The sequence below is a fragment of the Eumetopias jubatus genome, unplaced genomic scaffold (genome assembly GCF_037043125.1).
Source record: "Eumetopias jubatus isolate StellerSeaLion01/CBP00866 unplaced genomic scaffold, mEumJub1_p1.0 scaffold_9, whole genome shotgun sequence".
Lineage (NCBI taxonomy): Eukaryota > Metazoa > Chordata > Mammalia > Carnivora > Otariidae > Eumetopias > Eumetopias jubatus.
In genome coordinates, this window is record NW_028274815.1 from 62,470,829 (window position 1) to 62,542,917 (window position 72,089).

Below are 72,089 nucleotides of genomic sequence, written 5' to 3' on the forward strand. Positions count from 1 at the left end.
TTAAACTTCTATGTTTGCGGTCAGTTGTTATGCAGCACCGTGGAAGGGACACAGCTATGACGTGCTGGAGTAACGACTAACCTCCTCTGTACCTCAGCCGTCAACAGGACACAGTTACCCCTTTCTCCAGCTCTGTGGCTCATGTGAATGTCTGGGGCTGGGCTGGGATATGCCCCCCAGAATTTTTCAGAAATACAGCACGAACTGCACCTCAGAGAACATACAATCCCTCAGATGCTCAGGGATGAGGCACCCGAAGTGTCACACACCAGCTCTTATGAGCCTCAGCCCAGAGTAGAACCTGCAGCCCAGGGACCGGAACTAGTCACATGGCACACCTTGTTGCAAGGTAGCAAGTCAATGTGAAGGAGCAGCTCGAATATTTGGTTTGCCTTCTCCCTTTGCCATAGGAAACTGATGAGATTCTTACTTTGACCTTCTGAGAAATGTATTATCAATCCCTTTGAAGAGACGGACTCACTGCAGCTCAGAGAGGACATGCAAGTTGGTCAGTGTCACACAGGTGACAGAGTCTGGGTATGAGCTCAGTTCTGTGTCATTGTGAAGCACGTGTTCTTCTTGCTATCACATGCTGCCTCTTCCCCAGCATGAAGGGTCTTCTAGAGACCATGAAAGAGGCTCTGTCTGGAGAAGAAAATACGCAACCGAGAGCCAGAAATGGAAGGTTATCATTAAACTTGGATCTTTGACTCACCTGAACAAAGCACATAGCATCTCAGTCTTCCCACCTAGATCATGAGACAGAACCCATATTTCATCAAATCTAAGGGGCCGTGGTTACAAAATTTGCCATTATTTTATATGCCACTAAGAAAAAAAATTGTTAACCAATTAAACTGTGACATAGCAGTTATTATAAGGCACAATAGTGAGAGAGTGTGCATCTCAGAATTGCTGAATTCTATCCCCTCCTTACTTGAAAGTTCTGTAGGTAAAAAAAAAAAAAAACATACTAGAGTGTTATCATTACAATTTCATCTTAGGGCTCTGTGATTAATAGGCCTGGACTGTGATCAATAATTTTTTTTTTTTTTTTTTTAGAGAGAGAGAGAGTATGCGTAGGGGGGGAGGGACAGAGGGAGAGGCAGATAGAGAATCTCAAGCAGACTCCCTGCTGAGCGTGGAACCCAATGTAGGGCTCAGTCTCACAACCTTGAGATCATGACCTGAACTGAAATCAAGAGTCAGATGCCTAACTGACTGAGCCACCAAGATGCCTTTGAACTGTGATGAATAAAGAAAAGAATTCATTTGATAAACCTTAGTTCCTCTCAGTAACTCATGTAAGACTTGTACCCCTACCTACTTCTGAAGGGATTTGGGGGCAATTAATAACATAAGGCGATATTAGACATTTAAGGTAGTAACAGGAACTTATATTTTAACTATATTGCAAATACTATTCTAAGTGGACTAAGTATTGTAACAAAACCCCTATGAGTTAGATACTCATATCTCATTATAAATATGAAAAAAAATGATGTACAGAGAGATCAAGCAAAGACACAAATCCAGAAAAAGGCAAAGTGAGGATTCAAACCCAAAGATCTGATTTTAGAACCCAAAGTTCTAACCCAGTGCCACAATCTACAGGCCAAGCTTCTCTCTACAGCTTCTATCCAAATCTTCCATTCACAAGGAATTTCTCTCTACCTTATTCCTGCCTTCAAATCCACACTTATTTTCAAGGCATAATTTATACTTCTCTTTCTTTCACAACCTCTGCTATTCGCAAGTGGGAGTGAGCTTTATTTTGTCCAAACCCCTGCAAAAGATAGTACTGCAATCAGTATGTAGACAGTATTTTGTATTGCACAGTGTCAATATTCAATAAGCATTTGGGGTCAGTGAAAAACACCCTCCCCCTAGAAATCCACATCCTGTTCCCTGGATCCTGCTAGTTATCTTATATATCAAAAAAATGGGTTTTAGCAGAGATGACTAAGTTAATGGTCTTAATGAGATGGGGAAAGTACCCTGGATTATCTAGGTGGACGCTGAAAGCAATCTCAGGTATGCTTGTAAGAGGGATGCAAGGGAGATCACACACACACACACACAAACGCGCGTGCACACACACACAAACACGCGCACACACACAAACGCACGCACACACGCACACACACAAACGCGCGCACGCACGCACACACACACACACACACACATGTACACACAGAAGAGGAGAAGGCGATGTGACCATGGAGGTAGAAAGTAGAGAGAGGCAGCCACAAGCCAAGGAAGGCTGGTAATCACAGGAAGCAGGAACAGACTTATCCCAAGAGCCTCCACAGGCAGCAGAACCCTGCTGCCATCTTGAGTTAGACCCAGTAATCTAGACTTTGGACTTCTGGTCTCCAGAACTATGAGAGAATAGATTTATGTTGCTTTAAACCACACAGGTTTTTGTGTGAATTTGTTATAGCAGCCACAGAAACTAACACGGAAGTATTCAGTGCAAGTCAATAGTTCTAAAATAGTTTATGCAAATGAATTAAATAAGTTTTCACTTTTAAACTGGCTCTTTGTGCATAGCATTCTCAATATTGAAACTGCATTATAAAGGTGTAACTCTCTATTATGCATTTGGGCTAATTACAGCAAAAAGTTGTGATTTAATCATAGGGCATTATTAAAGGAAAAAAAATCTCTGAGTGTACGTAACGTCAATTCAACTTTCTGCTTGCAGTTAAAGGAATATGATGCGATGGGGTATGTTGATGTCTGTGACTAAAAGTAGAAGTTTACCACAATAAAAATGTCATCTTTCATTTTACCATTTCCAATAAATGGGTACATGAGCTTGCTTGGAGGTTAAGTGATATTTCATTTCTCACCCAAGACATTTCCATTGTTTATTTCCTCTGATAGAAATGTCAAATGAACAATTTTAGAAACATGAAAGGTATCCACTCAAATGCATTCCATGAAAAGGGCTAGCACTTTCATAGAAAGGATGGTGCTCTTTACTCTCAAGTACTCAGATTTACTACTGAGGACTTCTCCTACTATTTCTTAAATCCTTCATAACTGAAATATCTTCAACTATTTTTTAAATTAAATGCAAGATCTTTATAACTTAGAAAAAGGAGAAAGTCGTTTCAGGAGACTTTGATCAATACAAAATTAATATTGCAGGTACAATGAAACTCTGGACTGGGTTCATAATAAAAAAAACTTCAATACACCCTGTTAGTGCTGCCAAAATAAGCAGGAAGTTACTTTTCATTTGAACAGTCAGATTTTTCTTCTGTCTGCAAACAGAGCAAAATTCAGGACATTTCACTACTGGAGAATCTCTAATGAGTGGGTAGTAAAATACCCACCTTTCTGACTGCCACTGGATATCAAAAAATTACTCACTTCTGACTCAGTAATTACCCACCAAAAATTTAGATCAAGTGGTCGTCACATCACCCAAATTAGTACCTGACAAGGAATGCTTCTGGCAAGGTTGGCAGCTGAGAAACAGGAAGTGAGTCGCAAAACATTATTAAAACTTGAAAATAACAGCCTTAAAGGTGTGTGATCTACCATTCAAATACTCAAAAATTACTACCGAGAGGAACATCACGCCTGGGCAGAAGGGATGCTCAGGGAGCTGGTGGAAAGGAAGCAAGGGAAATGTCACTCCATCCTCGCTCACCCGACGCGCCGCAGCTGGTTCCCTGCTGGGCCATCGCTGTTCCCACCACTATCTTTTCAAACGTGACAAAGTCTTGTAACAGCAGTATTTGGAAGGAGGTAGAAGTTCCAGATGTTTGCTTACACTTGACTCCCGGGGCAACAACTGTGCTCTGAAAAACTCTTGCCCATGGTTGACTTCCTAAGCCGGACACAGTCCAGGGTTCGGACTCCTTCATCGCCGGACGCTGAAGGCCGGAGGCTCACCTGAGAATCTGGCCGGGTACCTCGTGGGACTCAAGTTTTCACATTTGAGGAAACTTGGCGCGGGTCAAAGACCTCAGCTTGTCTTTATCTTCCTGCTGAGTGTCACCTGGAAGTGGATGCTGATCTCTCGGGAGAATTGAGTGGTTTCTTGATATTTTGACTTTAAATTAGTCTAATTAGGTTACCAAAATTCAATTTGTCTGCTGGAACATTATTTTTGGTAGGATCATTGCAGTATTCACTCACCATTCAATCCATATTCCTACAATTCAACTTGAGCATGACAAATATAGTCTTTGAAGGTATGGTGACTTCTGAGTTATATTGCCATTTATTACTATTTTTTTGATCTGTATATTGGGTGTGTGATAAAAAAAAAACACTAATAATACTATTCACTGGGACTGCTTTTGTCATTCAGAAAACTTCAGTCAAAAGGTCTTTTGTTGGGGGTGGGAGGAAGAAAAGCAAGCATTGGACCAGAACAAAAGTCCCCAAACAATGGCCCATGGGCTAAATCCAGCCTGGCCCGTTTGCTTACATATTATCTGTAGCTGTTTTCCTTGCTACAGTGCCTGCAACAGAGACCAGAAAACAGTAAAAGACTTACTACCTTGCTCTTTACAGACCAAAAACCAAAAATTGCCAACTGGATAAATTGCACTAGAGAATGGCATGGATGTTATGTGGATTAAAGTCTTTACCACGGGAACGTTCTCTGGTTTCTCTATCATTATTTGAGACTCTCTTGACGGTCCTCCGCACCTTCTGTGATCAGGTCCCCCATCCCGTTACCCTCCCACTTACTGCCCAGTCCCATCCGGGACCGCGTTCCCCAAACCCACGGTACTCATCCCCACTTGCCTATCGTTGTTAGGCATCAGGGACACTAAGTCCATTAAGATCAGGTTCCTGCCCAGAAAGCACTTGCTGTCTAGCAGGAGCTCATTAACTAGAAAGCACAGCGCCTGCAACAGAAGAGGTGTCACGTACACGTGCACCTTATAGGTAGTTGAAATCAATGGAGCCAATTTAAAATACATGGAAGAGAATGGTTGCTCCCATCCTGGCATCATCTCCAGATCAGCCTGAAAGGTCTCCTTTGTTTGTACTACAAACTTACAGAAGAAACTCCCTGATAAATCCTCGAAAAGTTTACTTAACAGCATTTTCTAAGTTCAAGTCACCCAGGGTCACTAATCTACACTAATGGAAACATTTTACTAAATCTGTCTATATAGGTCTTGAAAAATGTTCTATCTTTCTTTGAGAGAGAGAGAGAGAGAGAGAGATACAGGCCTGATGTTTTGAACATGAAGGACTGCTTTGTTTGGGCTATGGATAATGATTTGTGCCATGTCATAGATTCCATTATGATATGTCCTGGTATAGTAATATTACTGGAGCTGCATTTTTCTCCTGAGGTGATACTTGGAGGTCCACTTATGAAATTGTGTTTAAATGAAGACTAATTAATTGTAAAAGGACCTCTTGGCAAAGATTGCTCAAATTAAATAATAATTACCAAATATCCTCTTCACGTTGTGCTATGTAGACTCAGCCCTTAAGTTCCACCAAGCTCTTCACAAGTCAATCCTGCCCGGTAATTACTCAATAATCTCTTCCTTCAATGCTATAAACTCCTCAGTTTTTTTCACAGCTTCTAGAAAGGAAGGAAGGAAGGAAGGAAGGAACGGAGGGAGGGAGGGAGAAAGGAAGGGAGGAAAACAAGGAAAAGAAAGAATTTCACCTCTGATTCCCGCTAAGACGGGTATCACTTAAGGGCTGAAGGCATTTTTATTTCAACAACTCATCTGAAGTACTCCAACACTAACTGGGTGAAGAAAATCATTGGTGTTGCTTTCAGGTATCCAACAGATGTTGTCATGTAGCTTTGGTTTCAGACTGGAATCCCAGACCTTTCTGGCATGGAGATCTGAATACTCCTACCCACTGTGACAATTACGGAGTGTTAAAAAATAAGTGTGTCCGTTAAGCACTCAGTAGAAAGGAGGAGTGGTGGCTTAGTGTAAAAATGTACATGTTATTTTGGATCTGTTCTAGAAGCAAAGTACTTTTTAGTACACATGCTGCCGAAGCGAACACGCAAAGTACTTTTTATTGGGACGAGTGTCATAATCATTCCTCAAGTCTTACCACATCTAACTGGTCCTGGGTGCAAAGTAGTTTGCTTGCCTTTATGGCAAATTTGCATAGTGTCTGTCTCACTTGTGTTTAAGGGTGAGGAGCATATACAACTTGGGGAGTTACAGCAAGATGATTTCCTATACTCTTAGGAAAAAATGGAACCAACTCTAAGAATTCATTGCAATATACTTGGAGCTCAAAAAAAAGTTTGTGAGCAAAGGAGAAGTGAGGTGGGGGGGTGTCAGCCACACTCCGGTGCCATGGACTGAATTGTCCCTCCAAAATGTATATGCTGAAGCTCCAACCCCTCATATGATAGTATTTGGAGATGGAACCTTTGGGAAAGAAATAGATTTAAATGAGATCATGAGGGTAGGGTTTTATAAGGGGAGACACCGGAAAGCTAGCTCTCTCTCTCTCTCCCTCTGCCATGTGAGGTCACAGCAAGAAGGTGATGGCGACCATGCCAGCAGCCCGATCTCACACTTCCGGGCTCCAGAAGGGTGAGAAATACATTTCTGTTGTTCAAGCCACCCAGTCTATGGTACTTTGCTGTGGCAGCTCGAGCTAAGACACCTCGTATCCAGAAGAGTCTCATATTTTGTAGTAAAGGATGCATCTGAAGGAACGATGTTGAGTCTGATGCCTTGATTAATACATAAACAGACTCTGAGTGGCTCTTCTACTTATCGCCAAGATACAATCTGGCACAACAGTTTTGTTTGACAGACAGCATTGGCCCATGCTTGTCAAGTAGCCAACGTGAAATAACATTATTACTGTATAATGCCGAGGTAGGCTGCATAATACTTCCGTGGCATGACACACACAATGAAGAGATTTCCGAGTTCTCACCTGCTTGCGTAATTAGCATCACATGTTTGGAAAATTGAGGTCCCGCGATCCCTGTTCTCACCAAATTTCCTTCCTTGCAGGGTGCTGCCACATTATGTGTGTTCACTTTCGAGAATGATCAGAGCGATGCCTCCATCTCCAAAGGCTCTCTGTGTCCCTGCGGTCCCCACACACGGCATCCAAAGCCCCCACTTCATCTGGTGGCCTTGCCCCAAATAAAATAACCAGGGCCAGCTTGAGGAATGAGAGGAGAGAACAAGAGGCCGTGGCCTAAAAGCCCTGGCTTGGAGTGTGGTTTATCGCTCTCCTGCTGGTTTGAAAGGGTTCTGTAGCCATAGGCTATCTCCAGATAGAAAGATGGTTCAGTGACATCCCTTTGGTAAATAAGTAGCTATCCCTCCTCCCTCTAAACGTCACACTGAAGTAGGCTGTGTTTTCTGATTAATTCAGTTTGAATACCGCTGACTGTCACGGTAGTCATATGTCACTGGTGGCAGCTCAGAGAGCCTAACCTTCTCTAACATCAGTGCACACAATTCATTTTAAAATGTGGTCTAATAGTTACCGAATACCTGCAAGGTAAAGGGAAGATGGGAGGCATTTTCCCTCAAAATAGCCTGCAACCAAATTTATGAAAGCAAACTCTGAAGGCACCGCAGTGTTCTTTGCAATGCAAAGGCTGCAAGTCACTTGGAAGTTTCCCCGAAGGACTGTCTTCATCCTTCACCAGAGCCTGACCGAGCCCGTGGTACTCAGACATGGGAGGAGATACGGCACCTCTTTAATTTTCTTGGGTGTATAATCAGGGAGGGACAAAAGACCACGGTGCTTGTCCTCCCGTGGTCTGAGAGCATCACCCTAGGGGTTCACGTCGAGCAGCAGAGGTAGGCAAGCCCTGTGCCCAACGACGCACCTCGTGTTTGCAGCTCTGGAGGGAGAATGGTGTTCTGGAGACCCTGGGCTTTGGCGTCAGAACTCGGTTCAGATTGTCACTCTTGCTGTTTGTTCATCAGCTTCCTAGCGGAAGGTGAGCTACTAGACGTTCCCGGCCCTCAGTTCCGCAGTCACAAAATGGCAAGAGGAGCACCTCATTAAGTTGCCACGGCGAGAAAATGAAACCCGGAATGGGAACATCGAGCCCTGGTGCCTTGTTCTTTGAACGCGCGTTAGAAAATACTACTGCTAAAATATGTGTAGAGCTTTTATGCATGGCCATGTGCAAAAGTGACAAGGCTTTGACCTAATCTTGCCCCAGGCTTTGGCCTCTGCCTCCAACAATAAATATACGCTCCCCTGTTTACAACTCCATAAAGAGGGACATGTATTTCTCTTAACAATGCATGATCTGAGCTGTCTCCATGATCAATTACTTTATATCATTTTCAAATTGCCACATGTTTACATCTTTCCAAATAGCTGTCTCCTGAACCAAAAGGGCCTGCCTGACTATGGCATGGTCAGAAGGGTTCCCTTCAACTTATCACATCTAGAAATGCCACAGACAGAAATGCTTCTGGGCTATTTGCTAAGAAAACTAGCATAAGCTGCTTATCAGAAAATATTACATTTTCCCTGAAAGGTGAGCTGCGTTGTCAGTTGCTTGGGCTGTGTGAAATTCCTTTTTTTGTCATGATAGGTCACTGCACAGAAGCTAACCAAAGACTGCCATCTCCCTGGTGGAGGCCAAGGCCCTGGGCGAAATCCTGCAAAGCTAGCTTTTGTTTTCAGGACAAGTATGCGATGGTTGGAATCCAAGCCCTATATAAATCTAAGTGGTATTAGTGTTGTTCTAATTGTGCAATTTTTAAAGACATATCAATCAACTCACTTTATGGGTCCAGACCCTATACAAAGTTTGGTGTTCTCTAGTTCCTTATGCTGGCAGAGTAACTTGGCAGAAAGTACTTTATTCTCTTTTCTAAACACCTCAGCTTTAGGTTCAAGATCCAAAATTTCGGTACCCGAAAGAGGAACCGCAAGGTGCCAAAATCTTGAGTTTCGGTTCCCGTTTTGTTTGTTACTGGCGGCATTGGGCCGGTCTTCCCAAATCTCTGCCACTCGGTTTCTACATCTGTAAAATGTCAACGAAAGTACCATTTCTCTCTTGGAGTAATTATGGGGCTCGTGGGAAAACACTGAAGTAAAAATTCTTGCTCACTGCACAGGCCAGGACGAATGTAAGCACGGAAATGACTATGATTACAGTCGAATGTGTTATCAGATCGCACACAATCCCAGCGAGAGGCTAATCACGGGCATTTTCAGAGCTTGGTTTTATGCTCGGTGTGTGGGGCCCGGCCAATCAGGTGCTGGTTTAATGCGGGGTCGATAACGACCTAGGAGGATTGGATTCTGCCTGGTTTATGGTCCGGACTATACAAATTTGCATTTTGACCAGAGACCTGTAAGAATTTACTGTGCTTCATGGGGTTTTACAATTGAGTCTATTATGTATCATAATATTAATAATAACAATAATAATAATAATTGAACAGTCACAGAGGGTAAATGGCTTTCTCTAAGACATAATGGCTAGTAAAGATCAAGACTTAACTTACACCCAACTCTGTCTGAGTCCAAACAGCATAACCCAGAGGCATGTGGCTTCATAGACGCTGTACCCAATGAGTCTTCTGAGAAAGGCGGTGACCAAAAGTCATGTTACTTAAGCTCTTTCCTTTAATTCCCAAGAGCAAATAGAAATGGTTTACATGTGATTCCTGTAGATGTAAAGACAGAGCACCCAGTCACAAATTTGGAGCAGAAGTATGAAAAAAAAAATAGAGGAATGTTTTAGTTTGAATTTACCTCCCTTGCATTTAGAAGATTCAAATTCTCTCTCTCCTTTTCCTCCCTCCCCTCCTCCCTGTTTCTCACTCTCTCTCTCCTACTTCCTATGTCTCCTTCTACCCTTTTTTTTTTCTCTCTCCCTCTCCTAGGGAAAACATTGGCCCAGGAATAAGAACACGAGATTTCTAGGCATCAGAACCATATTTGAACAAAAGCTCTACTACCTCCTAGTTGTGAGCTTAGGTACTGACTGAACTGCTCAGACCTCCACGGCCTCGCATCTAAGATAAAGCTACACTCCTTCCCTCTATGTAAGGCCATGGGTGAGCCATGGAAAACAGCATAAACAAGGACCCTAACAGGATGCTCTCCATTAAGGAAGAGAAATTCCTCCTCAAACCTATACATAGTATCTGAACAACTGGTCCGGGAAGAGCACATTCAGATCACTCAGATTTTATCACTTTCTAAATATAAAGATTCCTATCACATTGATGTATTTGCACTGAATTGAGTGACTATTTTCACATCATGCAGAGGGAGACCGTGTTTTTCTGGATCGTGTGTCATTTGGCTACCAGCTCACGGATGCACCTTGCATGGCCTCTACCATTCTTTTCCATAGTTGGCCAGTGGTCGGCCTCAAGGACTCTCACACGTGCTCGGTGACCAGTATTTTCCAGCCTCGTCCCTTCTCCAGCTCCCCCTCTCCCTGGTCATTCCGAAACCTGCTTTGCAGCCAGCCCAAGTGCCAAAATCCCGAAGAGGAGTCTGGGAGGGTTCTGGGAATGGGTTTGGCTTGCTTTACTTTGCAGTTACTGGTTTTAGGCATTATTAGCTTCTAACCTCATGTTCTTTTCTGAGCTTGTCACACATTGCCTCTAATTACCAGCCTCAGTGTCCAGTATGAGGCAGGAGTTAAAGCAAACAGTGCCGAAAACCACTACTATCTGAAGCCCAAAGTAGCCCCCACGTGAGGGACAGGAAACAGGCCCCGAGTCCCCCGGCATCCCTCCCATGGACATTCCCTGAATTCCTTCCAACTTCCTTTCCTTAAATGTGGAGATGATTTTCTGACGATGCAAAAATCACACGCCACGTGCCTTAGAAAGCATACCCGTGACACCCAGGTTATTTCTGTTCTGAAAAGGATTGCACCAAAACTATGTTGAGTGCATGGGAAAGCAAAGTGATGGAAGAACTTACTAGAACCTTTTATTTATTGGGGAAAATTGTAGCTGAATCACTTAACCCACTGGGGAGAAGCACGGTAAAGAAAGAATTGTTTTTCTGACAATTACCCGTGGCTCCAGTAATCAGAAGGCCGAGCTAGAACCCTCGGAGCTGTGCTGCTTTGGGTTCGCTCTGAATAAATACATATAACCTAAGACACTTCGATCTTACATATTCCAACATTGTCTGCCTCCTGGATTTGCTATTATTCTTATTATTCCAAAGCGTACCCATGTTTCTGTTTCAAGCAATGGTAATCATACACATTTTTGAATTGAAGGAAGGCTCTATAATCTAGTGTATCTTTTTGTGGTGCATTCATCTGTAAATGTACTTTAAAAACTGCAAAGCACTATACAACAAAAGGTATTTACTGCGTGTGCTAGGTGTATTTTTTATTTTTTATTTTTATGCGTAACCACGATAATAATAAAAGGATTCCTGACTTGGTTGCAAGCTAGCCATACTATTTCACCAAACTCACCCCTCCGCCAGCTTCTCTGCTTCCCTGTGAATTTGCAGACCGGGCCTGGTGAACCCTTTCCAATCTGACAAACGTCACAACCCACCCACCCGAGTTACCATATGCGGCTCCAGCTAGGAGTATCACCACACAATCATACATTTTTACAATGGGTCTATAAAACAACCATTATAATAAATGTCTGCTTAATTAATACATTAGGACATAAAGCAATTTATTATGCTCTTATTTGCTATCATTCTCCCCGCTCAAATTTAATAATGCAAAAAGGTTTCTCAGATGCCAACCCCTGGAAATAATAAAAATACATTCATCATGGATGTTGAATGCAGACACGCCTAGCACCACTGCTGGCAAAGAGGACGCGGTCAGATGTGGAGAGAGAAGTCGGGGCTGCGTGCACAAGCCAGGCTGGCGGGGAGCGAGCCTCCACGATGGAGGAAGGCGCCTGGTGCAATGCTGGGCATGGCAGCAAGGAAGGTGCCCGGAAGAACTAGTGCAACAAAAAGGGGAGGGAGAAAGGGAGCAGGGGTGAAAAGCTTTCAAGTCAGTTAAATTCATGAGGGCTATGGAGGCTCAAATTGAAATTATCTCACTCTGTGCTGATAAATAAAGGAGCTCTGGTACCTAAATCATGACACTAACTATACGTTTCGATTTTTTTAAGTAGTGATTAGGTGGATACTCTGGGGAACCTACCAGCCTTCACAGAGATAACAGACTCAACTTAATATCAACTTAAAAAGAGACTTGAATTCTAACCAATCTCATGTAATGAATTGAAATTCTATAGCTTTCAGAGGGGGGGAAAGATAAAAAAGCGGCACGGCTCCATCCTCTAACTTGCTGTCAGGAAATATAATTTGTGCTCTCGGTGATTCACCTAGCTCATATGCAGCATGCAAATTTATTTCCCTAATAATCAGACCTGGAGATTGCCCAAGAGGATTAATAGCATCATTCCTTATGACCGCCAGGATATTATGCACCTCTGACATGGAAAAATTGTGTTAGTTCTACAGAGAAAACGCAAGGATATTTGTCCTGCTAGACAATATAATAGGCTGGTGCATCATCAGATTACAATGTCATTTCAAAAACCTTGAATACAAATAATGGACAGTGGGGGAAATGTTGGAACAACCTCCCTTAATTCAGTAGCCTTGAATTCACATGTATTTTTGTGTGTGCTAGGTGGTGTATGCATATTTCTTTTATTAGAGCTTTCCAACATTGCATGCGAAAAGGCAGGGGTATTATATATTCCATGAGATCTCGTCATTGTTTCTTGGAAAACGGATGAAAAAGATGTGAGAAAAGGGTGCTTTTGATGGTTTGGGTTTATTTTTAACCTACCCATACACAGCCAAAGATACAGCGTTCAGGAGCAGAACTTTCATTGGTATCCACTGATTATCTGGAGTTTACATGTGGGGTGTGCTCCTTGGTATGTACACAAATACAGGCATCTAAGAATTTAGTTTCCTCTCCTGTCTTTATTCAAACACGAAGTCATCAGTATCTTCAATCGCTTAATATTTGATAACCAAGGTAAAATGATACATTTCCAAATCGTTGTTTGGGACTATATTTTATTTTATTTCTTTATCTTTTGCAGTGAATCGGTCAGAAATTTTCCAGAACAGTAATGTCTCCAGCTGTACTTTAGACCAAAGAACGCTGCCTTGAGACAAGACCAAATTTCATTATTATGCGCATGGGAGCAATAAGATTAGCTCCTACTGCTGCCCCTAAGGTGGAGCAGCAGGATGAACCAATGAGATGATGCTAATGTGCATGTTAATAGTATTCTGCTAGAAGAAGTTGGGATAATTAAACATGTACCGTCTCTTTAAGACAGAGCCACACACATTTTCTTCGGATGGGTGTTTTCAAGAATTCCAATTTCAGGTCATAGCCATTTCTGAGATTGCTTAAGAAAGAGATGGGAATAACTTATCTTATTCATGTATTCAAGGAACCTTATAAAATGTGCAAAACATAACAGTTTTAAGGGGCAAAACATGCATCTTATCTTGACAGAGCTGCTTTATTATGTGTACTGTTGTATACTGACCTAATATATGGAGCATTTTTAGCTAATATACCTTGCAGGAAACCAGCCTTTAATGTGATGGATTTTATGGTATCTCATTAGGGTGTGTTTATATAACCTGATACTAAACACGTTTTCAGATTCATGTTCCTTATTAAAATTGTGAGCCACATTGATTTTTAGTTGGAACAGCAACAGAGTCATTTTTACTATTAAGAAGGGTAGCTCTGAACTTATTCCCAGAGCACAACTGTTTTCTGTACAAACTTGGGGACTTCCCCTTTCACAGCTTCAATTAGCATGGTCTTCATGGGATGGCCCACTGGCCTCTGATTGCTTAGAAGCCTCTGTTATGTTATTATCCATCATGCAGAATTGTTAATGTCATAGGAAGTTTTTCTTTCATTCCCCGCCCCCCCACCCCCAGAAGGTAAAAAAATAAGTCTGTTAATCCTCCTCTTGTTTTGTCATCAGTATCTTTGACTTTATGAATTAGCCCCAAATAATACTGATAGATTGACCCTGAAGAGATACATATCTTCACATCTGAGCTGTGGGGTTTTCAGAACTGACACTACCAGTCACTCAGTGTCTGTGCATAAGTGGCAAATTAAAAAAAAAAGGGGGGGAATCCCTTAACATTTAAAGTTGTGCTAAACGAAATAATGACTTTCACATGGTGAAGTCTCGTTTTTGTAAACTGATCCTGTGGGGTAACTCAGAAAGTCAGCCGTAAATAGTGTCCCAGGGTATTCCAGCGGAGGTGGGGGGAAATAATGACCTGGAGGTACTGTAAATAGTTTAAATTATTGGAAGGTCTTTCTAAGAAATGTAATGTGAGAAGGGAGAGAAATGCTTTTTCTCTATTGTGAGGCGAGTACCCTTTGGAGGTGATCCAAATTCACAATGCAAATATTTAGAGAAAAGGACTATCTTTTGAGAAAAGCAAAAACTTTTCTTACTTGTTTCGGCGAAGCTAATTAACACAATCCAACCAGGATGGAAAAAAGAACATCCAGACAGAAGCACGCCCTGTTTATTTCACTTTTGCATTTCAAACTAAAGTCACAAGACTTTAACAGGGGCAGGGAAGGGTGGGGAGGGGGGGGACTAGATTTTTAACAGTGACATAAAAACCTATGGAATGAATACCGTTACCCCTGATAGATTGAAAATTGTTAATCATGTGACTGTACTTTAACCATATTTATAACTTTAATTATAATCCTGGAATTGTAGTTCACAAACCTCAAGCAATCGCTCTCTCTATTTGGCCTAAGAAATTTTAAGTCAGAAATTGTTCTCAGAAAAGAAGACAGTTTCCCTTTATTTTGCCCCTGGCATGCTATTCATTATTAAACATTAACGTTGTGTCAATTACTTTCGTATTTGATTATTATCCCCGTTATTGCACCAGCTAATCAAGTCTTCTTTAAAGACGTGTCTGGCAGTGACTGCAAACCAACATACAGGAGAGAACTGTTTGTGTTTTCTGTCTCCTCGTTAGCCATAGCAATTGGTTATTTTAATTCACTCCACCACCCTACTACCCATCACCATCATCCCCAAATAAGGTAACAGGATGACTTACCCATTTATTTTAATCAATGTGAGATTGAACTTTCAAAGAGTTACTCTTTCGCTACATACAAGAACCAGGTTCCCAGACTTGTTTTAAGTGAGGATGAACCGAGCTATCCTGAGAACAACTCTGTTGTTAGTATTAACAGCTTCACAGTTATTCGGCTTGAGGTGTAATTATTTTACCATTATTACATGCAAAGCTTTTAACAAAACAGTCGTTCCCTCCATTTAAGCAGAGAGTTTTATAATTTATTACATCTCTTTGGTCATCAACACAGTATACAAACAGTTGGCCACCGGTGACCAATTACATTAAGGTTAAGCAACATAACTTTAAATTAGAAATAAGCTAATGTATCTTCATCAAGGGCCTGCTGTGTTTTCACTGCTGTTTATGAGATGATACTAAATGTGGATATAGAGCACGCTCACTGGGACCAATTCCTTTCGGCCTGAAAATGGGTAAGTCTCGAGTGTACCCGGGTCCAGAGCTAATTAATGGGATAACATCTGCTTTAAGCATTCAGCTGGAGTAATTTCTATCAACTTCCCAGCGAAGGTGCCAGGGAAACTGTCAGAGAACTAAGTATCTATCATGAGCCATATTAATCTGTGACAGGACTGCAAAAGGCACATTTCGGTCTTGGTTTTCTATTTATTTGGGATGTTGCTATTATCAGCACAGGGTTCCCTCCCACTCTCCCTCTCTTTGGTGTGTGAATAATTGTGGGGGTCTCTGCGCAAATAACCTATTATATACACTCAGGCCAGGGAGCAGGTCCTGTTTTCAAAAATTCAGTGGCAGGGAGATAAAAGACAAGAATAAAACAGCCACGTTCCTCCGGAAACAATCAGTTTTAGCCACAAAGACATTTATGTTGTTTTATCATATTACTTAAAAACGCAGCAGGATTTGCGAAAGAGAAATACCAGTACTGTAAAACAAGGTTCAGAAGGGATAAGCCCACTTATTTCATGTTATTTCATGTTATCAGCTCTTGCACAACACGATTCCAGCTTCGGTAGCAACTAAATAAAGGCACCTGTTCTGTGCGGTCATTTACATAAATCCAACCCGAATGGAGGGGGAAAAAAAAATAGTCATTCTCTGCCACCACCCTGTCTGGTACGTGACGTGTGCAGAGGCAGCAACAGCAGCGGTCCCCTCAGCAGAAGCCTCCCACCCAGCTAAACCTTTATTCTGCACCAATCCTATAGTCTGTACTTATTTTTTGTCCGTGTCTTTGTCTGGCAGCAGAGCCAGAGAAAAGAGTTCGTTTTGATGAAGAGTTCGGGAGGACGGGGTTCCGCGTGTCTGCGCTTTTGGAGTAAGTCCTGTACACTGCCCAGGCAGTCACACGAGCAAGCACCGCTGAGCTTTACGATCCCGGCGGTCAACAGAGAAAGAGGGGGGAGAATATACATTGTTTTTAGCGGCTGAGCTGAATTATGCTGATGTCACTTTTTAATAATCATGGACCCAATAACTGGCATACATAAAATATGATCCTGAGGAAGAAATTACAATAATGACCATTCACCTTTACTGAAAGCTGATGGGTCAGAGGCCAAATGTCAGCTCACACTGAGTATGGGGGAATTCATGGTCTCAAATCCCACAGCCTCCTAAAAAGGGGGCTGCTCAGGGTTATTTATGGAAATGAAACTGAGAGGAGAATCAAGATATTTTTTAAAAGAACCTTAACACTTATACCATAGAGGGGGGAAAAAAAGACACCATTTTTCTTTAGATATTTAATAATCCTACGAAATTTTTAATATTGCTTACTCGAAAGTGTGGTTGTCCCCAATTCACATATTTATGCGATAATCTTGTAATAAGCTAATAAGTTGTACTGGTTAATTGCCAAGCTATTTTGCATACAGTTAAGTTGTGCATATAAAAATATGCATGATGAAACATGTAGTATTTTATCACCCAAAGCAACTAACATGCTCATACCTAATGCATGCACACACACTGTAACCCAGGACAAATTGCTCGTGTTAGTTACTACCACAGGCTGGCAGGCCAGAAAATACATTTGGTGCCTAATATGCATAAGCACAGAAATATGGTCAGGCTCATTACTGTAATAAAGCTGTGATTTGCCAGCAGGATCAGTAGAAACACACTTGCAACAGTCTGTCCCTTCCACTGGTTCATGTGCCATAAAGCAATAAGGTTGTAACAAGGGTGAATCCTCAATTCAGTTGGGCTACCTTGTCTGGGTTATTTGAACCCTTATTTGCCTTAAGGGGCCCATTTGCTTGTCCTAATGTGTACACAGTGATAATGTAGCCATTTACGCAATAAGGAAGGTCTGCAAAACAGTAGTCTGCTCTGCAATAATGTGGAGTAGCGAAGAGTGTGGGGGACTGGCAATGCTGGTCCAATTACATCAGTCCGTGGAGGCGTCTTCAAATCAGAGAGGTGGCTTTCGAATGTGCTTCAGAGCAAGTGGAGTGCCGGACAAGAGAAAAGCCAGGTAGATTTCTTTTTAGTGCTCCAGTAAAATTAGAGCCAGGTTGATGAAAGAAAATGCCCTGGGTCCCCCGCTTGAAGTTTCCATATTAAACAAAAGACTCTTGAAAAATTATAGTATTTACGTTGAGTAGAATTTATATTACTTCCATGAAGATGGAAGTTTCCTAGTAGGAAAGAAGGCACTACAGGGTCATTTCCCACGGGGAGGGAAGGGACATTCAGGAATGAGTGCAAAGGACAGTCTGAGCGCAAAGATGAAGGTAAGGTGGTCCCCAGTGACCTCAAGCATTGTGGAGCCCTTTCTTTGTTGTCCCAGTCATCGATCAGATGGGCTTGGGAAGGACATTCTTTGATGGTAGAGAGCTAGAAAATAGAAATGCAAGTTCTGGGTCCACGGGCAAAAATGCTGAAGATCATATGGTACGTATTTTACTTTTACTTTCTTCCTTTTTGATTTTTCTAGCTTTACATGAAAACTAGCTTTGCATCCGTACCCATGTAAACAGGGTGAAAAGCTGGGGGTGGAGTATGAGGAAAAAAATAACAAAATTGAAGTATCTAGAAAGCACAAGTCTTTCCCAAGATTTGGAAGAGAACCTATTCATCAACTAGAAAAAAAATAATCCAGAAACTTGCACATTCTACTTCCAGCAGTGTTTACCATACTTTTCTAGGATAAATATCAAGAGCGCCAAAGCAGCATCGTTGCTCTGGGCAACCTCAATGAACTGCTCTTGGGACACCTGTGCTGAGGAAGATTCTGAAGTCACAGGAGGTCTCAACACGCACAAAGAAGGGAATGGCGGTGTGTATTCCAGCTCTCTCAACCCTCAGGTGCCAATGACCGGCTTCAGATGTCATTCACTAAGCACTGCCATCCTCTCTGGTCTGAGTGACCCCTCCACATTCCTCATTCTTCAAGATGCAACCTCACAGAACACATCCTGGCTTGCTAAGAACTTTGGGTCAGACTATATAAAGAATGATTGTACATATTCACGTTAGATATCAGGTTTATGTTCTATGTTATTAAATATGACTCAGTTTTTAGCCACACACCTTCACACGGAAAATAGAATGTGTAAAAATAAGTTGAGGTTTATGTTGATTCTTTCTGGGAAATGGACATGCCTGGTGTAAGTGAAACGGACGTCCCCATGGCTAAAGGGGGGCACATCCAGGTTGGCCTAATGGAAAAATGGAGAAGACAGCTCTGGGTAGTGTAGCTTTGCTGGAATTCAGAACATTCACATCCTGCTGCTGCTATCGCCCACTGGGTCTCCCAGGCCAGCAGAACTGCTACTATGAGTTGATACCTCATCTCCAGGATGCCCCAAATTGAAGGCAAACACACTACTAGGCAGGGGTCACACACAAAATCAATAACCCTATTTCCTATTATCCAACCAGTTAATAACTTCCAAAGAGAGGGTAGGAGTTAAGGGAACTGCAGGATCTTCTCTGTTACTTATTTTATTTTTATTTATTTATTTATTTATTTATTTATTTATTTTAAATGAGGTGTGCTTTTTTTTAAAAGATTTTATTTATTTATTTATTTGAGAGAGCGAGAATGAGAGAGAGAGAGAGAGCACATGAGGGGGGGGAGGGCCAGAGGGAGAAGCAGACTCCCCGCTGAGCAGGGAGCCCGATGCGGGACTCGATCCCGGGACTCGATCCAGGGAGTCCAGGATCATGACCTGAGCCGAAGGCAGTCGTTTCACCAACTGAGCCACCCAGGCGCCCTCTGTTACTTATTTTAAAAAGATGTGACGTAGACTGAGTAGGAACATTAGCCGCAAAGAGCTGTGCTGGAAAAGGCCTCTGTGGACAGAGCTGACTGTGAAGGCTCTGGGTTCCTGAGAAGAGAGGATGGCAAATCAAATCCACGAACAGTTTTTACCTACCTCCTAGATGCTCTGAGGTCCATTGCACAACACACAGGCATGGCATGAACAGACGGTCGAGGGTCACAGATAAAATGGCTTAGTAGGAGAGATCTCACGGTGCTTTGGGAGACCACTTATCTTTGTTTTTACTTATTTTCATGATTTTTTTTAAAAACTGAGATTTTGTTTACTCTGTAGCAGAAGATAGAGAACTACAGCTAGCATTTCCCCATTTATATAGCTTGGGAGCTTTGTCACATTTCTGAGAACCACATGGGCACTTTCAATACCACATTTCACCTGTGAAATCACCCCCCCCCCCCCCGTGCTCTGCTTACCGGCATAGTGTCTGCTTTTGAAGTGCTTCTGGTTTCAAGGGAGAAGACAGATGAGCCAAGTGGCTAGAATACCTCCCCATACCGCATGTCACAAACACCCCAGGGAGAACAGCAAACAGACGGCACACCGTTGCCACGTGCATCATCATCGGCCTGGACCCCAAATGGGAGAGACACAGTCCACCTCAGCCACGGGCGATCAGGGATAGGCCTAGCGTATGTTTCCTGAAGTTGCTCCGGGCTGGTCCTGAGCTTCCCTTCAGAGTGGAGACTGTATCTCATCCTGGGAAGAAAGTCTCCTTCAGTGGGAACACAGACATCAGTCTGGACCATCATATGTGGCCACTTTGATCACTGGGGCAATCTTTTCCAGACTGGCCCTTTAAAACTTGAGGTTCCTGAGGGGGGCGGATCCTGGTGCAGGGAAACAAAAACAGCTATTGATGTTTAGTTTCAAGGCATTTCTGTACTTTGGCTTTTCTTGTCTTCCTTTCTCCCCATGTTCCCTTTTCCTCCGACGCCCGCTCACAGCCTCCCTAAGGTCTCCCTGGATTTGATCTACTGACCTGGGTGCTGAGGCTGGATTTGAAATCTTCTGAAGGGTCCTTAACATGCCAGAGTTAACAGGCCTGCCTGGGCCAGCTGCTGTCTCTGAGCTGCCACAAACTCCAAGGATTGTTTGGCAATAAAAATCAGCTATAAAAGTGTGAAAAATACCAGAGACCTAAATGCGAGAGGGAGGCAAGGGGGGGAGACATGGCTCTTACACCCTTTTAGTGGACATCTGATTTATTTTTTAAGTGGAAAAGCCACTTTTATAGCTACTGTAGTTCAATTATCTCTAATTTTACACATTTTATGCAAATTCTTCCATCTTAATTGCAAATGAGAAGGAAACTTATTTTTTAAAGCAGAAAAACAAGGTATAGTTTTGTATTTCCTTTTCAATTTTTAATTCCTATTCGTGGTTCAGCACCATTAAACTTTTAAAACTCTTTTTACACAGTTGTTTAAAATTATACGTAATTTAAAGCACACTCGCATGTTCACAAACACCCATAGCCTTAAACAAGTAGTTAATTTTATTCCCAGACCTCACTCTCCCTCTCCTGGAAGATACTTTGATGTTCTCCTACTTGTAGTTTCAAAAGACTGCAAAAGGATATATTTAAAAGGTTTCACAAAGAAATTTAGTATCTTATAAAGCAAGCACATTGGAACACATTCTAAGCGTTAGGAAACCTGCATGCAGGTTTTTTGCCGAGTTGCCCAGATTTCTAACCAGCAGTGCGCTGGTTGATATTTGACAGCCATCTCTCTTGGGAGGTAACTAACCACTCTCTCTGATTCCTGGTGGTCGACAATTTCCATGGTGTAAACACTGCTGTCGTGGCCAATATCAGGCTGCTGCCGTGACATCACTGAACCTGGTGGCGGGAAGAGACGGTCTCCTTTGGCCCCTGTGAGGCCGAGGCACCTGGAGCACACCACTGCCTCCAGCACCTCCCACTTGCCTGGGGGTTTTTCAACTGGCTTTGCTCAGACTTGGCACCTCTAGAGACAAAAAGCCAATAAGAAACAAGGTTTCCACATTGGAGAGGTGTTTCAAAGATGTTACAGACTGACGGGGAAACAGCATAATGCTTACCAACCTAGAGTCAGGAGTTTCCCTCAAGAATCTGGCAATGAGCAGCCACCTAACCTGTGCCAAATCTTTGCCCTGGAGTCTGTCTCCTCATGTCTACAATGAGAATGAAGTTTGCTCTGCTGTGGGCTTATCTTCTAATGGCAAAAGAGCTAATCGTTGTAGAATCACTTGGTAAACTGAAAGGGATATGCAAATAAAGACTAAATATCGTCAGGGTACATTTAACAATGAGACACCAACAGTGTCTCAAGGCCACCATGGGAAACACAGAGACATACATGACAGAGTGCACAGAATTACTCTTCGATAGATTGTGATTTAGGGTTTTCATGACAAAATTGCCTCCCAGTCCTTTGTGGGAAATTTAAGTATTTTTCTGAGCCCTGAATCTGGAGAAAAATCAGTCAAGGCATCAGGAAAAGAGAAAAAAAGTACTATGACTCTCAGAGAGGATTAAAGCTTAATTTTGATCTGAGCTGGCCTTCTCCATTGGGAAGGACAAAGTGAGCGCTGAGAAGGCTAGGGCTGACAGTCCCTGGCAGGAATGAGGGGCGCCCACCCAAGGCTTCAGAGATGGTGGTGGCGCTCAGGGGCCCGCATGGCCTCCTCCCCTCACTACACACAGTATTACACTGGAACCTTCCTCTGGTGCCCACACAGATAAGTGGTGGCCAAGACCTTTCCAGGCCAGGTCCTCTCTTCCTTACCAATCCTATTTGATTCCAGCATATCGAGCAGAGGGGACACAATCATTTGCCTCCAACAAAAATCCAGGCTCCCCTGAAACCAGAAGCACTGGAGAAGAGACAGGAAGGTGGCGTGCGTCTCATTAGGCGCTCTGCCTGGCAATAATCAGGCTCGCTTGGCTAACGGCGGGCTCACGGCAGCTGGGCGCACACTTATTTCCGTGAAGGCAAACGAGGAGCACACATGAGTCCCCGACTTTTACCTCTTCTCTTTTCTCTGTTCCCTTTGTGACTTCATGCTGGTTTGCAATTTGTGTTTCCACCACTGTAGTTAATTCTAAGACACAGTCGATCAACTCATAGTCTTCTTAGTAATGGAAGTGCCTCTAAATAAAATTGCGTGAAGCTCCACACTTCAATGGAGAGGATCCCTACCAGCCCTTCCGTCTTATACTTAGCTGGCTACCCTTCGCTGAAGTTACATTGATAGCATAATTAATGAAATAAGCTTTTCTTCTGACTTGCCTAACTAGCTATGCCAGGTGACTTGGAAATTCTCTCTTTCTTAGGCAGCACTGCTACCTGGATGGGCTGAGACCTTCCCACATCACCTTGAGCAGCCAAAATAGTCCACCTTGAGCACGTGACTGAGACCTGACAGGCTGAAAAATACACAGGCCTCATAATGCATGTCAACAATTTTACTATCTGGTACAAATGGAAACTTGCTGAATTTATTCCCTAAAATGCTTTTTATGCTTTTCTTGGTTCTGGCTTAGTGGTAATGTATTTAAATGTCTGGGAGAAATATTCAAAAGAATGAAACACATAACTTCAGTTGAGATGCCTACATTTCAAACCAAATACTGGCAGATCAGTGAGTATCTAGGTTAATACCATCCTTATTTGATTAGGATAATTCACAGAGACACTGGCTCATCCTGCCTTTTAACCAATCAATATTTTTAGGGTTATGGTTTTCAGAAGGCAGGTGATAATTTTGGAGATAGCATCTCAAGGTGTTGCTGACATTGAGATGCATATTTAATATGTTCTTGGAGTGACAGAACACAGCAATGTTGGAATCTCCCCCTGCCCCAGAAATACACACCCACCCACAGTGCCACTAACCTTTAAATATTTGAAGTTCTAAAATAGATTTAGCAAAGGGGCTCTTATGAACATCAATGAAAATTTGGAAATTTAAGGGGTGGGCAGTGCCTACCTTTCCCGCAGATGTGCTTGCTGTCTTTTCAGTGTCCCGGAATCCCCGAGAAGGAGAAAGAAGAAGCAGGTCTCCACACAAAGACCAACAGTGGGGATGGGAAGGAGGGGTGGTGAGGACGGCTGTAGCTGTGGGCTGGGACTTCACCTAAATTAGCACATGTCGCCTACACGAGTAGGGGATTACATGAGAACAGGGTTAGGTAGGGGAAAACTAAGGGCAAAAAAAAAAAAAAAAGAGAGAGAGAGAGAGAGACTTGGATTTTTTTTTAGAATGTCATTAAAAAATATCTATTTTAATTTCATGTGACTAAAATTATCTGCTTGCTTTGTATTAATCTTGCCTTGACTGAAATTAGTTGTCAGACCTCTGTTTATAGCCTAATTACCTTTTCCCTGAAAAAAAGGAGGTAAAAGAAATAACAATAAATTTGTAATGCAAAAGCTACAAGTTTGTAGTATTAGTACAGATTAGGGATGGTTCCAGGAACAGGGTTTGAAAATAATTTAAAGGAATCTGGAGGAGGCTGGTATTTCTCAGAAGACTATTTTGCCCTTACTCTCCTCATTGTTTAGTGCCACAGTTATGACTCGTGGCCACAAACACTTGAGAGTGAGTCGTGCCCGGGGGTGGCTAATTTAGTGCCATCTATTTTATTTGGCTCTTACCAAGCCAGCTAGATCCTCGAGTGTTCACACTCAAGATTGTGGTTGGCAAAATTTCCTGTCAAGGGCCAAACTGCAAATATTTTAGTCTTTATGGGCCATCTAGTCTCTATCCCAACTACTCAGCACTGCTGTTGTAGTGTGGAAACAGCCACCGACAATATGCAAACAAATGTGTGTGACTGTTTTCCAATAAAATTTTATTTACAAAAAGAGGCAGTGGGCCAGATTTGGCTCACTGGCCGTCATTTGCCAAGCCCTGCTCTGGACAATTCAACCAATGGAACACGAGGAGAAGCTAATGTACACACAGCATGGCAGAGAACTAGTGTTCAACAAATATATTTTAAACAAACGTGAGTATCAATGCAACAAACAAAAATGTACTCAATAGCAGAAATGCAGGATTACCTCCAAGTCAGAATTCATGGGTTCAAAAAAAATCACTGCTTCAGTAACTTCTTGTAATTAATGAAAATCAGTAGCAGATGAATATGATGGCAACACAGAGAAAAGATAACCAAGAGCTCCCTGTTTACCGAAGCCTAGTGAGAGGCAAACTATGTCCGATTAGCCATAGACAGCACCACCACATTACCATGCCACGTCTGGCTGAAGTTTACAACATGCCCCTCCACCACTGAAATTGGCTAAGTCAGGGTGATGTGAAATGTATTTTTTAAAAATATGCATCAAAATGAGCAGCATTTAAAAAGTTATCTCCCTCGAAAGGGCGAGCTTCAGCTGTCCCATAAATAAGCACCAGATTTGGGAAGAAAAGTTATGGGTCTCCATTTTGTCCTGCTTCTCACCTTGTGGCCGGTTTCCTCATCTGTATTATGAGGACTGGACCAGATGATCAGTGGTTCTCAAACTCTGACTCTAAGCCCCTATGATGCCAATGCTACTTCAACTATTTGCTTTTTAGGTAGAGGATCCCTAACTTATCCTATTATGCTTTTTCCCTAAGGGTGATATGTTGAACTGGCTTTTTCTCCTCCACTAAGCAAGTTTCCATTCCCCCCCAAACCCTCCCCAAACCCCTTGAGCGGAGAGTCTCATCTGAAATGTGAAGACAGCCCATCTCCCCACAGATAGCCAGAGACCCAGAGCAGTCAGGACAGCAGCTGAAGGCCCCTCTCCAGGCCGAGCCTGCAGTCATCTTGGGCATCCTGAGCATCCCTCAGCTGGAGGGGCTTTCCCCGCTCAGTGCCTGGACCATTGCCAAGAAGATCTGTCCAGCTGTAAGCCTGATTTTATATAGTTATTTTCACTTATTTTTTATTTCACAAGATGTAAACGAATCTGTTTAACTAGGAAATCACGTCCCTTGAAAGTGATTATAACCTAATTTGACATGCAGTATTTGTACACTTATTCTAGTGTTATGATGCATTCACCATGTTTACATAAATAGAGATTTCTGTATAATTACTACAAGATAATGTAAAGAGTTAATCACATGAAATCCCCCAAAATCTCATTTGGGTAAATTTTTTTTTTTTAATTTGAAAGTAAAATTTCCTTTGGAAACAAAGTGGGCCCATTTCCAAAATGTTCTATAAATCATCTTTGAGAGCCTTAGAAAAACATCTCCTTTCTTCATCCATTCTTGTTTGCTCATTTATTGACAGAGTCAGATAATTTACTGTGTACCTATATGTGCCAGATACCAACAGAGATAAAATTGACACATTTCTTGCCTTCAAGAGCATTACATCTAAAGAAGTCTGGAAGACTTCTTGGAGAAAGGTGAAGCTCTGCCTTGATCTGTTCTGCTTACCTTTGACTTTCTACTATGTTTTCTTCATGAAAAATACATTGGAAGAAATATACAAGAATGATTTGCATAGAAAGAAATGGAGGAGGGAGAGAGGCCAAATTAGCATGAAATTCTAGAGGAAGAGTTGCAAATATTTGAAGTGTTCTCTTTTTATATCTTATTAGCTAGGAAAGGTATTTCCCCCCAAACTGAAATATTTTACTAAAATTAAGAAGGAACAATCACATAAAGAACAACCCAATAGTTCTATACCAATTTAAGAAGGGCCTATTTGTCTCTCTTCCTGAGGTTAAATAAATGCTTCTCTTTGCACTGAGTTGCTTCCATTCATTCTGTTCATACCATATGTGTAGCCCCATCTTAGCATCTTTGAGGGTTAAAATTTAGGAAAAAGGCCTGCCAAGGTAGATCACGCTGTCTGAAGAGTATAAAGAGGGCTGGAAAAACGTCTACAGTGGCATCAGTGCTGGAAAGGTGAGGATGTCACTGCAGGTGCACATTTCACAAACAACATACTCTCTTGTCACTTTCACTGGACGCTGCACATTCAGGTGAACCACGGATGAGAAAGTCCTTTCATTTCCCCTGGGAGAGCTATTCCTCCATCAACACGTTCCTTCTCTCAAATCCTTGGGCTCTTCTCTTTACTGTGTTTTCTAGAAGACAAATAACATTTAGACATAGTTGTAAAATAATATCTTCGGTGAAATAGGACAACTATTTATTTTTAGGATGAGTTCCATACAATTCCCATCCAAAAATTGTCAGGATGAGAGCTAGAGATTCAAGAATGGAGTGTCCCAATACTTCAATGAGATGTTACTCAAATCAGTGTGCACGGGTAAAAGTACCGAGTATGCCTTATTGTTCATGAGTTCATTTAGTTTACTTCAGAAAGAAAGAACCCAAAGTATACATCGTTTGGCCACAAGGTCCTACAGAACTGAAACATACTGTGTATTAGAGTGAGCATGGTATTATACCATGATTTGTTCAACTATGTATTCCTAAACTATTTCTAGAATTGACTTATTCCTAAGCCATCAATTAGGCAACCCTTAAAACATAATACCCTACAGGCTAGCTAATTAACCAAGTACAGCCTATTTGCTATGTAGGTTTTCCATTCAGGTCTGAGTTCCATTTTGTCCTCCCATTACAGATGCATCATAGAGTCATCTTTGTGAAGAAGCATAATAATGTACTTTGGATCCTAGTTCTGCTGTGAGTCCCATGGTCCTAGGAGCAAGTTACTCAACCTCTCAGTGCTTTGGTTCCACTTGCTGTAAAATGGAAATAACAATTCCCATTGTTGTGGGGATTTAAATACCTTATCACAGAGGGGACTTAGAGCTTTGCCTGGCACATTGTGAGGGGATAGTCAATGTGTGCTAATTATAGTGGAAGCTGCAGTAATCATGCTGGCCTTGGATGGCATTCATATACACTCACTGCTATATTGTACCTGTTCATTTTCATTCAGCCTATTCCCTAAATTCTAAGCCCTTGTGAAACATTATTAATGCCAATAGGAGCCTAAGGTAATGAAAAATAATCTGAGTATATGTATTCTCTCTACTTCCCCAAATCCCTAAGGTATTTTTGTCTTCCATCAATGTGGCTAATTGTGAAGTGACTACATTCATGACCACTTTTTTATTTGCATATTTGATGTTTCTAGTGGAAACACTAGACACTAACAATGACACTATCAATAATATGGGAAACTTCCTGATTAAAAAAAAAGTCCCTTTTTATTGTCTGCCTCTCCTTTTGGCCCACTTTCCTTTCTAAGTGACCCTACTCACCCAAGCCAGACTACAGAAGATGAACATGCAGGAAGTGTGAAATTTCCAAGTTTCACCTTCCCTCTCCTTCCACCAATCTGTGCTTATTAAGCTCCTCGGGTAAGTTTACTTATATTTGACAGGAGTTCTTTATTGGCAGTAATCATCTTAGGAAAAGAAATGCTCTTTCCTGCTGCATCTGTAGCATTTTCATAGAGCCACATCCAAGATAACTGGATATAGTCTCAAGGGAATGACAGCAAGTTTCTGAGGAGAGTCTTCTCTGTAAGAGCACCACATGCCCCAATTTTGAGGCGAATGCCCCAGTTTTAACATGCTGTCTCCCCTGTGTTCCCAAGAGCAGATCTAATGTTCTCTTCCTCCAGGTCTCTGTTGATTGCCTGAACTGTGATAGTGCTGCTTGAAATGGCGAGGGAATGGGGTAGAATTGGAGTTATCCAAATCAAAAACATGTCGGATGAGACTCACAATCCAATAATAGACACTCTATGAGGCCTCCCTGAGGGTTGTCGGGTTTTTAGCAGAATATTAGCTGGCTACTTAACACACTCTATTGTCTTCACTTAAAGGCTCTAAATCCAGAAGCTTTGTTTAGTTTTACTAAATAAGATACCTAAGGAAATGGAATCCCTTTTACTCTCAACTACTATGGATGAGGGGAAAGCATTCCACTGTATCACTGCTCTTTGCACACTGCAAGAAAATGCACTACCATGAAGACCTGTGTCTGGTCTGCTTATTAAAGTGTTCATAGAATCATTTAATGCAGCTACTTTTCCTTTCATGCTTTTCAATGGAGGGACATGAGAAATAGGTTTTTTGTTTTTAATTTCCTCTAAGCTCTAAAATGCAACATTTTGGATTTGAGAAACCCAAATAAAAGACAAAAAAGTACAGCAGTGTCTTGCTAAATGTTATATTGGTTTCTAAATAAGCTTAGGAGAGAGCTTTAGTCAAAACAGGATTACAATTTCTCTGGCTCACCTTCTGCAAACATAACTTGCTTCTGCCTGTGGCACACCCAAAGTGGAATATTAGATGTTAGATGTGAGATTTATAAAAAGTGATACAGACAGAAAAAAAGCAACGCTTCTAATAAATAATATATTATTATAAGAGAAACAAAGTGATTGAGTAATGTCACGCTAAAGACTCCTCTCCAACAGCTAGAACACCTGCTCCAGCATTGTTTTTGTTCAGGTTTGTTTTCTTTGCTTGGTAGAACTACATCCAGGAAGAATAACCTACATGAAGTCATTTACCAAGGTGACTAAACTACCTTCTGTTAGGATGTCAAACTGTCCCAAATTGGGAGACCAAATAGGAATTGGGATGTTGGAGTGAGCACATACTGTGAAACACTGATGGTTATTCTCATCCTAACTGCTCACATGGACCTCAGACTGCTTTTGAGAAATCTCACCAAGGCCCAGGGACCATTTTACACACTGCCTTTCTAAATTTTACAGTGAAAACAACCCAAACTGGAATGAATCAACATGTGTAAAGGACTGTGAGGCAGCTCTTGTCTCTCCCTAGATCTCAATGATTGTTACAGAGGTGAAGTTTCCAGTCATTCCTCCAGCTCCAAATTGTTATTTGATCTATGGCAAATGTCAACAGTTACTGGGGACCTATTTATTTCTATTGCATGGGGGAAAATCCACCTTATTTATCAGAGGGATCAAATGTAGGCAAGAGGCCAAAATGTGGCTGAAAATTTACAAGTGTCCTGTGATCAATATTAATAACAAGTTTGGGCCTTATTTGGTTAGAAAAATCATTATTACTAAGTAAGAACAAGCTTGGATGTTGTAAACACATTTCTTATACAAGATTCCTGATTTATCCACTTGCTATCTAATCTATAGGCCACAAAATATATAGTCATCTTGATGCCATCCATCCTCAAAGCACTGACATCTCCTATTCTAGAAAAGGCCATTTCACATAGTTTTCTATTATAATAGCTGAACTTGTCTCTTAATGGGATTCAATGGGGTTTCTAGAGTAGAGGGAAAAATAACAATCATTTCCATTTCTTCTACGTCTTCAAAGCAAGATTTAGCAATGATTTCACATCTTTTCTAAAGGAACAGGCTCTGAATCTTGGGCCATGGGAATCAGTTGTGATAATCATGCAATGATACTCTTGAACCTCTAGTCTTTTCTAAAGACTATTTAGCATGGGTTGGCCTATATTTGCTAGGCAGTCTGGGAAGCTGAAGAAACAGAAACTTATTTTCTCACAATTCTGGAGGCTAGAAGTCCAATATCATATTGTTGGAAGGGTTAGCCACTTCTGAGCCATGAGGAAAGGGTCTGTTCCAGGCCTTTCTCCTTGGCTTATAGATGGCCAACTTCTCCCAGTGTCAAAAAAAGCTCTTCCCTCTTTGAGTATGCCTGTATCCTAATCTCTTCTTTTAAGGACAGAAATCATATTGGATCAGGGCCCAACCTGGTGATCTCATTTTAAAGGCTCTGTCTCCAAATACAATTACATTCTGAGGTGCTGGGGGTTAGGACTTCAACAAATGAATTTTGGGAGGATACAATTTAGCCCATAACAGTAAGGGATGTACAAGTCATCCAGCCAATACATGGGAACAAAACCCATTCTGTCTACTTCCACTTAATTCTAGTCTTGGGTTAGTGATTATTGCATGGCTATATGAGTCAACTTTTTCACAAATTAACATCGTTGTGCTTTAACTACCTAATACCGCATGCTTGGAAACTTAGACTTTATGAACGAGTGTGGAGGAACATATATCAGTGTGCAGAGATCCTGGATATAATAACACTCTTATGATGCCACTTACTTTTTATGGACTGTAGAGCATTGAGCTCTGATGCCCAGGGATCCTTCTGGACCTACTACTTTTTTAAACAGTAAAACAGCAATAAACATAACATTAAAGTAAGTTATCTAAATTGCAAATTAATGTAGCAACTGTTTAGCATATAACTAGACAAATGCATATGAGAATGTTCATCAAGCCTATATGGTGGGAGCCTCCTGGCATGAAGAGAAAGTCTTCAAGTGTGTCCTGTGACATGTTTTCAGATAAGTCACTGGTGTATTGTGGCCAACTTGGGATGAAGAACTTGGAAAAGTTGCCACGTGTGCAGTTCATTTTAGGCAAACCACTACTTAGCTAGTTGATCTGGGGTTCTGGGCTTTTCAATAAACTGTACTTCATTTCAGGGCTGTGGATGACATCAGAGAAGTGTTCTAAGTCCATGAGAATCACTTGTAAAGAAAAATACCCAAAAAACTTTTGGGTGCCTGCTTTGTGCTGAGCACTGGGGGGTTTGAGGTGCCTGCCCTCAAGGCTTGTGGACAGGTCAGACACCTACCTGAGTGATGATAAGACAATGTGCTGATTGAGAGAGGGGCACACTGGCAGGACCACGATTTGGGGAGACTGAAGAAAGCTTACTGAGAGTGTAACATTTGACCAGGCTTTGAAACAATGATATCACAGGTAGAAAAGTGGGGCAGGTCATGGACATTTGAAAGTGTGTGGCATATTCAGCAACCAGCACGTGGTGACGTGGCTGTGTGAGGGGAGTGAGAGAGAAATGGGAGTTAAGGTTTGAAAGCAGGATAGGGACACCCAGTCAACGGCCTTGTACACATACTAAAATGTCCAGATACTGTCTTTTGGACAATGAAGACCAGTATTTATTTTTTTTAAATTTACTTTTGCTAGCTTTATTGAGATGTAATTGAAATTTAACTTTGTATAAGTTTAAGTTTTACAATGTGTTGATTTGATATATTTATAAATTGTAAAATAACTACCACCATAGTATTAGCTACTCCCTCCATCCTGTCCCATAATTACCATTTTCTTTTCGTGGTAAGAACATTTAAGATCTACTGTCTTTGTAACATTCAAGTACATGATACAGTACTACTATACTGTACCTACAGTACAGGTACTATACTGTACCTACAGTACCTACTACTGTAGCTACAGTCACCATACTGTACATTAGATCCCCAAACTTAACCTTGTAACTAGAAGTTTATGACCTATGACTGATATCTCCCCATGTTCCCCAACCCCTGGTAATTACCACTCTACTCAGTTTTTCTAAGTTTGGCTCTTTTATATTCTACATGTAAGTGATATCATATAGTGTTTGTCTTTCTCTGACTTATTTCACTCAACTTAATGCCCTTAAAGTCCATCCAAGTTGCTGCAAACAGCAGAATTCCCTCTTTCTCGTGGCTGAATAATATTCCACTGTATGCCTATACCACGTCTTCTGGAGTACCTGAATCTGGTTTCATCATTTTAAAGTAAATACTTCTAGCATTAATGTAGCAGAAGACCTAGAGGGACACACTGGAACTATTTTGAGCTCAGAAAACTATGACAAAGAGCTCAACTAGGGCAATGTCAGCAGACAGCATGGACGACAAAGTAGAGAGAGTTATAGGATGCAGAAGGAACAACATGAGTTAGATGCAGGGTCTAAAAGAGAGAGGGAGGTCTTCCTTCTTTACCCTGAATTCATATAGCTTTACTGGTGTCTCAGCACAGGATTTTGCTGAGGCCATTATGTTACCCCATATTAAAAAAAAAAAACAAAAAAACAAAAAAAAACAAAATCATGGCTATAAAGATTGCCTATAGATAGTGTAGAAATGCACCACTCACTTTTGCCATTGAAAAAACCCCCACACTTGTTTATTCAATCTCTGATTCACTAACTTTTTTACATTGACAAGTTAGACAAAAGTGAAACTGCAAAGACCAGTGCTGGAACTTCCCTCCATCAATGATATCGGCAACTTCTTTGCTGATTAGATAATCACTTTGAATGTTTTCTTAACTTTTTATGCTGTTCACAATGTAACAGCTATAAACCCAAGATACCTTTAATCTGTATGATTGACATTTCTCCCACCATTTTCATAAGTTTTCAAATCAACAATTTACCAAGCCCTGATTTGCAGCATGTGCTCATTTTCAAGGTACAAATACTCCCACCATGGCTGAGTTCAGGGTCCCAACATGATGCTATTGAGCACAAAGTGGGAAAGAGATGAACAGTATCGCACCATCCTGTAGTATTTTAGCGCAGGATACAATTGACCTAAACATCTCGAGAGTACAGATGAATGTGGTAAGATAATTGGGAAGGGAGAAGTGTTGAATATATATTACCTTTCTTTGTAACATGATTTCTCTAAGTTTTCCTTATTTACTTTTTAATAGTGGTTGTACCTAATCAGCAACTCAGAAAATTCCTGAAGAGTTAGCCATCAGTTCTCACAATCTCAGCATATCCTGACTCATATGAAGGACACACTGAGGGTGAGCAGAGAGCTCTAAGGCAGTCGCTCAGGGACCCAGGCTGAAAAGCCTCCACCGTCTTGCAGCTGTGCCATCTAGAAAAGACTGCCTCCAAAATTACGACAGAAAGAGGTGGGACGGTCACATGAGTTGGACAGAAAATGACATATTTTCCTTAAAATTCATTTTCTTGAAATGTTTAAAAGATTACAATCTATGTCAAGGCTGGTAAACGTTTTCTTTCTCATGCTCAGGAATTGGAAACACTGAGTTAGTCTATACATTGTCTGCTATGGTCACACCACCACAAGATGAAATATCTTCTTGCAGGGAACCAGAAATCTTCCTGACCAGGGGCACCTGGGTGGCTCAGCTGGTTGGGCGTCTAACTCTTGGTTTTGGTTCAGGTCATGATCTCCGGGTCGTGAGCTCAAGCTCCACATTGGGCTCCGTGCTCAGTGCGGAATCTGCTTGGGATTCTCTCTCTCCCTCTCCTTCTGCCCCTCCCACCGCCTCAAAATAAATAAATAAAGTCTTAAAAAAAAAAAATCTTCCTGTCCAAAACTGTCCTTTTCATAGTCTTTCTCATCAGTAAATAGAACCACATACAACCAGTCATTCGTGTCTGCAACTGGGGACATTTGTTCCCCTAACACTTAAAATCCAATAATTTGACAACTCTTCCTCCAAAACATGACCTGATTCTTCCATTTCTTTCCATCTGCACTTGGAGGACTCTGCTCCAAAGCCACATCATCTCTCCCCAGGACCGCCTGAAGAGCCCCCAACTCCCACGACTTTCTTCTTTTCCAAACTTCCTCACTTCAACCCATTTTCCACAGTGCAGCCAGAATACTTTTTAAAATGTTAATCAGATTATGTCATTCCACTGCCTAAGTTTATTTTCTATTAAGCTTAAAATAAAATCCAAATTTCTTAACTTGCCTGACATAGCCCTATAGACTTTGATCCTGTCTGTTTCTCCAACCACATCTTGTTCCCTTTTCCCTTTTTGGAGTACTTCTGTCACACAAATGTTTTTGAGCTCTGTGAACATACCAAGTCTTTGCCTACGCCGTCCTCTCTACCTGCAATGCTCCCATGCTTGCCTTCGAGTTCTCAGCTCAAATATGTCTTCCTCTGAAAGATCTTCCTTGGTTGCCTAACCTAAATTAATCCTCCCTAGAGTTTTCCCATAGAACCCATAGTGCTTATTATGAATTATTTAAGTTTTTATTTAAATTCCAGTTAGTTAACATACAGTGCTATATTAGTTTCAGGTGTACAATACAGTGATTCAACACTTCCATACATCACCCGCTGCTCATCACAAGTGCGCTCCTTAATTCCCATCCTCTATTCAATCCATCCCCCTGCCCACCTCCCTTCCGGTAACCATCAGTTTGTTCTCTAAGAAATATGGAACACTTCATGAATTTGCCTGTCATCCTTGCACAGGGGCCATGCTTATCTCTGTATCATTCCAATTTTAGTATATGTGCTGCCAGAGTGAGAAGAGTACTGACCACAATTTAAATTGTCTGTGTGTGCATGTGTTCAATGTCCATCTCCCCTACTAGAATGGCAGTTCATGAAAGCAGTATGTTTCATTTGTTCAGGATGATATACCCAGTACCTATATACCACCTGGCACATTTTAAGTCCTCTTGGAGACCGGGAGGAAAGAAGAGAAAGAAGAAGAGAAAGAAAGTAACAAGGAAAGAAAGAGAAAAACAGAGAGAAAAGGAAAGGAGGGAGGAAGGAAAAGAAAAAGGTAGTCAAGCTAGCATATTTTCATTTCTACTCATTTTTTTCACTAACAAGATGGGTGACCTTAAGTAAGTCACATAACCCGCTTTGTTATTTTTCCTGCCCGTAAATGTTTGAGCGTCATCCTAGATGGGATGCCGTCAAGAATAGAGACAACAGTCTGCATTTGTGGGGGAGGGAGGGGAGGAAAGTTGGAGTAGAGGGGGGGAAGATCTAGAAACAGGTCGGTCCTACTGTGGGGTTGGGTCTCTGGGGGTGGGGAGAAGGCAGGGGGCGGAACCTCAGATACCTTTGTTTTGCGAAAGCAAGGAGCACCCAGCCAGTGATACAGGAACTCTGTTAAGAAGATGGCACTGCATGGTCCTTCCAGGCCGATGGGCTGGTGGACTTCCCCACCCCCAGCATGGAACAAGCACCGTGATCCTGTAGTGGAGGAGAAGAGCACGGAAGCGGCCCTGGGAGGCCCTGAAGGCAGCTTGCCTCAGAGGTGATCCGTATGGTTTGGTGACTGTGGCAGTACTGACACGTGCCCAGCAGACAGATGGCAACCAAGGGCACACACCCCACCCCTTCCAGCCACCTCCATCACCTCGGTACTATGATGAGAGACAATCTCAGGGATTTGATGGGAGGAAGCTCCAGAGACTGGGTTGACATGACACCCTCCTGCAAAACAAGGCCTCGAAATAGGAGAAAAATTCACACAAGAATGGCTATATGTACTTGCACACCTGAATCTATGAGTTGAACTCCAACCTGCCACATAATAATTTTGATTAGTTTCCTTTGTCTTCCACCTCATTAACCATGTGCTCTTGGTTCCTCTCATCCCTCACTCTTGTCTGATCTCTGTCTCCATCTATCTTCTCCCCATTTCTTCCTTTTATTCTTCCTTCCCCCAGTACCCTCCTCCAGACATTTTCTTTTGTACTGCACACTACCTTGTAGCCCACAGAATCCAGAGCAGAAGAAGCCGAACCCCGAAATGGAGGCCCCCGTCTAGTCTCTGCCTCCCTCATGGTCCCTCCAAGCTCTGTGGCCTCAGTCATGTTTTCTGATGTTTTAACGCCTCTCTTGTCTCCCCTGCTCCCCCAGTGATTTTCTGCAGTCTCCCTTTTTCTTTCCATGTTGGTCCTTAGGACTCTTCTGTGATTTCACTAATAAAAACATTTCCATTAATCAAAACACCTTAAAAAAGAAAAAGAAAAATCTCTCTGCCTATGATATAATGGCCAAAATCCTTCCCCTGACTTTCCGTACTTCTCTAAAATGGAAGACTCCGCACTCACTGCTTCCACGAGTCTCTTACCGAAACCCTTTTCTCCAGATGGACCTGGACTTGTTACTAAATTCACACACGTCTTCATCTTATCCAAGTCCCTGCTTTTGCACCTACTGTTCCCTTACCGAAGTGACCGCTCTCATCCTCTCCCCCTGTGCTCATATCATCACGTTTCAAGGAACAGCCCAGGCCTGCTAGAAGCCTCCCGGTGCACACTAGCCACGTAACCAGTCCCCCATACTCCCAAACCTTACAGCTTTTATACTTCTCTTGGACTCTTATTATCACTGTCATGTACGGTTATTTATCTTTTTAGCATATACATTTTCCCTTCTGAATGAGAGTATTAGCTCTTCACCATCAGGGACTTACCTTTTTACTATTAGTATTGTTGTTATTATTCTTTTTAACAGTGAAAACAGTGCTACACATGTAGCAGGTTCCTCCTTAAAGATGCACTGAATAACACTTACTGAATGAATCAATGGCATCAGCTTAATATATGTCTATTAATTGAATAAGGAGACATGGTAAGAACAAAGTGAGGATGTACGGAATAAGTGAATGCCTGCAATGAAGCCAACAGACTGCCCAGATGTTCTCACCCACGGGGAGAGTTCCACAGCTCCAAGTCACAGTTGGATGATATTTACAAGGCTTAATACCATCTTTACTGACTTATCTCGAGTTTTCACTGATATCAGAAATAAATGTTTTTGTCATGCAGCCTAATTTAAAATTCTTGGCATATATGAGCATTTTATTCATAATGGGACTATTTATAATCATGTGTTTTGTTTTAATACAATTTAACTCAGAGTTACTATATAGAAACCATTATATTTTTCTGATGGCCCAGTAAAGCCAAAGATATTTTAGACGCACATCTGGGCCAGAGGCCATGACTTTGGGGATGAGGGCATGGGGGTACAGAGAGGTTAAATGCTATGGCCCCACGACACACAGCTGAACTGGTGAAAAATCTGGTCTGGAATCCAGACCCCCTGAGTCCCCATGTTGTATTGTTTCCTATACCCTGGTGCCTCTGTCAGTGAAAGGATGAAAGGACAGTGTGCAATAGGGACACTCCCACCCCCACCCCATTTTTAAACACTATAAAAGATGACAGCACAATGTATTCTGTGCTGTGAGCAGGAGGAGCAGAATTTCCAGCATCCTGAGCAAGTCCCTGTGGCAGTTCCACTCAGCTCAGGCTGGACTGAGAGGGGTCCACGCGTTTGATCCAGCCCAGACACACGTGAGATACCCAAATGAGCTGAAGCCAGAGCTGAGACTCAACCACGAAGTGCAGGAGTGGCCAGGTGGGAAAGAACCGCCTCGGCCCCACATGTGTGTGGCATTTAGGATCGTCAAGGGCTTCTGCTTACTCCATCCAATTCACCTTGACTCATCAGACTTCAGACCTGTCTCAGCTCCGTGGGAGAGGAGGCCCAACGTACTGGTCCTCCCAGTGTCCCACACGTACCTATTAACAGTGGCCTGTAGGTCACAAAAACGTAACCCACCAGCACAGGTAGGTGATACAGGAAAAAAACAAAAACAAAAACAAAAACACAAACAAAAACTTGGCCAATTAGCCAAGAGATTGGATTCCAGAGATAATCCTGCTGTTGTCCAACTGTGTGGATTTGAAATTAGGCATTCAGTCTACACACTTGACTCAAAAGGGGGCTGGGATTAGAAAAATGCTTTCCATACAGTGCTCAGATAGTTTCATAGAGGTACAGTAGAGTCTCCTAGGAGCGTCTCTGTAGCTTTATCAGCTGCGTTATCACACTGGGCGTCCACGCCTCCCGACCTGACTTCACAGCTGTTCTGTCTTCACCTGGGTCAGTATCCTGCATTATGCTTAATCGGAAAAAAATAAATTCTGCTTTAAAAACAATAGTAATAAAAACAAAATTACTGTGGAAATCCACTGGAGTAGCTAATGTCTAAGGTGCCTACCAGGTCCTTTAATCTATTAGACATTTGTGGGCAGGCTGAGCCTAGGGTGCTGTTCAAATCATCCCAAGTAGGTCTGATCCGGCCTGGGATCAGTCTGTGTTTTTAAAGGAGCCCACCAGAGAGGTTCTTCGAGAAACACCCCTTCCCCTTGAGGATCCTCCAGGCCATAAAGCAATCCAGAATTCTAGTTCAAATCAGGTCATGGATGAAGTAAATGCCTTGTAGTTTTCCCTAGGGCTTAGACCCACTGTGAAGAAGCTCTGATCTGATTTAATTGAATTCATTTCATTGAACATCAATTATATGTTAGGTATTCGCTTGGTACTGTTATGTACCAAGGGGCTGATAGTTATCCTTTTGTTTTTTGTTGCTGTTTATTTGTGTTATTTTCTGTTTATTTTTCCATACTTCACACAGAAACTGTAACTCCTACTTCTCCATAGAGTAGGGAAACGTAGGGACTGGTGTCCTTTCTTGCCCTTACATATTTCCATTGAATTCTTCCAATCCCTGCTTAACACCAACTGGGTGTCCATTACCGAATGAGGCACAGGGATAAACAGAGGAAAAGTTCAAAGAACATGGGCCCTATCTTCAAGGATTTAGAGTGTGTCTGAGAGAAGGGCCTCCCACAGGTAACACCAGCAGGTAACAAAGGAAGAGTGCTAAGCCAGCTCAGATCACCTGCCAACGGTAAACACTAGATTTACTTGGCAGAATGAAAAGGGCAAGCTAGCATTTTTAGAGGGCTGACCTGTTTGTTGATGGACTAAAAGAGTTTGGACCCAGAGAATGATCCTTATGGGAATGGGGAGAGAGTGGAAAGAGAAGCCCCAAGGAGCACTAAGGGGGCTGGCCGCTCTGGAGCCAAAGCCGGCGGTGTGGAGAGCGCAGTGTGGCAGGCAGTCTCTGCCACTGCCTCAGTGGAGGTGGCCCACCAAGTGCCTCACCTGCTCCGGATCTCAATCCCTCAGCTCCTCCACGGAAAGCAGCTCCTGGGCTCCTATTTATCTCAAAGATGCATCTCCATTTCAATGCGTTTAATGCTTGCCACGTGCTTGGAGCTCACTACCTGTGAGAGAGGCATGCGTTATTATTACCATAATCATCGTTTACCACCTGCCTGCCCCACTTGAACCCATTACTCATGCCATCCCTCTCCCAGGAGGGGCCTTTCGCCATCTCCCAGGGTCCTATACATACGTGCTCTTTGGGGGATGCATTTACCAAACGCTAAATCTTAAAGCGGCTACTTCCAAATGCTTGGGGGAACTTGAAAGGGAAAATGGTATTCGATTTGGATTCCTCAATAAATATGCTTATTTTTTTCAGAAGTTGAGGGCGGGTCAGTGTCTCTCAAAGGCAGGAAGAGAAAACAGCCTATGGGGCGACATAGAGAAGGTAAGAGCCGACATACCCAAAGTAGGGGTCTTCCTACACTCGCACAATCTTTCCCCACTTTCCTCTTTCTCCCATGATCTCGGTCTCCTAAGCCAGTAATGATAATCTGGGAATAAATTTGCATTTTCTAAGGGAGAAATATTGCCAAGCCTGTTAATCTCATGCAGATGTGATGTTACTTTTACTATGTTGTAATATGGCTTCTTAAAAAACAAGTCGGAAGGGGGGGGATGCCCACCAAAAAAAACAACAAATATTCGCCAACCCATATGGTCAGTAATTGCTGTTTAATAGTCCTCCTATTACAAACCTGAGAGGCAGCAGTCTGAATTACCAGTAGAGTATTAATAAACAGGAATGAGTTAATAGTGCATAAAGACCTTCTAGTGGAACAGTGGGGGAGTTGAATATTCTTTTCTTCAGTCAGCTGTAAGTAATTACTGCATGGTGTGCTTCTGACTATTACCATAACAGAGCAATTGGACGTGAAGAATGGATAATAGTACGGACATGGAGGTATTTTTAGAATATCAGCAGTGAAGCAGGTAACTGGCCTACTCCAGTAGAAACCTCTAAATAAGTTTAGAAGACTTTTTTTTCCCCTCTCCTTATGACATTTAGCCAAGGTAGAATTTTAAAAAGATCAATCTAATAAATTATTTAAAATAACTTTACAAAGAGGATGCCTGTGATATGTAAATAAGAAGGCAAGAAGGGAGGAAGCAAAAGTGTAAAAAGCCCAGGCGGACGGCAGGCATGGAGCCGACGTTACTGTAACTACATAATCACAGGTTCCTTCTTGCTCCTTTGAGAGTACAGTCTGGATGCGAATCTGCTTGACTGGCTCCCACTGGCTGCTCAGGTGAAAGTGAAAATATTCAAATCAGAGCTGTAACTATGATTGCTGGAGTTGTGGGTTTTCTAAAATTGAGTTAGTCATCCTCGGTGATTTAATGATGCATATCATTTATTTTAAAATATTATTACAGGGGCATTGACTGAGCTGCAGCGCCTTCTTCGCGGGACCGTCCATTATGCAATGCGGCAGGGTATGTCATGGGCGGCGGCAGCCGAGATATTGTCTCACGGAACACCATATGTTCTCAGGCGAAAACAGCTTGAGACTTTGATTCAGAAAGCGGTAATTTTGCAAATGCACACAAATATCATTTAAGGAATATTTTGAATTTTTTTTTTCAGGGTATAGGTCCTTCTCTTGCCTCCTGGCTGCACAGGCCGATGCTGATTTTTCAATTTGCAGGTTTGTTAAGCATCATGGAATGTTTTGGTTCTCAATCAAGAATATTCTTCCCAAGTGGTTCCAAAGTCCTCCGCTTGAAAATAAACGTGTGTCCTGTTTGTCTCCTAGCAGCATGTGTTCCAATGTACAACAGCGGCACAGGACAGAGGAAGGCAATGCCTTTGATTGAACCATCCCATAGGCTTTTAACCTGCCACTCTCCTGGGCTGGGAGCTTTCTGCAGGCCAGGCGGCATGCTGTCTTCTTTGGGCGGTGCTGGCAGCTGGAGTCCCGCGGGGATGCTTAGGAGCCAGGACCCGGGTCCTCCTGCTGCGGGATTCCTGTCCTATCTTGTAGCACAGGAGCTGAACTGAGGAGGGGCTGTCTCAGCCTCAGGGCTAATGACCTCAGAGACCCACCTGAAAATGAGGCGCCACCTATGAGACAGGTGGCGATGCTTAACTGATCTCTGCCCAGTGCTCTGAAGTCTGACAAACAAACGTGTGTGAGATACACTGTCGCATTTATTTCTCCTGAAAAACTACATTATTGTGTCTGAGCTCTGCCAGCCAGCATATTCTGATTCATCTAGACATGGCCCCTTTCTTGCCAAAAGATGCTGCGGTGAAAATTTATACCTGTGTAGTTTACCTCTTTAGCTGGTCGTTCTTAAAAGAAGTCAAGGGCACACCTGTGGAGGTGTCATTATAACCCAGGGACAGCAGTAGCTTCTCCCTGTTGCTGGTTTTCATTTACTTTTTTCATGTATTTGAAAAAAGAATAGTTCTCTTTCCCTCAAATCTACAGAAAGACGAGGACAAAGGAAAATCTGGTTAATTAAATACCAATTTTTAACAAAAGTTTTCACATAGGACAAAGGTCAATGGTCATTTCTAGAAAGTGCTCAAGACCTCATGATTTTGGGCAGAGTGTTTAGCATCTTTGAGGTTTTGATTTAGTGAGATTCTGAGCTACTTAAAACCAACTTTGCATGTAACCACACTCTCTGTGGTCATGAGTATGCCCCATAGAAAGTCATTCTTCACCCTCATCAGTCATGAACTTCTCAAGGGCAGGGGCTATACCTCCAGGGTTTTACACCTCAGCTGACCACCCTGTCTGGCACGCCAGCACATAACTTCCCCAGGAGGAGATATCACCAGCAATCGGAGCTGTTGCTATTTCAGCTCTAGAAAACCCTCTGGAGAGCAAAAGAATAAGAGGTTTTTCCCAAGAGTGAGAGTAAGGGGAGAACGGAGGCTCCAGTGCCTTTATATCTCCATTTAGCTCTAAGAAGCTCACGGGGAAATAAATACCTGGAGTTTTTAAGAATCCAAGTAGTTTCAGAGGCCACCATTTTCTCTGAGTATTTTAGCTGGTCCCTCTCTAGTCAAGAATCCTTTGTATCTTCAGGTATTCCCATTGAAACAACTTAGTAGGCCAACACTTCGCAGGTTATAAGAACTGGCAAAAGGGTAAATTATTTGGAATTGGTTATACAATTCAATTCGTATAAAAATTTCCCGACTGGTTGAACTCATGGGTTATCATGACAGCCAGTAAAACTCACAATTATTTTTCAGCATTTGGTAAATAATCCTCTGAAATGTCCAGAATGATATTGCATATAATAGTAATTATAACAGAGGTCTAAATAACGTGGTCTTTACCTGCTTCATTGATTTCATCTCCTACCATCCTCCGCATGGTCTTATTTCAGTTCCCCCATCACCCTCAGCTTATCCTTGCATCCAGGTCTTTACGCCATCTATTCCTTCAGGCTGGGAGACATTCAGCCTCAGTGTAAATGTCATCTCCAGGAGACTATTCTTAACAGTTTTCTGGGCATTCTCTAAACATGACTCTGCTCTATTTTCTTAACAGCGTTTATACTAGTTGATATTTTCTTGTTGGCATGTGTGCTAGATCAAACTGTTCTCAATTTTTAATTCCCACCCTGCTATAACATGCATGCCACGTAACTACAGGTAGAAAATGACCCCCACCCAACTGACATTAGGCTTAGCTATGTGACTAACTTGCATTGGGTAATTAAATGTTGGCAGACTTGATAAGAACAGACTTTAAATATGCTGTGGGTCTTGCTTATGTCCTGGTGCTCTTACTATTCCCTATAAGAAAAACATATCATAATTAGTCATTTTTTGAAGAAGAATGAGGACACTGTTAGAATAAAACTGAACCTAATCAGAAGCCTAGAATCAAACCCCCCATGACCTGAAGTAGCGCTGTTTCAGCCAACCCACAGGACCATTAACAAGAAAATAAACACTTGTTGTTTGAGCCTCTGATATTTGGGTTTGAGTGTGAGGCTTATCATTCATCATTAATGTGGCAATTGCTAATTAACATGGAAATTATACCAGAAATGGCCTTCTGCTGTCAAAATCCTTTAAAATATGCATCATTTGGTTTGGGATCATGTAGTAAGTAGAGAGGAAATGATAAAAAATTATAATAAGAAGCTGGAAAAAAATGACAATTCGTATTATAATAGTAACAAAACACTTGATAAAACCATTGTCTGCAATAACTTAGAAGGCAGAAGAATATACTACAGTCAATTACTAAGTGGGCTGGGACATTTCTGAGGCAGAATATTCATGGTATGAGTTGGCTGCTATCATCCACATGTGGTAAGTAACTACAAGAGAGAAATGAGCTTGGGAAAAATGGACTAGTTTGCAAGGAGGAATGAGGGGACTTGAAAGAACCTAGAAATTCTGGGGATTGTAAGTTTGAAAACTTAAACCATTTCCCTGTAAATGTGTGGCATTCGAACACTGCCGTATAGCAAAGACAAAATAAAAAAAGTGGTTGTCACACCCTCTGTTAAGACCCCTGAAAAGATTAAGGAGATCAAGGGTGCAACTCATAAATGAGCAAAGGACCTACACTTACATCTAGAAAGAATCATGTCTCTAAAAGAATAGTGGGTTAGGCATTTGGCACATGTAGTAGACCAGAATCTACATGGGAATCCCACAAAATATTCTGGGAGAATTGGTTTCGAAAAATTGCCACTAGCCTGGATTTAAAAAGACTATGTCTGTTTGAGATACATAAAGATCTCTGGGCCCCCAAAATTTTACAGGCAGGAAGCAGGCTGAGAAATCTGCTCAGCAACAAAGAAGGGCATATTCTCCAGTACTTGTCAGAAAGGCCAAGATGAAAAAGGAAGAAGCTCCAAGGGCCGAGTAGACTGCTGATCAACTCTCAGGTGTAGAACCAGGGCCTAACCAAGGTATAAACCAAACTCTTTGTAGGGGAACCAGCAAAATTTACCCGGAAGAATTTCAAAATTGCTATAGAGTTGTGACTTCTATCTTTCTCCTCGTTTTCTCCGTGTTGAATGCAAGTGTTCGTTTACCCTGTCCCTATTCCAACACTGTATGTTAGATATGTGGAGGCAGATAACACATCTCCTCAATTCACAGATGCCATAGATGTCTAAATCAAGAGCAGTTCCATCTAGACCCGACATGGATCATGAGATCATGGACTTTGAACCTGATGCCATAACTGGGTGAGCCATGGGGCGCCTGGGTGGCTCAGTCGGTTAAGCGACTGCCTTCAGCTCAGGTCATGGTCCCAGGGTCCTGGGATCGAGACCCGCACTGGGCTCCCTGCTCGGTAGGGAGCCTGCTTCTCCCTCTCCCTCTGCTGTTTCCCCTGCTTGTGTGCTCTCTCTCTCTGTCATATAAATAAATAAAATCTTAAAAAAAAAAAAAACTGGGGGAGCCTTTGTAGGTTTCCTGGGATGGCACTGAGTATATCTCAAATGCAGAGGGATCCTAAAAAATTGTGACCAAGAGGGAAGACACTGGTAGATAGATTGAATTATTACTTTTAATTCTTCATTTATTTCCTAGCACAAAATTACACACTCACATTTTTTTCCATAGGACTTAAAGGTATTCCCACTATGAATGAAAAATATTTCCTTGATCCATTCATAGTGGGTTTGGCATGTGAATTGTCTTGGTTAATAAAATGTTAATAAATGTGACAGAAGCAGAGTTTTAGACTTGCTGGCATGATCTTGCTTGTTCTCTTGCACTCTTGCCATTCTTCATGAGAAGCACAGGCCCCAGATAGCAACTGGTCCAGGGATTTGTTTTCTCCGGACTAGTGAATCAGATCCCAACTGACAGTTTCAAGCCATGGTAAGCTGAACCCTACAATTCCAGCTTACCTAAGAATTGCTAATGAGGTAAGTGAGTGTTTGGTGTTTTAATTCAGAGATTTCAGAGCTATTTGTTTCACAGCATTATTGTAGAAAAAATTCTGGCTGATACCATTTACATGTTTGTTTATTGTCTGCTGCGTGGGCATAAAAGGTCTAAGAAAATAGGAATATTTTCTATATTGTTCGTGTATATATTCCTGTGGACAGAAACATTCTAGGTTTATGGTCATTGCACAATACACATTTTAAATGGATAGATGAAAATGTAATATATAGTAAGAAACTACCAACTTATTTCTATTTTTTTAACATTTTTAAAAATTTATTTATTTGAGAGAGAGAGAATGCACAAGCAGGTGGCAGAGGCAGAGGGAGAGGTAGAAGCAGACCCAGGAGTCTGATGTGGGGCTCAATCCCAAGACCCTGGGATCATGACCTGAGGGGAAGGCAGACACTTAACTGGCTGAGCCACCCACATGCCCCAAGAAACTACCAATTTAACACTAACTATTAGAACCCGATTTGGCTATCTCATTTACTGAAAACTTAAGGTTAAATTGGCAGTGGGCACAGAAGAATGGCATACCTATAGGAAAAGAAGCCATTTGGAGTTCTTCACAAGAAAGCATTAGAGATCTCCTTAAGTGGCGTTATGAATGTCTGATACAGAGACAGCTGTAGTGATGAGAATAGCTAATTCGGTTGAGAAAAATTATGAGACAATGTCCTAGTTGTCTTTATATCCATAGCTGCAGCACAAAGTGGGCTCTCGATTACATGTATTCTAAAATGAATCGATTTTCAGAGCTCATAGAAACTTCTTATACCCTATTTGGCTTTTAGTTATGGAAGATATTAAGACATCAGCAAATAATGCAGGCCTGTGCTTAATTCTTCACTCTGCTGGAAATTCTCTAACTTGGGAGGAGCTAGATTATGCCTGTGGGTCAAGCAAAGTACTCTCTTCTCTTTCCACAGATGAAAAGTGAGGAACTCTGCAGATACTAATAGAACTTGGTTTTTAGCTTTTTGTATTCTCCAAATCAACTCCTGTTACTTTCTTATTCTTCCTTAGCAATCCTTTCCCTTAGCCCAAACATCCCACCCTTCATTTCATGCAGTGATTCCTCTGAACAGTCTATTTTCCATCCGTTGTCACACAGCCTCTACTAAGGACTACATCCTGTGCTAAATCCTGGGGATATAAGCTAGACAAAGTTCTTGCCACCGAGGTGTCTATTGGAGAAGGAAGACAAATAATTGGATGATGTTGTTTAAAGTAAATGCTACAATTGAACAATACATCATAAGAACACAAAAGTAGGGCATCTCGATGATACTGAGGCACCAACAAAGAGTGGGATTTGAAATAGAAGAGGAGATACAGAAGGGAGATAGTGATGTGAAAGAAATATTCCCAAACATGTTTTTGCTTATGCTTATAGGAAGGGTGGCCCCCATATAAGAAAATAAACACCAGTGTATCCCTAAAGGAAAATTACAGGGATGACCAGATACACACTTTAGTATAATGGAAGAGGAAAAAGAAAAAAAGAGTTTGCAGAGTCCTAGAAGACTCTCTCCCACCATATAGTATACATACCTTACCACAATCTTAAGGAACATGATGAAATGTCAAGGAAGCAAAAAACAGCAATTATTCCAGGAGAGAAAAAAGCAAAAATCTTTTGAATGAAGCAGTTTTGTCTACTTGTTGAAAATGCCTTTATTTTTTTTTTCTTGGAATGGCACTGGGAGTCTATAAAGAGAAATTAAAAAGTAAATGAAGAAAGTCTAGAATGTAAGAAGAAGACCAAATTGTATAATAGAGGAGAAACCAGGATGGAATTTGGTCTGCCAAGACCAGGGTGTGAAGGGACAAAGGATCATCAGAGTCTGGAGCACTTCACAGAAACTCAAAAACAATTCTCGTGAGTTGATTGATTAGACAAGAGAAGGTGCCCTGAGGCCAAGGGGTCAAGAGTTTATGTGGTCAATTTAAAAGTTTTCTGACTTAGCAGAAGGCATTTTGAAGATAGCTGGAAAATGTTTAGTTAACTGAATTTGTGAAGTGAATGTATATCCCCCAAAAGTGTTTGTTCTATGTCTGCTTTCTATTTTTTAATCTTTCATATCTGTCAGAATGAAATTGTGCCAATGACATGGAAGAGTTAGCCTTTTAATGCTATTTATCTTTCCTTCCCTCTGTATCACTCTGCTCCAACTTCTACTCCCACCATCCTGGAAGGCTATGTGGATTCAATATTCTAATGGCAAATCTTATTCTAATACTTCCTGAAAACAATTGTTTCTCATGTAAGTGTATGTCTTTTTAAAAGAAGATAATTTTAGTAGGAGAGCATATCTCCCAGAGAGCATATAATTTCCCAGACAACCTTGCTTTCAAGGGATAACATTAATAGGAGTTTGACCACATTTCTTTATTAACTGCGATACAAATAAGGAAAAATCATAGATAATTCCCTCCCAACCACAAGTTCTAATACACAAACTATAAATAATTTTACGATTCTTCAGACAGAAGCCAAAGGCAAATCAAAAAATGGTGCAAATAGGCAGATGCCATTATATCCTCTTTTTTCTCTTTAATTCTTTATAATCATCAACACATGTCATAATTGTTATTTTCCATTGTCTTCCTTTATATATTTTTATTAACGGTGCAAAGATACAAAATATAACTGAACATTGAGAGGGAAAAAAATACCTTGAAAAAAATTTGCCTAGTTGAAAACAGCTTATGTATTTACATGCCTATTTTGTATTATCAAATTGCATATCAAATTATGTATTTGAGCTTCATAACAAATTTGGTAGGGTAGTGTAGGGAAGGGAGGTAGTGCATCAAAGTAGGTAGGGAAGATGGTTTTTTAGTCATTAATGCCTAGATAGAATCCCGTTGGTTAGCTGTAGGATGTAGGGCAGGTTAGTTAATGTCTCTGAAGCCCAGTGGCCATTGTTTGTAAAAGAGGTCTAATAAAACCTACCTCATAGGTTTATTGAGAAGACTAAATGAGGGAAAACAAAGGCCTTGGTACATAGGATTAAATAAATAATATTGATTTATAAAGTAAATAAATAAATATAAATACCATCTAGGATCAGTATGGCAAAGGTATTATTATTTTTTCCACCTGACATACGTGTCCGGAAGTGTGACTAACTACACCATTGACCACACTGAAGGAAAATTCTCGCTTTTAGCTTGCAATATTCAGTGTCCATGTTTAACACTTCTAACAACAACAACAACAACAAAAGAACCTATTAGGAAAGTATGTATTGATGCCATTTTAACTCAGTTATTAAATATCTTTCTAACGAATGTGTCCATCTAGTTAACAATCTTTCAAAAATGCAGTGAGTCACAGTCTGAGCCCTGACAGAGCCCTGAAAGATCAGGCGGTCTCTCCCCCGCATTGCTAGCCAACTCTCACGTTAATGACATAATTAAATGGCTATAAAGTTCCATAATTCTTGCTCCTTTAATTAACCAGAAGGAAACCTCTTATCTTCTCAATGTTGAAGATTCTGCTGTTTCATTCTGTGTAAGTTTCAAAAGGCTACTATTCAAATTCCATAACAATTGCAAAGAGCACTAATTATTTTTAAAAAGAACGAAGTGAGAATTTGAGCGGAAATGCAAACTTTCAGCTAAAATTGTTTCTGTATAGCATGCTGTGAGTTTTCACCAGAAGTTGTTCTAGATGCCAAACATAAACTTAGCAGAAGCCAAAAGCACTGAAGCAGATGATTCCTTCGAAAATTCTTCTGGACTCAGGAGGTGGAGCACTAAGACACTTCCAAAAAGATTCAAGTTCTTTATGAGGAAAAAGTGGGAACTTGGGATGAGACACAGAACACACATTGTAAATCGGACAAAAGTTTCTTAAAACCTCTCCCTTTGTGCCTCTGACCTTCCATTAATTTAACAGTTCTAATTCAGGTAGAAGCTGAAATCATCTCAATTAGAAGCACAATGGGAAATGGCTACACATAAAAGGAATCCAGTGGTATTGTCTTGGCAGGAAGAGGAAGGTGGGGAATTTATATTCTATAAGCTGTTCCCACTTCCTGAGGAGCATGAGCAAGACCCAGAACGCAGAGTGGCCTGGCTGAGCATGGGGCTCTCTGTGATGGAGGGCATGGTGCCTTCCCAGCAGACACTCAAAGAGGACTTTCCAGGACAGAGGCTGGCTATGCTATATAGCACAGACTCAAAAAGCATCAACCAAAACTGAGGTGAGTCAGAGGCATCCGGGGGTTACCTGAGAGTGCTGACCAAACAACAGAAGAGCAGGTCCCAATTCAAACCTGCTGCAGACATCCGTGGGGCAAAGAGCAGCCGGGCCCAGGAGAGACCTGGCCACGGAGGGCTGCCGGACCAGACACAGGACAAGGACTCAAGCCCCCCTTCCCTCTGCCTCTGATCAAGCCCCTCGGCAGGCATGTACCTTAGGGTAGGGAAAGCTGTGCCCAAATGTGTGCTTCAGGGTGTTACCCTCGCTTGGCAAGCCATGTGCCCTGGGCTGGAGTCAGGAGTTTCTCTGACATCAGTCCTCTCAGAAGAGTGGCTTTCTTGGCCTTTTCGTATTTCATTCTAAGTTGAAGTCTGTGTTAGCTATAGACACCAGGACATCATCTTGAGGAAGGGAAGGAGGAGGGAGTATGAGGACAATCCGAAAGACAGAGCATTTTCCTCAAGAGACTAAGTCTTTCAAAGAAGACTCTATATAAACCATCATAACTTTGAATGGATTGAATGTTAAAATGAAAGGAGACCCCACAAACCAGAAATGACTGAAATATTGCTAATGGATAATAAGTTGTTTTTACCATTCAGTGAAGTGGAATTACACGGACCAGATCAGAGTTTTTAGAAATTAAAGGGCAGCATTTATTTTCTGCATATCTGAGCGTAGCAGGAAGAAATTTCCAACTCCATTGTGTGTGTGTGTGTGTGTGTGTGTGTGTGTGTGTGTGTGTAACATAAAACTAGAGGATTGTACTCTAAATATAATCACTTTTTTTCTGCATAATGAGATTATGGATGTTTATATTTTTGATTTTTCACTTTCACATCCCTCAATTTTTCTGTCATGAGCATGTATTAGCTGTTTAAAACCAAAGATGGATAAATGCTATTTTTAAATAATTTGTTTACATCTTCTAGTCATTTTTGTCTAAACCCCAACTGTTAAAAAAAACACAGGAAGTATTTGGTCAGTCTGTTACACACACACACACACACACACACACACACACACACACATATATACACACATACATACAAATATATATAAAAAAGTCATAAATTCTTTCTAACTTTAACCTTGCTCTGTTGTAATCCCTTTATTCCAAGATCACGTCGTATGTCCTTTTTTCTCTTAAAGTTTCAAAATGGCCTTTGGCCAGATGCAATAAAATTTTGCCCTGACCTGACATAAAGAATGGAGTATGTATATGAAAGCGCTTTGAAAACCTTAAAGGACTTGAAGAACGTCTGGTGGTATTGGTGGTGGGAGGCAGGGCAGTCGAGGGGTAGGGGGAGGAGGCACAAGAGGAGGAACGAGGTTGTATCTTTTCATAACATAAGTTTCAAAGGTCCTTCCTGAATTAATTTGCAAACAGAAGTAAATGGCGTCACTGTGTGGCATTCCTGAATGCTCACAATTTTTTACAAGTTAATCCCAGGCCTGTGATAACATGGTACATACCTTCAAGCTGACATTTTTCTGTATCATTTGCTGCTAAGAGCAATGGACCTCCTTCAATACAGTCAAAACTACTTCAGAGCTATTGTTCTCCTCGTGTGAATCCGGAGGCCACCTCCTGTATCTATATTGTTAAGAGTGGTCCTAGAAGGGAGTACTCATTAGGACAACTTTGAATCTGAAAACTGTCTCTTGAATTTGAGTTTTTTATTTGTTTGAGAGGAAGGACCTACAGATGTCAGAAGGACAAATTCTAAGAACACTCCAAATTTGGATCTCCTTAGCATCCCTCTCCCTCAGATTAAAAGAGGAATGATTTGTTGACAAAGAGTCTGTCTTCACTGTCCAGGTTTCCCCGTGCAAGCTTACGGTGGAATAAGTATGCTTTAATGGTGAAGAGCATATGACATGAAGTCAGACATCCCGATTCACATCCGAGCTCTACCACTTGTTAGTTACATGACCTTAGAGAAATCGCTCAACCTGTTTGCCTTAAATGCCTCAGCATACATGGGGATTATAATAGGACCAGTTTCATAGGGTTCTTGAGAGATTTAAATGCATCGATATATGGAAAGTGTGATGTGAACAGCATCTGGCCTTACTAAGGACTCCATAAGCGTGAATTGTTATTAAGAAGGGAATCCTATCCAGACCACCACAAGCCTCTGAGGTTTACAACCTATCGCCCCTCAAGGAAGATAATCCTGAGATGGCCTGGTAATTCTGAGAAAGAAATACTTCTCATAGTTCTTCACAGTTCAAGCGTGTGTGGTGGTGACCAATGTGTGCATGAACAGATGTGGAGTGAGCCTTCTGAATTCGCTTTGGCAGCAGCAGGGCTGCGTTTGTGGTGAGTTAGCCACACTTTCTGGCTTGGTTGTCTCTGGGATGACTCCATGGCCCTGGATGTAGTTTTGTGACATACGCAACTGGGACAGGGTTCAAAATACTGGTCTTATGCCTCACAGAAAGCAAGCAATGGAAATTGCATAACACAAAAATAATGTTGAGCTCATGGATTCACTATTTTCTCACCAGCCCTTCTATACTAACGGCTCTCAAACAGGCATTGGAATGAATACTACTGAACCATATCAAAAACCTAGAAAATGTGATGCACAAAGTTGTGCTTTTACCTGGAGAGTCCTTCTCTTTCCTCCCTTTTTTTTTTAAGATTTTATTTATTTATTCATGAGAGACAGAGGGAGAGAGAGAGAGAGAGAGAAGCAGAGGGAGAAGCAGGCTCCCAAGGAGCAGGGAGCCCGATGCGGGACTCGATCCCAGGACCCTGGGATCGTGACCTGAGCCGAAGGCAGACGCTTAACCATCTGAGCCACCCAGGTGCCCTCTTTCCTCCCTTTTTTGACCAGAGGAGAAAGTACAACTAGAGAGGAGGGAGAAGAAGACTCTTTGGGTATCTGTTAACATTTTTTAGAAATAAGAGTATTATTTCTAGGGCATCCTCACCATACCCTCGAAAAGTGACTTTCATATGATTTCTGGCTTTTATGGGGTTTAGCCAGCTCTTTAGCAGTCTTTGGTAAATTAATATTCACTGAAATTTTTAATAAACACACAAAAATTTTCTAGAGGGTATTAAAAATTGATCAGTTGGCTTAATACCATACCTCAAATGCCTGCCCAGAGGGTAAGTCCATCTCATAAATACACACTTGGGAAAAATGTTGAAGTCAGTCCTAAGCCACCCCTGCTCCATTTTAATTCATTCACCAGACAAGTAGTTCTGGGTATTATTCCCTCTGTCCATTCTTTTCTATCTCTGGATCCTTTCTCTCCCCAGATCTCCCATTCCCTTTGTTTTCTCCCATGATGTTAGATTATTAAATATATATGCTTTAATAGGCTCATAGAAAAGAAAACCACATCAGATTTGTTTTGGGCAGGAGGGGTCAGCCTGAATTTCCAGAGTAGGGCTCAATCCTCTACCACACATTTCCTCCCACTCCAGGGATTGCATTTCATCTTCTATCCATCCAGCTAAGGAGAACAGAGGCTAATTTAGGAGCCTCTTTATGCCTGTACATATTCAGCCAGAGGGGTCACTGTTGATTGATGCAAGACACTCTGTCCTCCAAGAGCTCGCCAAGTCCCTGCTGGTCCAGAGAGAAGCAACCAACAGTAACTCACCCTTTAGTGCCTGTGCATTTCTGTGCCTCCAGCTAGAAACTGTCAATAAAAACCAGAGGCAACTTATGTTGCCTTAGATCACTAATAAACGCCTCACACCACCACCTCAGAGCCCTTTCACAAAAATGTACTTCTCTACAGATAGATGCCAAGCCCCAGCAGCCAATTACTACAGAAATGCCTCAAAGGCTTGAAGGAGGAGGCAGGGAGAGAGAAGGGGCTCTTTTCAACGATAAGAGTTATATGCTTCCTCCTAATAAAAATTGTTCCCTTTTGTGGAATGCTTCCTCTAAGCCAGACACTGGGATACGGTTTAACCTACATTATTTCATTCATTTCCTACAATTCTGGGACTCCAAAGCTCCAGCCCATTTTACAGATGAGGACACGAAGGCTCATGGGGGTTAAACAGCTTCTACTTTCTGCTTCTCTACTCCCCTGGCCCCCCCTAGGTGGGCTTGTGGGTGTGCGTTGCAAAAGCAGCTGGGAAATGCCCAGGTGCCAGGCAATTCAGGTTGATGTCTGGGCTTCAGAACACGGCCACTCCTTCTCTTACATTGGAAAAAGACTCAATGGCTCATCTAGTCCACAGACTGCCGGAAACAGACTCCACTGTATTCTGTCCATCATCCAGATGTTGTCAACACCTCCAGGGCCTTCCACTTTATTGGTCAGTGTGGAATATTCCGGCAAATTTCTTTTGGTACCACAGAGCACTGGGTGCCTACTCTGTATATGGCACTGTGCTAGGTTCTACATAGGCTTAAGGGAGTGGAGAGTTAAATTAAAAAAAGAAAAGACAGCATGGTCAGAGTCTTCTACAATTATTTTCAATCATGAAACATTCAAAACAACAACAACAACAACAACAACAACAACAAACGGCCCCTGGGTTAAATGCTAGGGATAAAGAGAACAAACATGCCCAGGCCGTAGATTTTATCATTTCTTTTCATCCTTTCTTTGTTCTATCCCTGTTTCCTAAGGAGTCTTATTATCTCTCTTTATACATACAAGTCTTGGGCAGATTATGTGGCAGGATGAAGTACCTGCACTGACCAAAAATCCACTTGGCTACTAACTACAGAAAAGCTAATGTATCCACATCCTGAAAAGACCATGTAGCTGGTTACGGTCTGACAGGTTAGAGCTGTCAGTTTCCCACTTCATCATGCCTCTGTCCTGCAAGAACTGAACCACAGACTATTATAAACTTTTGACTTTTTCTCAACCCTCCCTGAAAACTCACAACACATGAACATTAAATACCCAAGATGATTGCTTATCTGTAATATGTATGGCATGAAGGACCCGGGGGATGCTTCCTTACATCCCTTCTAACTGAGCTGTTCTGCAACGTTTCTGTGAAGTGAAGGAGCAGACATAAGCTGTGTCCTCTTTGCAAGAGAGCTGAAGAGCCTCTGGATATGGTAGATCCAGGCCTGAATTTTGGGATGAGGGTCATCACCCATTTCCGGTGTGGAGAAAAATGACCTACTATTTTGAAGATAATACTACTCCTAAGGATGGTAATATTTTGTCCTTCTGCAGTGCTTCCCTATTTCTCAAGCACGTACACAGCATGGTTTCCTGGGCTCTATGCACCAAACTTTACACTGGTATAAACATTTTAATATTCTTCTCAGTGATAACACATCTCTATATTTCATTTGATTGCCACAATCAGGAAGAGAAATATTGCTGTGCCCAGTTTACCAAAGAAGAAACTGAGGGTTAGAGAGGGTACTTTTCGCAGGTTATAAAGCTAGAATTTAAGCCCACATCATTCTTGGCAAAGTCCAGCTCTTCAATAATCTTCATTTGGTGCACGGGGAAACTGAGGTTCTTCCTTAGGGAATCATGGAAGAACTAGATCACATGTGCCTAATCAGCCACGTTCCCCACCTCATGGACAGGAGTCACAGTGTTAAGTATGGACCATGGCCAATGAAAGCTTGCCCAGAGCCTTTGTGTGGACTGCAAATCCAGTCTACTTCCAAAAGCCAGGCTCTAAGAGAGGGGTTTCTGTTGACACTTTCTCTGTATGTTTTGTTATGCTTGTTTTTGTTGGCCTAGAGAACCAGCAGCCAGGGACAGCAGGATGACTTTGAGCCAAGGGGCGGGCTGTTCACACCCTAGGGACAGGAGTGTTTCACTAAGTTGCTGCCGCTTGAAAGGACAGCCGCCACGCCGTCTTGCTCTCTCCCGGTTTTGTTATCCCTGAGATAATAAATAAAGGCTCATTCTGTTGTGTCCAAAAGACCCTTTTCAGGAGACCTGCTCTTGCTGGAAGTCTCCCGAGCCTCCTCACCTGATTACAGTCAGATGCTGGGCATTTCAAATTAAATTAGAACAAATAACAAAAATGAAAGGAGAGTGGGAAGGAGGAGGCACAAACCAGCAAAACTGTATTCATGGAAAGTAGCCAATGAGGAAAATGGAGCCTGAAAAACTCAGCTGATGTCAGCAGAGATTGACGTTTGCTGGCTCATCTGAGGCTAAAAAGAGCCACAAGTGAGAATGTGTAGGGATGACAACTCCAGGTCAGTTTTGTATAGAATATTCTGATGTAGATATGGGCAAGAGAAACAGGAAGATGTTTTAAATCTAGACCTGAATTTTTATGGCTCTCAGACTACGATACGATCTCTATTTGCTTACACGATGGTGTAAGCAACCTACAAGCTACCGATCTCAGAAGGTGGTAAGAATATTTGTCCCACTGTGCCACTTTTTCCTCTACCAAACCCTGCCAAGGACGAAGTGGCATTTGAGCTCGAAATTCTGCTCAAGATGTGCCTAGAGAGACCCACTGGAGTGTGGATGGATGGGAAGGCAGATGAATTTGTGTAGTACCTGCTCCCAATATTGCTCTAATGTCAGTAAGATAGTTTAAAATCACATGGAAGGATTCAGAGACCAAGAGTACAGTGTGTCCATTACCAGAGTAATTTAAAACAGAGTCCTTATAGTTCCATTAAAAACAACTCGAAATCAAGCAGCCTAACGAAGCCGCAGAGGCACTTTGGCCTCCTTGATACCACTTTACCTTAGTTACACCTTCATCACAGTTGCCTGATTCGTTGCTATCACCTATTTCAGCTGCCCTAAATATTGCTGGATCCTAGAACAGCATTAAGATATTTGATAAGACAATCTAACTTCACCATCCAGATGCTGAAAGGACATTTACATTTAATGTGCTTTTTCAATCCTATTAGCCCAAGTAATATATTGTACAGTAAAATACATTGTCTTATTACCGTACTTTCATCATGAAGAAACAATGAGCACACAGAAACATAATTCATATTATACTGTCTGTCACTAGAGAAGGGTTCTTCAACAAACTCAAACTCAATCTGGATAAAATAAGCCGCTTGATGCTAGAGCGTTCACTTATCTTGTGCCAAAACTAGTTGCATCCACATATTAAAGGCCATTATTAACTAGGCAAAGAGATTCAAGAGAACGGAACAGATGATTACCTTCTAAAAGACATTCTTGCACATAGCATTAAAAACACGATTTGGTCATGCGGCTGTCCCCGCACATCACTCTTCACTTTGATTTCCACTGGCCAGGCAGATGTAAAACTTCCAAGTCTCTGAAGGAGCTGGTGCTACTGGGTATTACCTCAAAAGTGCCGGGTATTACCTCAAAAGTGTGACAATTCCTTTATTAAGAAAACAATAAGCATTCGGGAGTGATCAGTGAAAATGTCTCTTAAGGCCATTTATTTTTAGCTGAGCGTTGTTGTGACTGTTTCCATGGCTAAACCATGAATATGTTTTCTGCACAAGCCTGGTCAGCTAGTGGCCTTAATTAACTTCCAAATGGAGAATGCTGTGGTTTACCACTTTTTAAATATCCACCACACCAAGTTACAATTTCACCCTTCCACACCTCACTTAGTCAAGATACCTCAGAAAACTCATGATGCTGAATTACTGGTGATTTAAAAATAGGTACCACGTGTAATTATCAGACTGAACACACAGGCTGTGAGGAAAGTTTACTAAAAGCTGGGCAGCTTTCATTTCCAGACTGAATGATATAATTTGTAAATTGAGGCAACAGGATAAGTCACTCAGAAAGACTAGAACAAGCTGTTCTTACTCATCCAAAGGACTTTAACACATATTTATTAAGGGCTTGCTTTGCATTCCAGATACTGAGTATTCTTCCAGATTCTTCACATCTAGGAATAGCAGGAGGTGGTAAATGGAGTTCAGGATATGGTGAAGAGGGAAGAGGGCACCCTCGACATTCAAGATTTTAAAACAGTATGCCCCCTAGAGAAGGAAGAGTATGAAATTACTCATCGAGCTAATCTACTCCTAACATACAAGTAGACTCACCAAGCTCATTTCACCAAGAATTTTATTCATGAGGGAGATGATGCAGTTTGAGATTCAATCGAGATAGAATTAGTTTCTGTGATTAGCTAGGTGAGTGGTTAAGGTATAGTAATAATGATATCATTATTCCTTCTCTCCTCTCTCTCATACAATACTCTGAGACACATTCATACACACAGACGCACACAGACGCGCGCACACACACACAGACACACACACACACACCCTCACCCGTATCTGTTTGGATTTGGCTTTGTGAATCTTCAACTAGTGTTGTCTGCGTTTCAAGTTGTGTACTCCCAGGGAAAAAAAAAAGTGAATTCACCTCTCGTCAAAATTCCACTGTGTATAAAATGGTCTTGGAATCTGAAGGAAGGGGGAAAAAAATCCTTCTACAAAGAGAACATGTGAAAAGGCCAAGGGAGAGCATAACTGAAAAAAATATATAAAAATGCAAATTTTCCTAAACTCCAGCTTTGGATGGACTGAAGCATAAGTGAGAACTTCAACAAAGCAATAGAAAAAGATGACAGCTCAGAGTTTCAGAAATTTAAGACAGCAGCAGGATTAGACACTTTGGGTTGTCTTCGCACACATTTCTTATGGGAGTTAATTCCATTTGACATGCAAGACCAAAGCAAGATTACAGAGGCATAGCCCCATGGCGAGGTGTATGCTGTAGCTAAAAGCTAGGATTTGAATAATTGTGCAGGCTTACTCCAAGAATCAGGCGAGAACAGAATGAATGGATTATTACAAGGAACTTTGTACATTTTTAACTGCTGGACTTAATAAAATACCCTCTATGTGAGAGTAATGTTATGGTCGTCTGCACTCACTCTAGCTGAAGTTTATAGTAGGATCCATCAAAAATGAGGAAAAACAGAAGCTGTTTTTAAAAAAGAAAGAAAAGAAAAGAATTTTGTAATGAATGACTAGGCTGGGTCGTGCCCCTGTGATTTACAGAGGAACAACAAATTTGGAAAACTTAAGATCAACACATTTAAACCCCCCTCGCCCCCCAAAGGTAGAGGGAATTCATTTCCTGTGCAAAAAAAGTTTGAGGAAAAGTGGAGAGTAGAGTTCAGGGAAAGTGGGCCACAAAAGGTGGATTTTTACTTCACTATTTCAGCTCGTTAGGGAGGTCATTTGTTACTGAGAAAAATTACTAACCCACACGTCATTTTATATATATGTATAAATGTGACCTCTTTTCGTTGGAATCTGTGGAAGCACTTGTCTGTAAAAGGCAGAAAGAGTAACAGTTCTAAAGACTTCTCACTGCTTAATTAACTGTCCAGTGAGAATTATTAAAATTCTCTATATAATTCTTATTTAGCTCTCATTAAAGTGAAAGATACAAATGCTGGACAATGCAAGGTTCAGAGAAGCTTTAAGAAAGGAGAGTTAGTCTTGTAATAGCAGAGAATTATGAAAAGCCGCCCATTAACAGTAGCCAAGTAGACCTTTCATTTTAAAAGTCACTGATGCAGATGGGAAATGATTTGATTTGATTTTCTCCCTTACAATATTCTTCATCTCCTCCCTTTGCAAGAGCCCACGTCTGATCCTCCAGGAGCCCTGACCAGCCCAGTGAGGAGAGAAGTCAACCCCAGGAGAGGAGGAACTGCTCTGGGGTTGCGGCACTGGGGCAGCACGCCCTCTGCTGGGAAACCAGTCTGCAGTCCAGCCTGGGAAAATCCCCCAAAGAGCCTGCCCCTGGGAAAGCAAAAGAGATGCGCATCTCTAGGAGGGACCCACTGGTAGACAAGTGGCATCTCTTTCTCATCACTGCAAGAAGAGATGAGAGAAGGGACAGGAGAGGGGCTGAGTGCTTGATTTAACCCGGACTCCGATACGGCTCCCCTCACAAAACATGTCTGCCAACGTCAACCTGCCATGCAAAATGGCAGCAGGAATGATGAACACATTACAAATTTGTAGACCCTAAAATTAAACTCCACCTCATTTATTTCAAATTTCAGCATGCTGGGGATGGCTGACATTACAGGCACACATCTTTCCTGATAAGCTCTGTTGTTTCCTTCTTGGCAAAGGGATTTGTGCTCTGTATGGATGCACTCAGTCTTCTTGAAGCCCCAGCTCTGTGTAGTATAGCTAGGAAAGAGGAGGCATGCTGCAGTAATCTGCAGAAGAAAGTCGTCGAGAATCGTAGCCCTGGGAGGAAAGCAAATGGATATGCTACCAAAGGAAGATAAAGAGCTAGTCTTTCCCCCTTTGTCTCTGTGCATCATTTAGATCCTTGCTACTAAGAGTGATTCGCAGACCAGCAGCTTCAGCATCACCCGGTAGTCTGTTAGAAAGGCAGGAGCCCAGGTCCCACCTAGACCTACTGATTCAGAGTCTGCATTTTAACAAGATTCGCGGTGATTCAGAAGTACACTAGACTTTGTGATGCACCACTGTGGACACTGGAGGTGTCTACAATGGAGCTAATCGCAAGCAAAACTAGAGCACTGAGCTTTACAAGTGGAAGGGAAGCCCAGATACCACCTGCCTCCTTGGATAAGGAAACTGAGGCTCTGAGAAGAATATAGTTCCTTACACATCTGGGAAGGAAACTTTACATAGGCCTGAATTCAGTCTGCGAGGAAAGCTGGAAAACATGTGAGCTATCACAGACTTTTTTTTTTTTAAGATTTTATTTATTTATTTGATAGACACAGCGAGAGAGAGAATACAAGCAGGGGGAATGGGAGAGGGAGAAGCAGGCTTCCTGCTGAGCAGGGAGCCCGATGCGGGGCTTGATCCCAGGACGCTGGGATCATGACCTGAGCCGAAGGCAGATGCTTAATGACTGAGCCACCCAGGCACCCCGCTATCACAGGCTTTTGCAGTTAGCCTCATCACATACTACAGAACCAACAGAATGTGGCACCAGCACCACAGTGATGCAGGGGATCCTTCTCATGTGGGAGGGACCTTGTCTTCTTCTAATCCGCTCCATACTACTGAAATGACTTGTTGAAATTCTTCAGCAATTGACATAGAAATGAGATTCTGCTATCCCTTCTATTCACATAATGATTGATGAAACACATGGGGAAATAAATTGAATTATGTTATAATCTCCTAGGGAAACATAATTACGTTTTAAAGCATTCCCATGGAATCCTAAAAGCCTTATATTATGTAGACAGTGACTTCTACTACATGATCAATAATTATATTAATTGAAGATAATTATTTTGATAAGATGGTGTGACTTTGGGGCTCCACTTATTCTTGATCTGATGTATTGATCAAATAGTAAAAACTTAGTTGGAGCCAGAGCTAGATATAGAGAATTCTTTGGAAGATCCAGAAAGCTTTATGATATTTTTGCTAAATTGTACTAGTTTGTAATTCTTGACCAGTAATTTGATGCTTATTCTTGCAATCCAATGGGTAACATTCCATTCACTATTCTTAATTCTATACAAAGTAGATGCAAGCGATCATCAGCATGTAACAGGTAATATATGAAACATAAGATCCACTATTCCTTGAACTTTCAAAATTCCAGAACATCCAATACATTCTTTGTCTGTGTGTATGTAGGACCGCTGAGCACATTCAGGGCAACTCCGGGGCAGTGAGCTAAAAGAACTTGACCTCAAGTTAACAATGCTCAGAAAGTTGCCTTGAGCATGGACCCTTAAACATTCACTAACTTTCTCTGCAAACATCTCATTGTGAAGATCAGCCCTGGAATGCACATCTGGTAGTGCACACTTTAAGCAGAAACTGAGACTTCTAGTTGATTCCCTCTCTGAGCTTTCCAGACACACCCTTGATGGGTAGGTACCTACTCACCTTCATAAAAGAATTAGGGATCATCCACAGAAAGTCGAGTGAGACAGAAATGTAAATTCTAAATAACACTATAAAGAATCATATCACAAACACACCAGATTTGGAATTTTTTTTAAAAAGGCAACCACCATTATATGTTATTAACTTCCCGCAATTCTCTACATTATTCAAGATAGAGTGCTGGGTTGTTTAAATATTAAGGGATAAGGTAGTCGAAAGAATCACAATTAAGGTATTAGGAATGAAGTCATTACCATTACACATTATTTCATCAGAATTTCCTTAAATTATTTGTGAAAGATCTTGCTGATTGGATGCTCAGTATATGAAAGGCTATAGATTTTTATCAATGAGGTAGAAAGTGCAGTATTCAAGACTCAAGATTCAGGAGCCAATGCCACCTGGTTTGAATCTTGGATCTGCCACTTACCACTGGTGGCTTGAAAATGTAAAACCTCTGTCTATGCCTCAGTTTCTACATCTGGAAGATAGGGATAATAGTAATATATACCTAATGGAGTTGAAAAAATTAGTAAATTAATAAGCCTGAGGCAACTGGAACACACACGAGATGTACTAAGCACCCGATTTATAGTGTCTATTATCAGCATTGCCCTCATAATTTGTGTAGGTTAATTTATTCATGGTCATCATATAATTTATTAAAGAACGTTCTTCCTTAAACCTTCCTTTCACGGTATCTGAAAGCCAAGTTTTAGTCTTTAGCTTAAAATATACTTTCTTAATAATTATAAAAAAGAAGAAGGTACTCTTGGGGACTTGAAAACACAAACTTATTTATGTTACCATTTGACAACAACAACAACAACAACACACACACACACACACACACACACACACAGAGGCACAGAACAGTAACACCTCATAGCCCAATGCCAGAAGTTCCCCCACAGGGGATTTGCTATAAAGGAAGCTAAATGTGACCCAATATTCTAGTGAGAGATCTTACCATTCAGAACAGAATAACCTGAGAACAAAATAATGCAGAAAGCAGCCCTGAGGTTCCTTTGTCTTTCCTCGGGTAAAATCAATTCTGTTATTATCCACAGTTGGGTATAGAACGGCATATGAACAGCGTGGCTTCAGCCAGCAATACCTCTCAGAGAGTGGGTTGCATGGGTAATATTCCACACCCTGATTTACTCAGCATTGTCAAGAGAGAAAAGGGGAGATCCATCTTAGGTAGGAAAATTTATTCTAAGGACATATTAAGACACTAGAAAAGACAAGAGAGAAGAAAAACCAGAGCAAATTCACATAGAATCAAATACGCTCAGCCTCGGACATAGAGTCCAATGGGTAATACTGCCAGGATGAATATCTTCCTCTCTGCTTTTTTAGAGGAAGATAGTTTAGCCATATTTCCTATTCGTGGGAGGGAAATGGACCATGTACATGATGTTGCACGTCAGAGTGAAATAGAAAAAGCTTTCTGAGGAAAGTAAGCAGACACGTGAATATGGCATTGTGGACCCCATAAAATAGACCAGAAATGACTGAAAGCAAGAAAATGACTTGGTCTTTCTTAAAACTACAACAATTAGGCAATTAAGCTAACTACTAGGATCTGAGAAGATGTAAATAAGTTTTTTTTTATTACCAAAGGGAGTGAGAAGACAGATTTCAGCCCGAATGAAAGAAGGTAAACGATTCCTCCCCAAAGGCAGAGCCAAGATTTCTCAGATGTGCTTCCTCTTAAAAGAGATAGAAGTAAAATATATGAAGCAAGATGACATAATATGCTGTTGCCTAAATGTAGGCAATGATGGTATCCTATTCTAAAGACCAAGTTGTGAGTAACTGAATGCAAGATAAAGCAAAAATATAGAAAAGGCCACGCAGTAACAGAAGCATAAAAATGCAGTGTGTATAAAGGTACCGAGAAAGGTACAGTTGTGTAGAACTGATTAATACGGACAGCGGTGAACAGAACAGAGTGGATTTGCAGAGATTAGGATGTACCAAGCTTTGTCCCGAAGATTGTATAAAGTTCTTATTGGTCCTGAATCTCAAATAAGGTAAAAAACTTACCTCCCATCACAAAAGACCCCCTGTGAGCTTTTGGTATATCTTAGTCAAGCAACTTATCTTTTCCCATAAGCCATTTAAAAGATACAATTTACAACCATATTTGTATTCTCCTAGGCAATTCATTCCCTGTAGCATCTCTCCTTTTGGGTGGGGGTCGGGGGGAGGAAGCACATGGTACTGTATTTTTGATGTTACACATGACAGAGACCTTAAAGAGAAGAAAGCAATTTCATCCATAATAGCTGAGCTCTGGGAAAACACAGAGCTTCATAAAACCTAAAGGTCAGCTTTCAAGGTGAGTAAGAACAAGAGTCAGAAATGTGAAATTGCCAGGTGGGTGTCAAGAACTTGGGCATTTGTATTTCCAAACTCTGAGGACTCCACCCCAGAGGTTGTTCCAATGTGAAGGGCATTGCCACTTCTCCAGGTTCCAGGCAACAGAAAATAAGTTTTTGAAGGAATAAAAGAAAAAAAAAATCCAGTCTACAAAGTGCTCAAGAATCCCAAACCAAACGTTTGAGAAACACTGCAGTACAGGCAAGAATTGACCATCACCCACGTGTGGGTGCAAGAGAGCTCTTCAGGCTGTGGGCTCCACTTGGGCAACAGCGAGGTAAAACCAGGGACCATCATTAAAGAGGCAATGACAGGTGTAGCCCTTCGAGGCTATGAGAGCTACTCAGCTGAGGGCCGGTGGTCCCTCCCTTGTTTTAACCCGAGGGTTCTAAGGCCACCTCTGTTGGCAGTGCTCTAACTCCTGTGGGGACTCTGAAGATCTTGATGCCAGGGGAGGTGTTTGTGTCTCCAGTGATAAACAGGTGGGGAAAAAATAGTTCTTTGACCTTTACCGAGGTAGACATCTATGCCAGGATTCAGAAACAGAAGGTACAGGGGCAGAAAGAAGCCAAAGGCCTCCTGCAGCTGTGTTCATAGATCACTCCCACCCGGTGCTTCTGGGAGCAAATGATGACTAATTAGGCGGGTACGGCAGAAAAATAAATAAATAGAAAGAGGAGCTGGTATTTTTAGGAATGCAAATGCAACTCAAATCAGGCAACCTTAGCCAATGACCGTTCTCAAACCTTTCACTTGTTGCGAGAGGGGAGAAGGAAAGATCTGCAAGCAATCCAGCATCGGCTCAGAAGCCAAGGGAGTTGCTGGGGCTGTGGGAAAAATCACTACGTACCTCTGGGAGCCGCAAGCCCGTCTGCTTCTTTCTTTCATTTTGACTTCCTTGGTGCGCTTTTCCCTGTGGCTTTTAGGGAAATTTATAAAAGAAGGAGAAGAAAAAATACACACAGATACTGACATACACACACACGTGTGCGTGTTTATTATGTTCTTTCCTACAAATGGAAATAGAGACAAAAGGAAGAAAGTCTAATTTGCGGTTCAGTTTTCCGGCCTCAGTTCTGGCTCACCAATGAATCTTCTTATATACAAAGCTGACTGGAGGGAGGGGGGGATTGAATAACAAATTTATGTGATACAATCACATCATTTACAATCACATAATGGACCATATCCCAATTTTCAAAAGGCATAAAGTATCCTCATTAATACGATAAGTGCAGCAGTCAAATCAGCACTGTGATTTTATCAGGGTTTTTGACTGTACATGAATTAGAATGTAAAATGCATACAGAATTTTTAATGGGAAGGCTTTAACATTCACTGAATGTATTTCTTACTGTCATTTGCATCACATTAAAGTGAAATTCTACATAAAAGGATAAAGAGAATATGTCCTAAATTACAGTTTTTCCACAGTTGTCATGTCCACACATAGAAAAATCTGATTCATAAGCTTAAACATGATCCTAAATCTGAAAAGGCTGCACCAGTTCCCTATTTGTTTGTGGGTTTTATGTGGCTGTCAGGACTGGGTTGAGCTCTGTAAGGTCAGATTGTCAGGACAAAGCTAATAAAGATCATGGGGGTTGGGGGGCAGGGAGAGGATGATGGTATTCACTGTCCCTTACTCTAGTACGTTATTAATCCTGTGACTGCATTTCTCATTCCATTCCAGACTACTACAAAGTCACTCATGTTCCCTAGAAGTATTTTGTTGCATCATATAAAGCTTCTGTCTTCCATCTGATTCACTTGAATAGAGTTTATGGACCTAGACAGAAGGTTGTGTAAGTGCAACTTTGCATATTCTGCCCTGAGTGAGTTATATATATATATTGCTATGTACACAGCATATAACGTGAATGCTAGCTTCATACGAAACCTGTGCGTGTCTGCTTGTGTGCTGAAATATGATCCAGATGTCAGAAGTTAGTCTCAAGCTAATGGCAGTTCGGAACGTGTGCTCGGCGGCTTCTACACACTGAGGCAAAAAAAAAAGCAACCTGTCATTTCTCATTAACCTCACATCACACACAGAAGTCAATGATTGGTACATAACAATTGATGCAGAATCCTAGGAGTCTGCGAAAGAGTGTTTGGCTTCCTCAAAGAGGCCAAGGTATCACCTGCCCGGCTAAGACGACAGACTAGGGCTGGTGAGTACCTGTTGCAAACATACTGACCACCTGCCCCCTGGCAGGCACACCTGCTCCGCATGTAGGAATTCACACTCGGAATGACACAGCTCTGCTACAATTTTAGAGTCTGGGAAGAGGATGCTACCATTCACCCAATAGAAAGACACGCACGGAACTTGGAGTGAAATAGTTGGAACTTGCAACAAATCCTGCAAGTGCTTTTTGCTCCTAGAAAAAAGCATTTTATGTATGCACGTGGCACCAGCCCACATAGAATGAATGGCTTTCCGGATGGCCAGTCTATCCATTTTAATTGTTTTATCTTTAATACTTTGTTTAATCACTATCTTTGATAAAGATCAAAGGCTGTATAGAATAGCGTTTGGCATTGATGGCCACATATTGCAGTTAATTCTGGTTTCTCCTCCTTGAATATATATAGATTATAGATTTTATCTATATTGTATACCATTGTTAGCAAAATGCATCAATGTCCTTCCATATCTAGAAACAGTTTTTTTGTTTGTTTGTTTAAAGATTTTATTTATTTATTTGCCAGAGAGAGAGAGAGCGCACAAGCAGGGGGAGCGGCAGGCAGAGGGAGAAGCAAGCTCCTTGCTGAGCAAGGAGCCCAATGCGGGACTGGATCAGGACCTAAGCCAAAGGCAGACCCTTAACCAACTGAGTCACCCAGGCGTCCCTTGAAACAGTTTTTAAAACATTTATAATGATGACAAACGTTACCCTAGGCCCCTTTCTTTTCTTTTCTTTTCTTTCCTTTCTTTCCCCTCCCTCCCTCCTTACTCACCCAGCCTTCCCTCCTGCCTCCCTTCCTTCCTCCTTTCTTTCCTTCCTTCCTTCCTTCCATCATATTCCTTGCATTAACATGGGAATTAGAGTTTGGCCCCCCAAGAGAGATATATTCAGGTATCTGGATCACTTTGAGCCATGATAAAATTATCCTTTGTGATACCTAAAATACTTCAAATGACAAGAAACCTGTGGAGAAGCCATTTACGTATTGATGGATCTTAAAACTCAAAGAAATTTCCTGACAATAATATTACTCAATGCAATGATTTCTGTCCCCAAATGTATGCCTATTACCATCATAGACTTCATAATGCCCTTTCAGTGGGCAGTTCACCTGTTGGAATCCTGGCCTTAGCTGTTCACTGGCTGAGAGAATATTAACAAGCCTCCTACCCTCTCTGAGGAACAGTTTGCTCATTTGTAAAGTGGAATCAATGATAATAATTTACTGACTTATTACGGCTATGTAATAGGATGATGTACATCAAGTATCTAAAGTAGCTCCAGGCACGATGGAAACAGTTCATTCTGTCTGATCTACCATGCAAGATGTTTTACCTTGTTTTTGCCAAAAGCTAAGGGCGTCCATACCTATTTTAAGAACGAAATTAATGCTATGAAACCTGATTACCATCATGACGACTGTATAAATTCAGGTAAGTTAACCACCTTTTCTTCTCCAAAAAAATTAGGATAAATATCTTTAACTTCCCTTTTAGTCCCTACTGACTCCCTTGGAGCTATTAGTAAAATTCAGAAATGGAGAGAAGTATATTAGAGCAAAGAGAGACTATGTTCTTTTTTATTGTTTGATCTGGTTTAATAAAAGATGTATATATTTAAGGTGTACAACATGATGATTTGATATGATACACATAGTGAAATGACTATAGTCAAGCTAATTAACATATCTTCTCCACACATAGTTGTTTTTTGTATGTGAGGAGAGCCACCCAATTGTACTCTCTTAGCGTATTTCTTGTATTCAATACTTTATTTCAATTATAGTCATCATGCTGTACATTAAATACTATGTCCTTTATTATGTATTGGAATCAGAAAACAAAATTTATTTTAACATCTTCTATCATCTTTTGTTTGTTTCATAATTTCATCAGAAATATGGTAACAAGATGTCTGTTTGACCTGGTATTTCTCTGAATTATAAAAAAGCAAGACATAAAGTTTTCTAGTTCTAACCCATCTCCTAACTCACCTTTAGCATAACACAAACACATTTTTACCTAATTTATACAGAGAAAGAATGTATTCTTTCTGTGACTGTAGACCTGTGTAAATAATAGCAAAGTGGATTCACATCTCCTCAAACTCTACGTTTGTTGTATGACACAAGGTATTTCCAAGGCATTGCCTTTCACCTCCAGATAAAACAAGTAATTTATCTCAAGGGAGTCAAACTTGATACCACTGTCTTTTCCTTCCTGTTAAATGCATGCTGTTTGTTTTTACCTTGTTACTCATGCTTCATTCTTTTCACATTATCTGTTCTTAAGAATGATTCTAGTGTTTTACAGTATATAGATGTGTTAAAATTATTGGCCAATAATTTTTAAAAGTATCTGAACTTTTTACTTTGCATTCCCTTCTTCCCTCCTGTCAGCCCATATGTAGGTGTAAACATTCAGTAAACATATAGGTCAGATACACTACAACCTCAAAGATTTTGTGTATCAAAAAATGCCTGATTCCATTTAAATCATTGAGGCGTGATAGTCCAACTTACACTACTCATCATCTTTGTTTCACCTCTTGCTTTATTGGAAAGAAATTGCTAATGTGTAGTATTTGTAATATCTCTAACTAAATCTGCTAAATAAGGTGTCCCTAATACTGCTTTCACTATTCTTTGAGGCTTTGTCTATAAAAGATGAGGCAGGGAGACTGATCTAAATCAGCAGTGCAACTAATTTAACGAAACTTGGTTTGTATTTACTCCTTAAAATTTAGGTGTTCGAGGTCAAACATTGCCCAATAAAATTTATTTATATAAGGAGACAAAGTCATAGGTTTGATCTTGGTAGACATGAGGACTTACAAATTTCTATTAAACAATTTTAAAATGGAACAGAAAGGTTAAAAATCAAAACCACACAGTTGCTTCATTCATGTATAGCTTTATTTCAGTCTCATTGCTTATAGAACCTATTTGTATAATAAGTAATTTGGGTCCTCACTGGGCTTCATCTACTCTCAGAACTTTGATTTCTCTGACTATGCTTTTTAAAAATTGTCTGGGGGCACCTGGGTGGCTCAATTGGTTAGGTGTCTACCTTCGGCTCGGGTCATGATCCCAGGGTCTTGGGATGGAGCCCCGCATCAGGCTCCCTGCTCAGTGGGGAGCCTGCTTCTCTCTCTCTCTCTCTCTCTCTCTCTCTCCCTCTGCCTGCCGCTTCCCCCTGCTTGTGCTTGCGAGCGCTCTCTCTCTCTCCATCAAATAAATAAATAATCTTTTAAAAAAATAAAATAAAAATTGCCTGAACATACTCTAAAAAAACTTTATAAAAATATGTACCCACCTTTCTTTTCCAGATGATAACTTTTTTTTTTCATTCTCTCCATCTACCAATCTATTAATCTTGATCTACTTCCCTTGCTTTACTCTAATGTTTCAGTTGCCCTTTGAGAAATTATTCTTCAATAGAGGACTTTTTATCCCGTACATTACATTGTCTTTTTTCCTTTACACATCTGGTCTATTCTCCTTCTCCATCCTTTGATAAGTAACAGAGTAAGCATTATAATAGTAATCGGGCCCATCTACGATATGTCCATTAAAGCCTAGGGAGCTAATACACCCAGAGGACAGGGATGTCCTCTGAAGGTTTATGAGGAAAGGTGGGCTGTGGCTCACACCCCCCCCCCCCCCGCCAGAAGGCTGGACCCAGAACCTTTCCTCACCGCAGTGCATTCCAGAGGTACTTTGGGATGCCCTGAGGAGCAGGAAGCAAGAAGTCAGGCTACAGTCATTGCATTTATATAACCCTTTTCTTTCAAACTGCTCACATAATGTTTGCAGATGCTTTAATCAGAAAGAATTTATAGGAACCTTTGCAGATTTCCCATTCCCTCCAAGCCCCACACCCCATTCTACAGATGTGGAAATTTCCCCAAAGTATCAAAGTGCTAAAGAGCTGAATTTAAGCAAAACCTCAAGTTTTCCTATTGTTCCACCACTTCTGTCTTTTTAGACTCTGCTGAAACCCTGCAGCAATAAACTTCTACAGCCTGCTAATTCTGTCCACCGGTCCCCATTTCCAAATGTGAAAAAGGCCAAGGAAGTTTGTCCTCTTTTGAATTCTCAGCTCCTCAGGTCATGAAACTGTCCTTCCCCTTATTGTAAGTAGATTTGCATCTTACTCAATTCTGTATCCTACAATCTGCCTCATAGTTAAGGTACACTATGAGGAACAATACCTTGAATGTATTTGTGTGAAAGTGCGGTCTTTTCTTTCTTCCCCTCACACAAGAGGATATATAGGAGGGAACTACCGTTACTTATTTTTTTCCTCTTGCTTGCATCCAAGGAATTTCCCAACAGTCAAGTTGAAGCCTACACATTGGAGCAAAACTGCTACATATTATCTTCTTCAGCCCGGTCACTTCCTCTTTTATGCCAGGCACCAGTGCACTGACACTGACACATCGACGTTCTCCTGGTGAGAATTAGCCTATCACATTCATTTACATCCACTTAATTGCGGTTGCTATTGTTTAGTCCGTTAACCTCCAGTGAGGGTGCGATTCACGTGAATGCTGGGGAAGCACAACCATTCGATTAGTTCTGCAAAGTAGATTAAAATCTGCTGGCTAATTGGAGACTGTCCATACTGCTGCCTTCCTTTCAGCACTCGGTTGAACAAATGTCAGGTCTTCAAAGGAGGGCTCTTAGTTGGAATACGGAAGACTTGACCGGACCCAATAGCATTCTAGGAGCACGTCCGTGTATAGGACACTGTCTAGGCACTGTGCCAACAAGTATTGCCAATCTGGTCTCTGCCTGCAACCTGAAACTACCTTTTGATTGGCAGCTTGCCTTCTTCCTCTTCACAAGAAGCACATGCACACTGGAGAAACTCCAACTTGGTATGTGGCTAAATCATTAGTATCCCAAACTGGTAGAAATTTCATTTTGAAATATTAAAACTAAGAAAACTCCTTATGAAACAAGTTTGTCTAGTTTGGGGGCAAATGAGAATTGAGAATACGATAGTCTCACTTGATTCAAAGCATGATGCCATGTTGGACATAGCTTATTTTGTTAGAACTTACCACCGATGTGATGGCAAACACACTTTGGTAATACTAACCTGTTGCATGGTTGCAGGCAATGAAGTCCCAAAGTTTTCCTTGCCAACACATCATCACCACGTATACATTAAACTGAAATGTTTTAAGATATTTAATTATGTTTTATCTAAAGAAGATGGGAAGCTTCCATATCCACTTCAGGAATTCTAAGAAATTACAGTAGGTCAAATTTCTTCATTTAATCTAAAATGATGTTCTCATTATGGTTTCAGTCTACCTCTTCAGCACATTTTCTGAAGGTACCCTAAACTCCAACCATTAAAACTGCAACCCTTCCTCAGATGCATTTATACTTTTTTTATGGCCTGGTGTCTTGATGTTGCTGTTCTGGCTATCTGGGGTTTGTTATACGAACCATGGACACATATAGGAAGAAGTGTTTACATTGACCCGAGGAATCAACATCAGGAATTGATCTAAACACCTGCCAATTTCTTTACATCAATTATATCACTAATCATCCCAACAGACGTGTGGGAAGGATCCTCTAATACCTGTTTATTGATAGGCTGAGGCTCTGAAAGTTTGAATGAACTGTGTGTGAGGTGACCTGGTCAGTAAGTAACAAAGCATTGAATCAAAATCCAGTTCTATATGACTCCAAACCTACCTCTTTTCTGCTTCATCAGAGAGGTGTTCCCTAAGAAGAGAGAAATCCTGAGCTGCAACTTAAAGAAGATGAAAGTGCTTACAAGATAGAAGATGAAGAGGTCAGCATTTCTGGGGAGGAACCCCCCCCCCACCTCACCAGATGTGTGCTGGGTACATCAAAGGTAGCCAAGAGCACTGGGAGGCTGATAGAGGAGGATGAGGGAAAAGGGTGACAGACCTTAGGACCACATGATGTCTCTGAGGGGCAAATCACAAACTGGCAACTGTGCACCAGCTGGAGAACCTCAAATCGCTTGTGGAGACAAAAAGGAAGACACTAAGACTGACTAGGAATCCAGGGGTTGTGGGACTTAAAGACCATACTGCTGACTGTCTCCTCTGAAGATGCCAAAGAAGAAAGCATTTCATTGTCTCTAAAGGCTGCAGATGTGGTAATTACACAGCAGATCATAAAGTACACACCGCAGGACAGAAGGGTTTGGCTGACTCATCAGTGTTTTGTCTCTTTGTTTCATCTTTCCATTGTACATGAAGAAGATAAGCAACCCAGAAAAAGAAAAACCTAGTCGGGATAAAGTCACAAAGTAAGAATTACCCCTAATATTTGAAGGGACTGGAGGAAGACCACAAAGGGAGGCCCTCATACTATGATGTCAAAATATTTTAACATTAGCATTCAAGTTAGGAAACTACCGACTAAAATAGATCCTATCTTCTTATCTTAATTAATATAAGAACAACGTAATGACAATCTGGAAGTCTAGGTGTCAATTTAGAATCTTTGGGCACCTTGGAGTTCTATGGTTGGAACTGGCAGAAGAGGGAAACCTTACCCCAGCCCATTCTTCCCATCCCTGCACTGTGACTTCCTCATGTGTGTAGACACATCTTCCTACATTTCCATGTTCAGTCCACACTCAGCTCTTGGGAGAGGAGAGGCCATTGATAAGGTCCAC

General features: G+C 41.5%; 1 non-coding gene across 1 annotated transcript; it reads right to left on the bottom strand.

Moving 5' to 3' along the window:
- Positions 1 to 34,314: 34,314 nt before the first annotated feature.
- Positions 34,315 to 34,423, bottom strand: LOC114198538 (U6 spliceosomal RNA). Its single transcript, XR_003607133.1, has one exon. It is a non-coding gene; the product is annotated as a U6 spliceosomal RNA (small nuclear RNA).
- Positions 34,424 to 72,089: the final 37,666 nt, after the last annotated feature.